The sequence below is a fragment of the Sabethes cyaneus genome, chromosome 3 (genome assembly GCF_943734655.1).
Source record: "Sabethes cyaneus chromosome 3, idSabCyanKW18_F2, whole genome shotgun sequence".
Classification (NCBI taxonomy): domain Eukaryota; kingdom Metazoa; phylum Arthropoda; class Insecta; order Diptera; family Culicidae; genus Sabethes; species Sabethes cyaneus.
In genome coordinates this window covers 79474502-79545867 of record NC_071355.1, presented here as the reverse complement: position 1 = coordinate 79545867, position 71366 = coordinate 79474502, and the positions used below count along the sequence as shown (strand labels likewise).

At 39.8% G+C, this 71366-nt stretch overlaps 7 protein-coding genes across 7 annotated transcripts; 4 read left to right on the top strand and 3 right to left on the bottom strand.

Moving 5' to 3' along the window:
* The first annotated feature begins 12144 nt into the window (after positions 1-12144).
* LOC128743525 (inactive rhomboid protein 1-like) lies at positions 12145-22954 on the top strand. The gene is made up of 7 exons (XM_053840121.1): positions 12145-12746; positions 18741-21045; positions 21106-21333; positions 21404-21745; positions 21814-22068; positions 22134-22391; positions 22454-22954. Exons 1-7 carry the CDS (start codon positions 12145-12147, stop codon positions 22952-22954), a joined length of 4491 nt encoding a protein of 1496 aa, XP_053696096.1.
* Positions 22955-27311: 4357 nt separating this feature from the next.
* LOC128739764 (vitellogenin-3-like) lies at positions 27312-28532 on the top strand. Its single transcript, XM_053835268.1, has 3 exons — positions 27312-27353; positions 27416-28197; positions 28259-28532. The coding sequence occupies exons 1-3, from the start codon at positions 27312-27314 to the stop codon at positions 28530-28532; spliced, it is 1098 nt and encodes a 365-aa protein (XP_053691243.1).
* Positions 28533-36013: 7481 nt separating this feature from the next.
* LOC128744698 (proteasome activator complex subunit 4A-like) lies at positions 36014-43348 on the bottom strand. The gene is made up of 8 exons (XM_053841876.1): positions 42694-43348; positions 42478-42618; positions 42309-42425; positions 41797-41841; positions 37554-41713; positions 36655-37186; positions 36448-36595; positions 36014-36382 (listed from the first exon to the last, which is right to left on the bottom strand). The coding sequence occupies exons 1-8, from the start codon at positions 42930-42932 to the stop codon at positions 36248-36250; spliced, it is 5517 nt and encodes a 1838-aa protein (XP_053697851.1). The 5' UTR covers positions 42933-43348; the 3' UTR covers positions 36014-36247.
* A 2925-nt stretch (positions 43349-46273) lies between these two features.
* On the top strand, positions 46274-48424 carry LOC128744700 (uncharacterized). The gene is made up of 2 exons (XM_053841878.1): positions 46274-48141; positions 48201-48424. The coding sequence occupies exons 1-2, from the start codon at positions 46511-46513 to the stop codon at positions 48397-48399; spliced, it is 1830 nt and encodes a 609-aa protein (XP_053697853.1). The 5' UTR covers positions 46274-46510; the 3' UTR covers positions 48400-48424.
* A 14-nt stretch (positions 48425-48438) lies between these two features.
* LOC128744699 (polyubiquitin-C-like) lies at positions 48439-55653 on the bottom strand. The gene is made up of 2 exons (XM_053841877.1): positions 55500-55653; positions 48439-51838 (listed from the first exon to the last, which is right to left on the bottom strand). The coding sequence occupies exon 2, from the start codon at positions 51835-51837 to the stop codon at positions 48640-48642; it is 3198 nt and encodes a 1065-aa protein (XP_053697852.1). The 5' UTR covers position 51838; positions 55500-55653; the 3' UTR covers positions 48439-48639.
* Positions 55654-58632: 2979 nt separating this feature from the next.
* Positions 58633-59512, bottom strand: LOC128744701 (uncharacterized). The gene has a single exon (XM_053841880.1). It carries the CDS (start codon positions 59466-59468, stop codon positions 58710-58712), a length of 759 nt encoding a protein of 252 aa, XP_053697855.1. The 5' UTR covers positions 59469-59512; the 3' UTR covers positions 58633-58709.
* A 1227-nt stretch (positions 59513-60739) lies between these two features.
* LOC128743013 (CCA tRNA nucleotidyltransferase 1, mitochondrial) lies at positions 60740-62487 on the top strand. Its single transcript, XM_053839515.1, has 6 exons — positions 60740-60828; positions 60883-61097; positions 61154-61437; positions 61499-61819; positions 61876-62101; positions 62159-62487. Exons 1-6 carry the CDS (start codon positions 60760-60762, stop codon positions 62466-62468), a joined length of 1425 nt encoding a protein of 474 aa, XP_053695490.1. The 5' UTR covers positions 60740-60759; the 3' UTR covers positions 62469-62487.
* Positions 62488-71366: the final 8879 nt, after the last annotated feature.

Below are 71366 nucleotides of genomic sequence, written 5' to 3'. Positions count from 1 at the left end.
GTCAAAATGACTACTTGTCAAGCATAGCTACCAATACCCCCCCCCCTTCCTTTCCCCTCTTCCCCTCCTTCACCAAAAATTTTCATTTCTTTCCCCTACCGTCCCTTCATCAATTGTAGAACCATCGTTTCAAAAAATATTCAACTTAGCTATTGGTTTGTAGAATGTTGTGTGAAGTTATGTGACAGTCGGAATTGTATTTTGTTCAGTCCAGTGATGTGATAAATAAAAACAATGTTTGAACTCCTTGTTCAGGTATCAACGTTATATTGCGATTGACGATAAAATGCGCTGGAGAATGGCCCGTCAAATTAAGCTGTGTACAATATATGTACAATATATAATATTGATTAGACTAGTCATTACCAAGAAACAACATTGTATTCAACTGGAAATATTAATGAGTGCAATAACTCTCTAACAGATGGCACCACGATGAAATACTAGAAAATAAAGGTCTTCAGAAAACTTTCTTAAATAACATGATCTTTGTAAGTAATTCGTTGAATGAATTTTTTCCACCAGAAAGAAGTTGATGAATATTTTATATAGGTAGCTACTTGAGGAATAAAGGATTAACTAAATAGTTTCAACTGTTTCATTGAATGATGATGATGATGATGGAGCCCACCTCATTCCCCTACAAAGGTTTGAGATAGTCGATTTATCTAATAGATAATTAGTGAATATACATTTGAACCAGGTAGGCAAACAAAACGATCTGGTTTTTGACACAGATATAAATTCCTGCGATGGTATTCAAATACAAGTTATAACTATTAAAAATATATAATTTTTCAAGTTATTTCCAAACCAAGAATCTCCAGTATCAATTTGCAACCTTCTGCCAGTTACCAAGATGTTCATATCATTTTGGTTAAGCCGATACCCAGTTTAGCCCGCTACTAAGTCGACGCAGTCCCGACGAGGCCATTCCCGCTGTAATCAGCAAGCAAAGCAAAGTCCAACCTTCAACTTAGTATGAGACTTATAAGGGCATCCCCACCCAGGGAAATCAAAAAAATTTCCAACCCGAAAAAATCCTTGACTGGCTAGGAAAATAAACATCTAATAACAAGCAGAAGCATCCAAATCTTCCTGAACACTCACGAATTTGTCAATTACTAGTAGTAAAGTCAGATATTTTTAATAGAAAGAACAGTCAAATTTAAAATCAGTCCTCTATATCTGTTTAACGCGCGCGGTTCTCAAACCTTTGAAGACTACTCTCTTTTTTTTTAACTACATTAACAATTACAAAATCCATCATCACCATGGTGACGAACATAATAGTTTTAATGTGCTTTATTAATCTCTAACAAATACTTGATTAACAGATGTCCAAATTAAATAATCAGTAGCAAGAACTTCGTCAAATATTATTTAAAATAAAAAATAATAAACTCAAAAAAATTAAAATACTGCCTTTACGTGTGAAATGCATTGTCTCTTAAATTCTAATAGCGTCGTTGTACGTCTGATGTGCCTAGGTATCGAATTGTATATCTTAATTCCCTTAAAGAACAAAGAATTTTGAGAAGCACTAGTTATAAAATTAGGTGTTCTAATCTCTGCCGCATTTCTAGTATTATATCTATGGATGTCACTTCCCCTTACAATTCGATCACACAAATATCGAGGCAGCAATCCATTAACTACTTTGAATATGAACACCATTGTCAAGAAAACAATTCGTTGCTTCACCGACAACCATTGCAAAGCATCCAGCATCAACGTTGAGGAAGTGAATCTATTGCATCGCAAAATCAAACGCATGATTTTATTTTGTAAACGCTGCAACCTCGATATTTGTGATTCATTCGCTAAGAATAATATGGAAGTGCAAAAATCTAAGTGGGGAGAGATGATTGATTTATAGAGATGAATCTTACTAAAAGTATTCAGCTCTTTTTTCAAACGACAGAGAATCCCGTACTTCTTGGCAATTTTTTTGATGACATTGTCAATATGGGTATTGAACTTGAGTTTGTCATCAATAATTACTCCAAGATATTTAATCTCGTGTACCCGTTCAATGATTTCCCCGTCAATCTCTACATCAACGTGATCATTCAAACGGTTGCGCGATATTACCATGAATTTGGTTTTACTGGTATTCAACTTCAGTTGTTTGAATTTCAACCATCTACTCAGCGAGCGCAAATCTACATTCAAGTGTGTTATGGCATAATCGAGATTTTTAGCTGCTATGAACAACACAGTATCATCAGCGAAAAGATTGATGTCACAGAAACGTAAGACTCGTCTCATGTCATTAATGTACATAATGAATAATAGAGGCCCTAATACACTCCCTTGGGGTACACCTAGAGTGTTCCTCACGGGATCTGAGATAAAATCATTAAAAATTGTCTTTTGAGTTCTGTCACATAAGTAGCTCTCAAACCATTTATATGCAGTACTCGTTATTCCGAAACGCTTTACTATTTGTAATAATAAGGGCCTAGAAATCGTTTCAAAAGCGCGTTTCAAATCCAAAAACACAGCAACAATAGTATCTTTACGCTCGATATTCTCTTTCCATTTTGCTAACACCAAATTCAATGCAGTTTCACAAGAATGATCTTCCCGATATCCTGATTGCTCTGGTATTAGTAAATCGTTATTATTAAGATAATTCAACAGCTGGCCTTTCACAACAAGCTCTAAAATTTTCTCTAAAGTGTGCAACATATTGATAGGGCGAAACTCTTCGGCTTTAATCGTCCCAGCAATTTTTTGAATCGGAACCACTAACGATTCCTTCCAAACATGTGGCACGTGCCCAGTTTGCAATGATTCATTTATAAGGCTCAGCAGGTCGTGTCCAATGACATGAAAGCAATCTTGTACGACTCTAGCGTTAACATTATCAATTCCAGTCGTTTTTTGTAACGAAAAACAAATATTTTTAAGTTCTACTAATGTTATTGGATGAAAATCGCTAAAACAACAGTTAGTGGCAATCGGTTGTTTTATTTCATCTGGTTCATCAACTAATTCAATAGATTGATTAATTGAAGAAACACTATCAATGAAATAATTATTAAACTTAGTAGCGATTGTTTGTTCAGATTGCTCTTCAGTGCCGTTAAAAGTTATGGACCGCGGTTTACAATCGCCAGGTTTTAACAAAGATTTGAGTATTCTCCATAACTCTTTGCTGTTGTTTTTGTGTTGATCAATTTTCCTCTGTATATATTCACTCCGTGTCTTGTTTAGAGATTGTGAATACATATTCCGCGAAACGGTATAATTGTACCAATGATCACTTCTATTTGTTTTACAAAACTTTTTGTACCATTTGTCTCTTTTGCGTTTAAGGCGCAGCAAATCCAAATTGTACCAACTATTCGAGTTCCGTATAACAACGAAGTTTTGTTTGACTAACTGATTGGTACATGCTTTTAAGGTGCTATTAAGCACCGCCGTTTTCTGATCAAGGCTCCCTGTTAATGGAGAATCCAAGCTTCGTGCAACAAGTTCCGATACCTTTTGTTTCGAGTAATTTTTCCAGGTCTTTAATTTCACCAGACTATTACTACTGTTCAAGCTACGATCGATATTTATTACTATCGTCTCATGATCAGTAATTTTTAACCCAGGACACACCACTGCCGAAACAGAGTCAAAGTTAACGTAAACGTGGTCTATTAAAGTTCTACTGAACCTGGAAATACGCGTATATTCTTTAATTATTTGTTTTAAATTAAAGAATTCCGCTAATCGCTTCAAATGATTCGAATTATAGTTATCGCGCCAATTTATGTTGAAATCTCCCGCAATCATAGTAAATTTACTGCAATCTACAAATATCTCAAACCAGTTTTCTAAAATCTCTATAAATCGTTGGTCACTAGAACTGGGAGAGTGATAAATAACACCATAATTTCCCATCTTCATGCCGCTTTCCACTGTTATACCTAAGAACCAATTACAATCAATTGCTTCGTTGTAGCGAAGAATAAATTGAACAGATTCTTTGACATAAATAGCAACCCCTCCAGTATGCCTTGAATGTGAACAACAGGCAGATATTTTGTATCCCGGTATAGAATATTGATCAAATGCATCAATATCTACAATATGTGTTTCTGACAAACATATCAAAGATGGACGTTTTTCCTCTACAATCTGTCGCAATGCAACGTAATTTGTAGATAACCCAGCAATATTCAAATACATTATGTCAAATTGATTCACATTTCTCTTGGAGTTTGGTTGCTATTTATCGAAATGTAAACTGCCTTTTTTCTGCTCATACAATTTCTTGTAAACTAAGCATTCTGAGCTAGATGCTGCGTGGTTAACGTCCAAATTCATTTTACGTTCTTTATTGAATTTAATACAATTAACACATTTCGAAACAGTGGATGTACAATCAGATGTTCTGTGTTTTTCACTGCACAAAGAGCACGTTTCGTCATTCTTACAATCCGTACTTTTGTGCCCAAATTCTCCACATTTGAAGCATCTCAAAACATTAATTGCCGGAGCAATATGGCATCGATCCCAACCGACATTCACTTTTTTTGAAGTCAATAAACAGTTGTAAGTCTGTTTATCAACTTCAATTATCGCATTGAACTTGTTATACTTAAAACGAGGATTCTCGTACATATTAACAACCTTGACTTGATCAATGGAAATATCCTCATTTTGACTTCTCAAAAAGTCAATGAAGACATCAGAAGAATACTGATCACTCATGCCCATTACTTTTAACCTTGGCACCGGGGGAATGGGAACAACAGCAGTGTAACTCTCACCAAGATTACTTTCAATGCCCTTTTTCACGTGTTCCACAACATCTTTTGTTGCACACTCAACAATAACCGAGCCATCTTTCCCGTTTCTAAAATTACTTATTTTGTGTGTTTTTGGATTTAATTTGGATTTCAAAAAATCCTTTGTAGCCTCACTACTCTGGGAGGACTCTTTTGGTTTGATCACAATAACCGGACCAGCTTTACGCTTCTTTATATTCCCTTTCAACACGCTAGCAAAGGAAAGCTCTTCCTCTTCATTATTCGCGTTACTACCGCTCTCATTCAATTTACGCTTTTTACTTTTCACGCTCAATTTTTCCGAATCTGAAACATGTTCATTCATAGTAACTAATTCCTGTTTACGTTTCATTTCAAAAAATGATCCAGCCATATTATTAATTTTTTCAAGCATAACTCTTTCAAAGCCCAGAAATCTATCATTTATAGCACCATTTACTTTTAATCCCAACTCTTCCATCCTGCTCTTAAACGCGTTGTCTATCTGAGCAGCAATGTTGTTTTGGATATCTATGATGGAGTCTGAAATCTTCTTGATCTCACCTTTCATCAATATGATATCCGAAACTGCAAAAACATTCTGCTCGCCACAACACTGATCTGATAGACAGCCATCACACTTGAACAGTACATTATCGCTTGCATTGATCAATTTTACAGCAGGTCCACTTATTCCACCGCAGCGAGAGTGAAAGCTCCCGCCGCAGCGGTGGCAGCAGACAAGATCATTGATAAATACATTCCCATTACACTTTGCACATTCCATATTGCCTAGCACGGTGGACGCTACGTACAGCGCACACAGGCAATAGAGACAAAGACAAAAGGTATATCACAATACGGCAGCGGCGAAGCCGGCTGCAAATTTATATCGTAAATAATTCAATAACAAGCAGCTCTTGCTACTGAATTTCTACTTATCTTGATAATATTCCCTTTAAGGTACACTTTGGAAACACAAATTCCACTGTATACTTGCAATTTCACACGTAAATTAGTTAATAATTATCACAGCACGTAAAACACAAACTATGATGTTCGCCATAACAAAAAAAAAAAAAAAAAAAAAAAAATTGAATTCGCTTATGGTTTCTTTAGTAGGTAGGGCTCAAGGGTAGGAACTTTTTTAGTATACTATTCCGCTTCGAAAAACTTACCGTCATTATCTACCAAAAGCAACCACCAGCTGCTAAAGGATATTTTATTGAACCAGTTTTCAACCCAACATTAAAAGACAGGCAAAGGAACAAACATAATTAGGCATCCCAGAGAGTTGATTAAATTTCTCCTGCTGTATGCAATAACCATTAATATTTATGCGAGTTTCAATATTCGGAAACTAAAAGCCAACAATGCATTAAGAAAAAATTATCTTACCATGCCACAAACTTCTGATCCGTCTGATCCGATGCTGGATACCAACGACTAACGATAAGGAGTGCTATCAGTATTTGATGACATCTTTTTATATTGGTCCGCTTTTGCAGAAAACCTAGGCATAATAAAATACAAATAAACGCGAAGGACTAAAAGACCCAGTTACATACATCGTTGAACTTAGTTTACGAATTTAATAATATATATGTGCTGTTGTGTTCAGTAGATACAAAGGTACAAATAAAAGTAGTTTGGTATGCCGTTGAGTAGGTAAAACACTATTTTCTTTTTTATATCTTTACTTAAATCTATTTGGATAATTAATATTTCTTTTTTATTTTGCTTTATTGCCTATTTAATAGATTTCAATTCATTTCTCAAACTAAGAACAATAACGCGCAAAGGGTTCCCTTTCCTGGAAATATACTTATATGCATTGTCCATCTGTTGAAATATATGCATCATATTTTATAGTTTGGCAAAGTTTCCATTTTGCCATTTTTTTAGTATATGAATTCAATGTTGTACATTGAATCCAAATCATTATCTAAAGTACTTCAGAGCAACTCGCAAACCTCAGTGCATTATGTAATTGCTTGACGGTTTCCATTCTTCATATGTTCGAGCAGAAGAGATTGGTAATAATCAATAGTTACCCCTCAATAATACAAACGGATTAGAGTGCACGTTGATTTGAAAACTTGAGTCCTGAGAATTTCTTGCACTCTGAAGCAGTTTATACGAAGCGTGAATTGATAGAAACCAGAAATATCACTCAATCTATTTCTCTAGTGATATGGCTTGGTCCGAGACTAGCCTTCCTGCACCATACCTAGAACATTTCCAGAAAACTTTGAGAGCAATTTGGTAAACATACCTCTTATTCCCTGTCCGGTTACTTTCTATCCATGAAATGCGATGAAATGACTGCTAGAAAAAACTTTTTGTTCCGCACTATATGTCGCCAGCGTCTGCCCGATTGCAGAGTTTGGAAAGGAAAAGTGGAAAATACCTTTCACAAAAGTACCCGGCAAACATTGGAATTGAATTGTCATTGAATTTAATATTTGCTCATGGTTGCTGCCGGAACAGTGAAAACCAGTCGAGTCGAGTCCCAGCATTATTGTGCAACTGATCGAAATAACACTGCTTCCATCGCCATCGCCGGAGACATGACAATAATAAAGTTTCGGTTTTTCCATAGCCGGTGAAATTGTTAAAGGTAGGTGGGTACGTACAGCCATAAGAGTGCGCTGTTGGAAGCGACGGTGGTCTGTCAAACAGTTCTTTCATTGTTGCGGAGACTTAGCTTTTCTAGGTGCAGAAGCCAACTGTACGGAATCGTTTATTTGAGCTAGCACGAGCAGGTGAGCTGACTTTCAATCAATGCTAAAAACATGGGCTTTTGATGATCATCAGCTATTCACTCGAAATGCTTAGTTACTGCGAATCTATTATTTGCTAACAGGTTTATGTTGGCATCTCACTTACATCAACCGCACAAAATCATCTATTAAAAATCCTTTGTGTAGAACACATATCTACAGAAAAGTATATATCCATAATCAACGTGTTTTCCCTTAAAATTATCATGATGTAATAGGACACCACACGAACCGTTGCTTTTCAAGAGATGGCGCTTTTCTAGTGGTAGTAAAATCAAAATTTCTCACTTATCTATGTTTACCTACCAAAAAAACAATCACTAATCACATTATACAGAGGTCGGCACTGATACGTATTTCACCTACGACTTGCACAACAGGCATTGATCTTTCTTTCAGCAAAAAAATATAGAACTTTTTCTATTTGTTTCACACTATCTCTTTCCATATTTCTCTCTCTATTCTATTATTCTCTCTTTCTATATTTTTCATCATAAAATGTAGAACAATGCTATTCGTTTGCTTATAAAATCAATGAAACCAATTGAACAAATTTGGTAAAAATACAGGTTGGTGGTAATGTTTATTTTAATTTCTCCGCCCTGTTAACTGGTCTAACAAGCCAGTCGCCCTATGCTCAACTGGGCTGAGCGGCGCTGTTAGAGTCAGTAGGGCCGTTGCACTAGCTCTATAATTGTCATGTACTCTAACAATCGGCTGCAAAGTCTGTCGATAGAAAGGGGTCAAGTCTTAAATTCGTTCAGACCTAAGACTCGCGGTTAATTTCTGCTCTCAATAAAATTTTATTGTTTAACTTATATCTTCTATTAAAATATATGAATTGAGACGAATTAGCATGCTTTTCTGAGCACTCCATTATATATTTCAATGCGCTCCTTCAGAATTTTATATTTTTATCGTATCAGTACCAAATCCATAAACTGGAATTTCCAAAACATAGATACAAGAAATAGGCTTGGCTTAGTTTTCAACCTTACAGCAGTGCACGGTGATTGGAAACTCCATCTAACAGCCATGCAGCAATGTGAGGAAATTCAACTTTGCACAAATATAAAACAAAAAGAACAGCGGCTGGAACGGCCACCGACAACCACCACTCCTACAGTTTTCCGTTCACACGAAGACCCTGCTAGACTGGAATTGCAACGCTATCATTGACTCTGAGAAAATCATCCTTTTAGCTAGATTGGAAATAAAACGAAGAAAATACGACTGTCAGTTCCAAATGTGCAATGCATGATGGTGGGAAACCATATTTGAAGGAAATTAGATTAAAATTTAACTCGTTGAACATAGGAAAATGCACTTTTAACAAACCCTTTGAATGCGGTTGAAACCATTGAGGCACCTGATTACTTATAATGACCATTACATTAATTATAGCATTAATTACGAATAGCAATACAGTTTAAATGATACGCAAACCATGGTGCTGCAATTCGTTATTTTAAAATTTCTTATTCCATAAAGAATAAGATACGTTAGTTATCCTCTACAGGACTAGCATTGGGATATAAACTTCCAATCGATTTCTTCACATTGTTGGATGAAATTTCAGTAATCACGCCTTGATAAAATCATTTTGAATTGCCGAACACCGAAGAACAAAGAACAAAGAACAAAGAACAAAGAACAAAGAACAAAGAACAAAGAACAAAGAACAAAGAACAAAGAACAAAGAACAAAGAACAAAGAACAAAGAACAAAGAACAAAGAACAAAGAACAAAGAACAAAGAACAAAGAACAAAGAACAAAGAACAAAGAACAAAGAACAAAGAACAAAGAACAAAGAACAAAGAACAAAGAACAAAGAACAAAGAACAAAGAACAAAGAACAAAGAACAAAGAACAAAGAACAAAGAACAAAGAACAAAGAACAAAGAACAAAGAACAAAGAACAAAGAACAAAGAACAAAGAACAAAGAACAAAGAACAAAGAACAAAGAACAAAGAACAAAGAACAAAGAACAAAGAACAAAGAACAAAGAACAAAGAACAAAGAACAAAGAACAAAGAACAAAGAACAAAGAACAAAGAACAAAGAACAAAGAACAAAGAACAAAGAACAAAGAACAAAGAACAAAGAACAAAGAACAAAGAACAAAGAACAAAGAACAAAGAACAAAGAACAAAGAACAAAGAACAAAGAACAAAGAACAAAGAACAAAGAACAAAGAACAAAGAACAAAGAACAAAGAACAAAGAACAAAGAACAAAGAACAAAGAACAAAGAACAAAGAACAAAGAACAAAGAACAAAGAACAAAGAACAAAGAACAAAGAACAAAGAACAAAGAACAAAGAACAAAGAACAAAGAACAAAGAACAAAGAACAAAGAACAAAGAACAAAGAACAAAGAACAAAGAACAAAGAACAAAGAACAAAGAACAAAGAACAAAGAACAAAGAACAAAGAACAAAGAACAAAGAACAAAGAACAAAGAACAAAGAACAAAGAACAAAGAACAAAGAACAAAGAACAAAGAACAAAGAACAAAGAACAAAGAACAAAGAACAAAGAACAAAGAACAAAGAACAAAGAACAAAGAACAAAGAACAAAGAACAAAGAACAAAGAACAAAGAACAAAGAACAAAGAACAAGTATAAAAATTTTTGTTTAATTTTGCACTGCCAATTTTTGTTGACATTATTGAAAACTTTTCATTTCGAAAAGTGACGAAACAATGCTGAGTTTTCGACTTACAATAGTTTCTATGGGCATATTTACGTATTGTTACCAGATATTACTTTTTTCTTCTACTAGATATTTTGAAATTACGCGAAATGTCTATGTAGGGTGTTCGCAAAGTTAAGTATAATTACATTATACTGAAATATCAAACATTTTTTTAAAGTCTTTAGAATATATATTTTTCAAACTATGTTTTCACTGAAACTAAATATTAATTACTATAACATCGATCGGATGTACTAATGCAACAACTTACAAATACAATAGATATTTATTGACATATAATAACAAACAAGTATTAGCAACGTATTAATCTTATGAGATAAGACTTATAATATGATTTACTTGGACACCTAGCGTATTCACCGGAAACTATTCAACTCGCCAATGTAAAATAGTGAGCTTTTCACCACAATTTGACATCACCTCGGACGATGACAGTTCTCTGAAAATAGATTTTCATTTGGAACTGTCAAAATCATCCCAGTTTCCATCAAACACCAATATAAAGCACATGCGCACAACTCTCCCTTTTTAGTTCAGTGGATCGACGTCCACCAAAATAAAACGAAAACATTCGCATTTCGGTTACAGGATTTCTGTTCGCAACAAATCCTTGTCTGAATACTGTTCAGGAGGCCTTCCTTACATGTTCATTTTATTTCAACTCCCCTTTTTTAAACTAGTAATGAGCAACGTGTTAATGAATACAACATAATAATTATGTTAACAACCAAAACTATATTATGAGGCTAATAACAATGGATAACAAAGGATGGAACAAACTGAAAACCACGTCTGCAAGCCTACAGCCCTGCAATCACACACATTACGAACGGGAAATACCAAACCCACTGAGCATGGGAAATTGAGAGAACAGCAACGGTCGGAAAAGCTTACCATATTTTCTCAGCAATACGCATACACTCTCACTTCAAAAGGAACACCAAGTATGTGACGTTGAAAGTTTTATTTCTATCGAATGAAAAAACGGAAGGCCGAAGGAAGAACGATTTTATCCAGTAAATAATTCGACTTCCAGTGAAAACGACTTGTTTTTTAGTTATGAAAACGCATCCTACCCATTGATGCAGTAGTGAATGGAGAAAAGTGTTGCAAATGGGCTTTGAGAAGCAATTAAAGACAAGCAGTGATTTACCTCGACGCACTACATGTACTTCAAGGGAATCGTTTTTGCAAGTTTTTTCTTTCTCGTGCTGCTAACTACCCTTCACTCGGCGGATTCCGTCCTCGCATGGAAAATATAGAGCCCCAGCCGTCCGTGGTCATGCTACAGTCTCAGTAGAGAACAGCAAATCATCAACGATAGTGTCCAGTGTGAAAAATCAGATGAATTTTCCCTGATTTTGTCTTTCTAAATCCACTCAAAAGGATAAATTCCACCAGTCATTCGTCATCCAACTTGAAGACGAAACATCAGTAATGGTGAAAAGCTTCTGCTGTCATACTTAGATAAAAGAAAAGATTCATAGCTATGCATATTTTGAAGGCAAGGGTTTGTAGTTAACATCAATAGTGAAGTGTTTCGAAATCTTATTGAAATTGTTTTCTTACTAAAAGACTACGTCGCCGTCACTATAAGGAAGAGAGGAAATGAATGTGAAAATATCAAATGGATAATCTCGTTCTGCGGTGAAGAAGGAAAATTTTATTACAATATTTTCAGCTGCTAATCGATATTTCTAATCGTGGTTGACACACGTCGCTGTTGTTATCGCTAACTTCAACAATTTTTTGTATTTTTACTGTGAAATACGGTACGCGCTAAGGTAAATGTCGTCGTGCAGCGGTCTGAGCATAGCGACATGAGGGAGTTATTAATGGCACGTCGAGCTTCATTTCTATAGAACATAAGAATATATGTCTTCTATGGAGGACTGCTCAGAGTACATAAATTCTAGCCATCCACAACAGCAACATCATCGACATGGCCATCATCCGCAGCAGCAACAACAACAACAACAAATTCATCATCAACAGCAACAGCACAATCAAACCAAGCTATCAGCTGTATTATCATCCAGCACGTTGTCGCATCATCAGGGTCAAGGGCAACTCCTACAATCGGGAGGCCCCAGTGGGAGTAACAATACACTGTCTCGAGGAAGTCGTCGGTCCTCCTATGGACCTAGCCCCTATCAACAGCAGCTGGTCCCGCAAGCTGTAAACTATCATGATGGTTTGAGTATGGCAGACAACATCTCCGTGGGAGGCGGTAGCATAATTAGTAACCATTCTGGCCAACGTTATGTACCCGATCTTCACTATGGAACGCTTAGTAATAGGATTATCCACAGTGAACGATACGTCATTGATGATAGCAGCTGTTTGCAACCTCCATCGCCAGCGCCTAGCAACGATCACTACGTCATGGGAATGCCATCACCATCACCCTCAGCACATCACTATCCGGAGCGTCATTACACACTACAACAGAGAACGATGAGCCCCTCAAATAGCAGGTAACTAAATTCAAACTTGATATACACTGATGGGTCTTATGTCATGGCAAAGAACTGCAGATCACATATGAAGGATCGTTTCTATCTGTGCCGATATGTCTAAAACTATTAACTAACTTTTGTTATGCTACTTTTGTTTATTATTTTTCATTGAAATCTTTACATTTGCTTCAGTTTAGCCTCCTAGTTGGCATCGAAGAACAACGCTGGTTTAACAAGCCAAACCTTCTAATCTGTGCTGGGAGAGGCTGTTAGAGTTAATAGGATCGTAGCACTTGCCCCTCAATTGTGCTATACTCTAACTCTAAATGCTTGTTCGCATGCGATGTCCAACGATTTGTCACTTAAAATTGACTCTAAGGACAATGCTGCTTGGGTTCTGTTGTCAAGTTTCCAGAAGTTAATACCACACGAAAATTGACTGCTGAAGACCAAACTGGCAAACTAAAATAGAACAATTTAGTAGAGCACGCCAGGAACTCTACGAATTTAACAAAAACAAGAACATAAAGCGCATTCACATTAAAATAAACAATCAAAAACATTCAACAAGACAGTCGCATTGCCGCCAGAATGAACTACCCTTGTGAGGTGCAGAAAAAGCCGCTAGTCCGGAAAATAAGGAGTAAAGACGACTTGCTATGATTCTACATACGTCCCTGGAATATTTTGAAATTGACCAGGGGAATTAATCATATAGTTGCCCAAGGAAATTTATATTTAGAAAATCTTAAGCGGACAGAAGACAAAAGTGTCCTAAAATATGCAGTTTAACATAAAAACGCCTTATTGAAATCATTGTCATTTTGGAATTCTTCCAATAATTGCAGCTGAGATATAGATTATAAATAATTGTAGTACATGTTCCATGCCTACGAATGTTATGTAATATAACTGAAAGTAAGGCTGCCCAATGATACACAGTACAGGATACTGTACTGATTCATAAACTTACTTAATACTTAATGAAATAAAGGCCTGCGCTGTATACAGAAACTATTTTCATTCAACTCAGTCCACGGCTGTATGTCGCGAGCCTTATAGTTTGCGTAGGATCTGTAAGTCGGTCCTGCTGTTTCTGTCTGATCATTATCAAGAACCGTTTCCAATACTGTCGACTGTCATTCTTACGACGTGCAGGTCCATCTCAGCCGATCGAGTTTTATGATATGGACGATGAAGCTGATGCAATTAAGGGTAAGTTCTCCTTCTCCGCGCTCCATGTGTATCTTCCATTTACAAGAAACCAAATGCACGCTGGTCATCCACGAGCATAATCCATGCCCAAGTACCCAAAACTGATTAAATTTTTCACTCAAAATCTGAGTTTGTACACTTTATGCATTTTGGGCAGTTTAACCAAGTTTTAGCTCATTTGAATCTATTGGCAAGTAAATTCATTTAAGAGTATACAATAAATTTCAATCCATCAGCAAGTCGTAGCGCTCCAAACACTTTGCTGGATAGCGCATCGGAGAATCGGCACTACGACGAGCATCTTAACAGTAATCTGGCAGAAGGCGGTACAGCGATAGACCCCAATCTACAAGAATTTGTAGTGGAGATTGGTCGATTAAAAAACCACTAATTCTTTTGTATCGGGCGAACGAACTATTAAAATGTGGTGGTGGGTGACGCACTAGCTAGATATTTGCTTCTCAAATTTAAATGGAATGTTTACCGGAGGATAGATGGAACGGTGTGCCTAATCTAAGGCTACAGTTGGTTTATTGAGCATGCAATTCTCCTCGGTTCATAGAAAAGAGTGGCGGCTCTTGAAAAAGAACTACAGTACGTGGGCTGGGGCGTGTTGAGTGGTCCACTAACAAGCTTGGTCCATGGCTGTCCGTCTACAATTTCTCGACTGTCCCACACTTTCCAGAGCATGCTCCACTTGGTCTAACCATCTTCGCACCTCTGCGTCTGATACCAACCGGATTCAAGGCGAAAACTATTTTTGCGGGGTTGTATCCGGCATTTTCACAACATGTCCCGCCAATTGTACGCTGTCAGCTTTAGCAACTTTCTGGATACTGAGTTCGCCGAAGAGCTCCGCCAGCTCATGTTTCAGCACACGACACTTAAAAACGGTCAGTATTTTCAAGTCCCCGTCGAGCATTGTCCACGCTTCATGCCCGTTGAGGACTACCGGTCTTATTAGTATTTTGTACATGGCACATTTGGTGACGAGGGTGAAGCTTACCACACCTTAGGGTCTTGTGGAGTCTGTAGTAAGCACGACTTTCGTACTCGTCCCCGCCGACTATCACACTATTGCCTATGCGAGCTCGATCACGCTTGGTTCCTCCTGCTAACAGGTACTTGGTTTTAGACGCATTCACCACTAATCCAACCTTTACTGCATCACGTTTCAGTTTGGTATACTGCTCAGCAACCGCCTGCAATGTCGTCAACCACCGACAATGTCCACATCGTCAGTGAAACAGTTAAATTTAGTTTTATTGAAGATCGTGCCCCGCATGTTGAAATCCGCACGTTTCATAATACTTTTTAGTGCGATGTTGAACAGGAAACAAGAAATACCATCACCTTGTTGAAGTCCCATGCATGTTTCATATGGGCTTGATAACGCGCCCGATATCCTCACACAGCACTGTACACCATCCATCGTGGCCTTAATCAGTCTTGTCAGCTTCCCAAGAAATTCGTTTTCGTCCACAATTTTTCAGAGCTTTTCACGGTTAGACCAACCTCTTATTTTTAGTCTTGACTTGACCTTGAAATGTGGCCAGGCATATATATTAATATTTTTTGGAAACGGTGGTTTTATAATTGATGAAGGGACGGTAGGGGAAAGTCCAATGCTGGAAGATGCATGGGTCGAACCAAGCTATAAACTGAGATTATAACCTGATTCGAACCCAAATCCATTCCAAAAAAAAATTTCATTACTTTCCCCTACCGTCCCTTCATCAATTGTTGAACCACCGTTTTCACGGTTGATAGTATCGTAGGCGGTCCTGAAATCTATGAATAAGTGGTGCGTATGCCTAGGGACATGGTATTCGCGCGATGATCTGAGAAAACACTTTATAAGCGTTGAGAATGGTGATCGCTCGATAATTCTCACATTCCATCTTGTCGTCCTTTTTGTATATTGAGCATGTTGCTCCCTCCTTCCACTCCTTGGGTAGCTGTGCTGGTTACCAGATCCTGATTATCCGCCGGTGCAGACACGTAGCCAACCTATCCGGGCCCATCTTGATAAGCTCCGTTGCGATGCTATCTTTGCCAGCTGTCTTGTTGTTCTTGAGCTACTTGATGGCTTCGAACACTTCACCTGTTGGGGGTATCAGCATCATCGGCCGTACTGATGAAGTCATTCCCCCCGCTTTGGTATTCCGTTTCCGCGTCATTCAGGTCTTCCACCTTTCGATCACCTCATGTTTTATCCGACAAGATCCCTCCGTTTTTATCTCGACATATTTCGGCTCACGACACAAAGCCTTTGCGGGATACAGTTTTCTGTAGAATTTACGCGTTTTCTGTGAACGATACAGCTGTTCCATGTCCTCGTACTCCATTTCTTCCAGGCGGCGTTTCTTATCCCGGAAAAACTGGGTTTGCTGTCCTTGTTTCTATCTATATCGTTCCTCGCACGTGCTGCATTCTTCTCATCTAACATCCTCTGGCATTCCTCGTCGTAAGACGTTAGTCGTTACTCAGCGGACCCAATAGCACCTTCCGCTGCGCCATTGAAGGGTGCTTTAACGCTAACTCAGCAGTCCGGGATGGACTATTCTTGCATTTCGCACAGTATGGAATGAATGGAATTTGTTTCTTATGATGTTTTGACAACATTTTGAAGCTATTTATTTGAGCTTGGGCGGAACTGGGGACAATTTCGTGTATTCACTATTTAACTATTTAAACTATTTAAAGAATCGATCGCAATATGTCAAGATTGACAAGAGCAAGTCAGCTCCATTCCCGGTCTGGTCTGGTGTCCCTCAGGGGAGTCATCTTGGGCCATTGCTTTTCGTCACAGTTATGAATGAGCTCCCGGAACTTCTCCCTGGAGTTCACATCTTAATTTATGCTGACGATGTGAAGGTTTTTCTCCCGGTGAAATCTGTTAAAAACTGTCGAATTCTTCAGGATAGTGTACAACATTTCATCGGATTTTGCAAAACGTTCGGCCTAAAAGTTAATACGAAGAAGTGTAATCTGGTGTCCTATACCCGAAAAACAAATAAATTGCTATTTGATTATTCCATGGACGGTGAAATAATACCAAGAAGAGACCATGTATGCGATCTGGGGGTAGAAATGGACAGCGAGCTTAACTTCATCCGGCATACTGAAAAGGTTGTTGCAAAAGCAAATTCTTTATTTGGCGTTATCAAACGACTCAGTGGAGAATTAAAGGATCCGCATACTATCATCTCATTGTACAATGCCTTGGTACGAAGTGGTGTTGAGTACGCAAGTGTAATATGGCAACCATTCTACGAAGTGCACAAAAAGCGAATTGAGCGAATCCAAAAGAAATTTATTCGCTATGCCCTGCGGAATTTAGCATGGACCGGAGAGATGCCTAACTATAAATCGTTATGCTTATTGGTTGGAACGGAAAGCTTGGAGAGCAGAAGGCGTACGACAGATGCTCTGTTCTTAAAGGATATACTCGCCGGCAGGTATAATTCGCCATATTTATTAAGCCAAGTGACCGTGAATGATGGACGTTCGTCGTTAAGAAGTATGAGACCTTTTCGTTTGACAAATAGAGTCCAAAATTACGCCAGAAATGAGCCAATGTATAGAATGATGGCCACATTTAACAATCATCGTGACATTATAAATGTTGAATTGACCAAGAAGCAAATTAGAGATAATCTGAGAATATTTTATGTAAATTATTTGTAATTAGTAGGTAATAACTATGTAACATTTTTTTAATATCGATAATGGGCAGAGCCTAACATCAGTCAAATAAATAAATAAATAAATAAATAAAATTCACCTTTTTTGGGATCAACTGGACTCCATGGTCATAGTGCTACGTCCGTGACTGTCATGGCAGCTGACTAAATCTGGTCAAACCGTAACTGGACCATCATGGTAGTTAATAGAGGGTAAAATTCGTTTGTTGAGGCATTTCCTTCTGCATATTTCCGCATTCATGACATCATCCGTCACAAAATCGCTAGATTTTGGCCACAGAAACAGATCCCTTACCAATTCATGAATTCTTTTGGAAACTTATCCAGGTAAACAAACTTGAATCTGTTAGGAACCTCGCTGGGAGTAGGAGCCTTGCAGAATTTGACCACCAGAATTTGGTTGTCAACGACTTTCAGTATAGAGGTTTTTTTCCTGTATGGACTCATCACTGCGACCAGTATCGTTTGATCTATTGTGATATCGCCCGGGTATTTGATGTATAACCCGCACTGCATTTATATTTGCTATAACCGCTATTGAGTGAGCGATATGCTTATTGAATTTTATTCGTGCTTATGTGTAATTGGGTACCCTTCCTTCAATGCTTTTCTCTACTTTACCCACCTCGTTTCACATAACAGCGCATTTAGCCCCAATTATAGAGCCCTGGCGCAAATAAGGGTCTCATTTTTGCACTGTCAATAGGCCATATCGGGATAACATAGACTTCAGCATGAAGAAAGGGTGGTGAGGGGCCTGAGAATAAACCCATGGTAAGGTCACTTTGACATCGAATGGCCTGATTCTACTAAGATTCGAACCCATGACCATCGCTTGTCAAAACAGACTCGGTAACCTTGCGGCTACAGAGCCTTTCCAGTATAGAGGTTTAGTTTTGTTGTTCATTTGGCCTTATTAGACCTTACAACTATGCAACTATAAAACAAAACTTGTGCTAGCTTTACTAATAAATCAACATAAAAGCACAAGGAATAATCAGTACTTAGAAGCTTTTCATTGAGCCATTCCAATAAGAACACTAGCTATCCCACATATTGTAATGCTTTACAAACTACACTTTCTTTTCAGATACCGCCATAGTTTAACCGAGAATTACCGCGATATTTCTCCCCAATGTGATCGATTCATCCCTCCTCCAGCACACTTTCTTGGCGCTACAAATCCTCTCGCTGCCTCAGACACTTACGGATATCTGAATTCAAATGTCCACACCCCAGTCAAACGATATGTTCCCACTCCACCACCCCAAGAACCAACGTATCAACCGCAGACGCAACTAATGACCGCTATCCTTACGCAAACTGCGGTTACCACATCACAACAGAGGGGAAATCATCTAACCAACACATTGCCATATCGTTTTCGAGTCAAATCATGCCCGAACGAGCAGACCATTTCAACGCCGCAAAGTTTTGATACATCCGATCATTATGTCACACCACCACGTGTTCGTCCGCAGAAATGTTCATCATCTCTGACAGCCAGCTGTTCGGTTCCGAATTCTGCGCTATCTTCACAAGCCCTAAGCACAGCACGTCAAACGGGTCAAAGCACCGAATATCTTCTAGCACGCACACCGAGTGCAGATTTCCTCGATCAGCCATCTTGTCGAGTAGCCACACCGGTCAGTGTTATGAGTGAACCAAATGGTAGTGCGTCGTGTCTGCACTGCAATACTCTACGCAGAACAACTGGGGTGCACCAGACTACACAAACCAGCGGTCCCATCAGTCCTCAACCCCTGTCATTATCTTCAGCAACAGAGTCAACCGGTCGGAACTCGCCTTTGAGTCCAACATCGCTATCAACACCGATGCCTACCGCGCCATCTTCAAACAGCTTGCAACAACCATCACACAATATTCATCAGCAACTTCAGCACCATCTGCAACAATCAGCACAATCTCCATCAACCATGCTGACGGCAACGCAATCACAGCCACAAATAGCAATCGAACACTACAATGCACATGAGTCAAGCGACATCTCAACAATTCCAAGAAATCAGGCCAAACAGCAACTGCAACAGCCACAACATTTATCGGCCAACTCATCAGAGCAAAGCATTATGACCAGTAGCAACAGTAGGTCTATATTGGTTCAATATCAGCAGCCAAACATTTTACAACAACCACCCGCACCGCAACAAACAGTGCAACCACCGCCAGCCGCACAATCTGTACCACCGCAACAATTGATCCCACAGCAAATTCCACAAATGCAACTACAATCTGCGCCAGCGTCACAGTCGCAGCTAGTGGCGGCAACACCTGCACCAGTATCGCTCCCGGGACCATCTCTATCAGCACAACACTCACCGCCGGTTAGCGAGTCACCGGCTTCCACGCTACAACGCAATGCACAGCTGATCTTTCGTCCATCTGCTCCTAGCATTTCTCGAAAGCAGCGTGTAAAAGAATATATGAAACATCAAACGGCGAAGTTCTTTGGTGTAGATAACTTAAATGAAGAATACGAGCGTCAGAAATGGGAAGATCGCCAGAAACGTTTCGCGTTCCGACGGTTTGGTCAGTTGAAAGATGAATACGATTTTCCGTTTCGCAACAATAATACAAACAACAACGCAGTGGAGGAAAATGCTGCTCCCATCGACAGACCGGATGTACTGCCCGCACAAAGCCAAGATGAGCGCGATACAGAACAAAGCCGACGACAGCGAGCAAACCCGCGTCATACTTATGACGCTAGCTCGGATACGTTCATATTCAAAGCTGAACGAAAGCCTTCCGTACCGACAGTGATCTGGAATGGCATATCCTTTCTGGTGCATAGTATTACAAGAAAACGCTTGCGGAAACAGAAACAGTGGTCACGTAGCTTTGCTCCCGCTCACGTTGAACTCACTGGCGATGATAATGAGCTTTGCGATGGATTACAACCAATACAGGATGACGAAACATTTTTCGACACACCTGTTCCACCAACTGCCCAACAACCCAACCCGGGCCAGATTGTGGACAATTCCCGTCAGCTATTTGTATCCGAAAACGATCGGGGATTGGGCGCAACTACCGACAGTGGGATAATCAATGGATGGCGTACCAGGTCTTCCGAACTCCATCTACAAGCACGAGAAGGCGCCAACGGTACACTTGGTCAACGAATTTCCTCACACATTCTGGATGGAGTCCTAGATAACTCAATGAGGCCAATAGCAAATAAAATTAAACTTCTACGACCAAATCTGCTCGATGACCGCTATGATTACAGGCCGTTTTTCACCTACTGGATCAATACGGTTCAGGTGCTTGTACTCGTTATTTCTCTAATCTGTTACGGATTCGGCCCGATTGGAATCGGTATGGAGTACAAGACGGCTCAGGTGCTGGTAACAAGCTTGAGTTTACAACAGGTATAAAAGGATCTCTATTTTATCATGATTTAATTTCGGAGTTAATAAGTTCAATTGCAGGTTCATCATCAAGAAACGCGTAATGTATGGATAGGATTAAAAAATATCGACATTGTGCACCTGGGTGCAAAGTACGGAGCTTGTATGCGGCGCGATTCTCGAATATCGGAGGTAATTACGAAAACACGCAAACAGGAACGTGAGACGGCCTGCTGTATTCGTAATGACGATTCTGGATGCGTCCAAAGTTCCCAAGCGGACTGCTCGATGCGTGGCCTCTGGCCAACGGTAAATATAAAAATATTGTATTATGTAACTGATACTTTAACCGAGCTAAACGTAAAAAAAATGTTTCCAGAAAACAATTGCTACTTGGAAGAAATGGTCACCGGGTGAATCTGGCCCTGGTGGACGCATTTCCGGCAGTGTTTGTGGTCTCGATCCAAAATACTGCGACGCTCCTGCTTCCATCGCACCGCACGAATGGCCGGACGATATCACAAAATGGCCGATCTGTCGTAAGAATAATCAATTCTCCCAGCGATTCCGATTCAAGGATCACACCGCCGAGCACATGATTTGCGAGGTGATAGGCCACCCGTGCTGTATCGGGATCTACGGTGAGTGCCGCATCACCACCAGAGAGTATTGTGATTTCGTCAACGGGTACTTCCATGAAGAGGCATCTCTCTGCTCGCAGGTAAGCGCCGCATGGTTTGATATAATAAATCATTGAAGTGCTAAATGCTGGATTGTCAACTTTTGCAGATTTCTTGTTTGAACGACGTTTGTGGAATGTTTCCGTTTATAGCCAACAATTATCCGGATCAGTTTTACCGTCTCTTCACGTCGCTTTGTCTACACGCAGGCATCATACATCTAGTAATCACAGTTGCCTTTCAGCATATGCTGATGTCAGACCTAGAGCGACTCATTGGGCCATTGCGGATGGCGATCCTCTACATTGGATCCGGAATCGCCGGGAATCTGACGAGTGCAATTTTTGTGCCGTACAAAGCGGAAGTATGGAACTGCTGTTCGTTAAAGACAATGTTTGTTTTTAATGTTAATTATTCTTTCTTCTCCAGGTCGGCCCACTGCCATCGTTAGCTGGAGTGCTGTCATCATTGATGGTACAGCTGATACTGTGTCACTGGAAAAGCTTGAAGAAACCGCACGTAGCTATGATTAAATTACTTATCATCGGGTGTACATTATTCGGATTAGGAACACTGCCCTGGCAGCAGAACTTCACCGGTTTAATAGCCGGTTTACTCTTCGGTATCGGATTGACGTTGGCCTTCGTGCCGTTCGTGAGTGTCACGAAACACAGTAGAAAGAACAAAGTACGATTTTGCCCCAAATGAATCAGTAACTAAACTAACTTCAAGTTTTCTCGCTTTTACAGATAAACCTTATTTGGACATGCATGGTTATACAGTTTATCGTATGCGCCGTGATGTTTATCATATTCTACGTCTTTCCAATGCTGTTCTCGTCTTTGAACTTCATCGATGGAAATCAACTGTCGGATCATAATTCCGCACACAGTTATCATGACCATTATAATCTGTACGAAGGCTACCAAAATTACAATCCTGGTATTGGAAATGGCCACGGTCATAACCATGGCAATGGAGGGGGTATAATCAATGGCGGGAATCATATTGTTACGACGTACAACGTGAACAACAACTTCAAATCGCCCACTAGCCACGGTGGCGGAATTCTGTACAATCATCACGACTACGGTGGAGGAGGCGGTGGTGGCATCAGCATGTCCGGTGGTATCAATAGGATTAGTAGTAGCAACAATAATAAAAATAATAATCTGTTGAAAGGTATAAGTATGTGTGAAAAAGGGCAGTGTGTCCAACGTCAGCCGCGTAGCGCTGATACGAATGCATGACGTCGATGTTTCCTATTGTTCACATCGCTGGAGTTAATTTTCGTCTTGTTTGTCCTGCTGGCCTTGTATGACGTCAATGATTTTCAGGTCGTTTATCAGTTTATCATGTGATACAGCAAACAACATAGTGACAAAGTAATTTAAATTTTTATATCTCTCTTTCCATCAAAAATGTGATCACAAACCGTATCTTAGTTGAAACCATTAGTTCAAAAACATTCTATTAACAACGTAAACATATATATTCGTATCTCTTTACAATTAAATGATCAAAATATTTAAAAATAAGAACAAAACGATATGATATATAGCACTGACACGCCCAGTTATGTTTGCGTTTTCTTATTCTTAAGTCACCCGTTTCCCCTAACTTTACTCAAGAGTTACATTAAATATATAGTAAATATTATAATAGAAAACAAGCTAGCAGAAGAATAAAGAATGCAAGCGAATAAAGTGGATTGAAGAAATGAATTCATAGAATTGCCCTCAGTTAGTTCGGATAGCTATTCCACTATGATATTGCAAAATGATAATGTATAAACTTCAGCAACAAATTAAAGCAAAACGAAAACAAAAACATTTGATTTGTAACGTGAGAATACCAGAGAAATGATAACATTGAGTCAAGGAAGAAGCGTAAGCAAATTCTAATAAAACCTCTATTTCAATTTAACGTTTCGGTTTCCGATTTTTTCTTACAAAAAACAGTTCCGTAATTTTTGAGATATCTTTAACGATGCTCGCATACAATCTGCCATACCCCATTTCGTTTGACTGAATCATACGCTGCCTCTCCATATACTCCACGCTAAAGTCTATAAACAGATAATACGTCTACAGATGGACTTGTTTTGAATTTTCAAGAGGATCTGTTGCAAGATAAACATTGGAATTGTAAAGCTTTAGTGAATGAGCCGTATCAAATAAACATAATAATTTAAAAAAAAAGGAGCGTTATAGAGCGTCTCTCTCGCGCTTGTATTCTACAAATAATGTTTCCTGCTACGGCCTCACCCTGCCAAATTGGATGCGGAAGAGAGTTACTACTGTTACTACTGGCCTTTATTGCTAATAAGACATATGAATGCCACCAATTTATCCACAGTACACAGTACCACAGTACAGTACTACTGGCTCCCGAAGATTGATCGATCCATGGTTCATCCGTTATCTTCAATCCTGTACCTTTAATTACAAAATCTTCGTCCTTCAACAGCACACCGAACTATTGTTTCTAACGCCTTCGATTTACCCGTAGTTAGGATCGCCTCCCTTAAGCTATACACTTGCTTGTTCAGCAGCTTAAAACCGGAAGGGATCGTGCTGCCAAGAACTACACTCCACTCGGTCCAGCTTTCCCCTTCGCCAATTCCTGAAGTGTAGCCACATTCGCAAGTTGAATGGGTCGTTGAATCTTATTTCTCGCTTTATTGTCACCAGTGATCAAATATCTCAAATGATTCATGAACCACTTCTAGTTAACAACTGTCCAAGGAAGGCGTACATTGTTTTTCTCGAAACCTCTACTTGTCAAGTATTTGGTATTGAAGAATTCGTTTTTTAGATTTTTATTCTCCTGGCCTCCGGTCTGGTATACCTCCAAAATTTCTAGTAATAAAGTCGAAGTTGTCTACATCCTACCCGGTACTATCCCACGAAATCTTTCGCTATTGACACATTCCAGCGTGTCCCGTTACGACTTTTATTAACATTTTGCTCCCGCTAGCAAAAAATACATTTGTGACTCAGTTATTAAACAAGTTTTAAATTATGTCTGTTAAATGTGCTTTCTAACGTAGTATTTACTTTTTGATATAGATTGTTATTTAGGTAGGTATAACAAGTTACATTTCGTAACGGGACACCATCGCAGAAATGCCGCTTTTTCCACCATGTTTTAATGTGTACACTTCAACGTGCTAATTATTAAACGCTCTGTATGTTGATTGTGTTGAGAACTACGTTTTCTTTGTAGTTCAATAATCACTGGTTCATATCCAGTATAATATGAGTTGAAATATGCAGTTTGAAATATCGATTTCTTGGTGTACAAATGCGTGGAATGGCGAAGTTGCAGAAGAATTCGGAAAAAAGTTAACTCATAGAAGATAGTAATGTCCCAGCAGCTCCAAGAAGTCAAACAAATAATCAGGCTACTGAAAGGTAGCAGCGGTTCTACACTGGGTTATTGCCAAGATTTAGGAGAAAGAAAACCTACCGGAGGAATGGATGTATGGAAAATGGTTTGTCCCATCTAGGATAGGATGATCGACTCGACTGCTGCTACTATTGCGGTATCCGACGACCGGGCATCGAAACGAGAGACACGATTCAATAAAGTTAGCCAACTCCTAGGCTTCGCAGATGATTTTGATATCATATGGTAACCGTTGACGACGACGAATTAGAAGTGGTAGATGATTTCGTGTATTTGAGATCGCTGGTGGCCGCTGACAACAACATTAGTAAAGAAACCCAGCGGTGCATTCAAGCGGGAAATTGGGCCTACTTTGCCATTCGCAAAATACTACAATCCAGAAGCATGCGCTGCCGGACGAAACTAACAATGCACAAAACCCTTATTAGACTGGTAGTTCTTTATGGATTTGAAGTTTACGTACCCGCCCTTGCCGTCTTCCAGTAGACACTGCTGCGGGAGATATTGGTGGAATACAAACTGAAAGCAGAGAGTGACTTACGAGCTATAGGCACTGCTTGGTGAAATTTCCATCGAAAGTCGGTAAGCTGCAGTAGGACGGACAGACGACAGTGCGACGAAAACGGTTCTCTTCAACAACCCCACCAGCACCAGGAACAGAAAGAAACAATGTGCAAGATGGTTCGACTGGGTCGAAAGTGAGTTGCGACTTCTGAGACGTCTGGGAAATTGGCGACAAATGGCCCAAGATTGAGTTGAATAGGGACGACTGCTGCCAACCCGACTCTATGCTTCTGACGACGATGACCTTGTAGGCAGAGCTCTAGGTGCTTCCTAAACGTCTTCTCAAGAAGCTTAAAGAACTTTTCCTTCACATCAATCGGCCACTCCACGTGAGACGCTATTATACTTCGCTCATAAAACATAGATCGAGTTGAGAGCCCGATCTTACTTGAGCCCATTTCTCTTCCACCCATTTTGTTATCCACACGTACATATGCAAGTCAAACAAATCCTTTTTTCCCTGTTCGTATTCTTTAGCCTACCTCCCTTGCCAACACCCCTGTCCCGACTCCCTTATGTCAAAAAACATGTATGTCAAGTTTGATGGAGAACAATCATCTAGGTGTTCCGAAATTATGGTGGTGCACGCAAAACATACATACACTCGCTTTTATATATTTAGGTTTGTACCTCCCGTCTTGTAATAGGCCACTCCTATTTTATCTTCCAGCATCAAGCACAACTTTCTTTGACTCCCCATACGACTTGAACTACTGCCGGGGTTGGTATTCCACCTTGCTAATGTTAGCTTAGGTTGACAGTCGGCAGAGTTTACATAATGATGACCCAAATTACACACGCCCAATCATTTGCCAACGATTTTTAAGAATATCAAATGTTAATTAGATAAATCAGAGCGACGATTGAGTACGCATAGGATGCAAATATTCGAGCAATTTGAAAACAGAAATATCATTGTATATAGGGTAACCAACTTATGTATTTTGAACCCCATTTGGATGAGCTAATACCTAATTTGGACATTACAACAATTTAAAATGGACATGTCCAAATTAGGTACAGCTGCAGCAAAGCAAAGCCGTGGGCTTAAACCGTCATTAGACATTACCCTTCTTTATCGACAGACTTCGCAGCCGGCTGTTAGAGTACAGGCAAATTACGGGGCCAGTGTAACGATCCTACTGACTCTATCTAGCAAGCACCGCCTAGCCGAGATTCGAACATACTATACAACGACTGGCTTGTTAGACCAGCATCGTACCTCGAAGCTAGCTGGGCGGTACAGCTGCAGATGTGGTCCAAAATTGATTGGTTTCCCTAGAAGTACTGTAACTTTCACGCAACATATGGACATGTGAAATAGATTTTGGTAGGTAATGGATTGCATTTAAAAAAATGTAATTATTTCTGTTAATGCAATTTCGCGATATTTCACGTAAGAAACCATCTTCAAAAGATTCATATTAATTTTGGCAGAGCGTAAAAAGTAAATCAATTTAAAAACTGAGTTTAATTTTTCGGCCCATCTTATAAACCTTGTTAAAATTGCCAAAAGCAGAGCATTACATTCGAACACGGTACTCTTAAAACGATTAGCTAACAGCTGATAAGCTTGTGGCTCCAACGAAATAATAGGTACTTATTCAGTTTCACTTTTGAATTATACAGAAGATGCACGTCTTGCGTATCTTGCTATTTCCGGTTGCCATAATAGTAACTGCTGCAAATTTCGGGCCACTATCTGGTGTTTTCGATACCACACTAGGCCACACTAGGTCGTGAAGGCCAAGTCTCGAATCAGTGCGCGATTGATCAGCAATATTCCATTACTTTTACCGAGTTTCGAGGAGATCGGTGAATTTGGCAAACAAACGTTGCTTGGTTATCCGCTGGAAGCTGTATCTATGGGAATACACATCTTTTGTTCTGCTGCGGTTGCAACTAATGGCACTGAACCGTTCTATGAGCCGAATTTAAACTTGATGAATTACGTGTTGTTCACTGATAGCGGAAATTATTCATATTCTCTAAGTCAGTCGGCCGATCTGTGGAAAAGTGCACGATTCAACTACGAGTATCAAACAGTAATTTTAGTGACCGGTTGGTTGACAACTGTTAATGAGGGTAACGAAGCTATAGACGCATTTTTCAAGGCTTATAAAACCAGAGGACGAGTTAACTTCATAGCCATTGATACGGCTTCACACCTCAATACATTGTACACATGGTCATCGTTTAACACGAATAATCTGGGAGCAGCTATCCGCGATAGTCTTGCGGATTTGGTACAGTATGTGAAACCGCAGTCAATTCATCTGATCGGACACAGTCTGGGAGCACACATCAGCGGAGCAGCTGGACGACGTTTCCAGGAATTGAAAGGGTTTAATCTTCCCCGAATAACCGGTCTTGATCCAGCGAATCCGTGCTTCAACGAAGGGGAGTTTCTGTCCGGGTTGGGACGTGGCGACGCCGATTTTGTAGATGTCATTCATTCCAACGTCCGAGTGTTGGGAAAACGCGATCCAATCGGAGACATCGATTTTTATCCAAATGGGTACGGGGCAAGATATTTGTGAATTAGATTAATGTTTTCTAAAGCTTGCATTTTGACTCAGGTTAAACTCAATTCAACCTGGTTGCTACACAGTGACCTGCTCACACAGCCGGGCTTGGGAATATTACGTCGAAAGCGTGTATCCAGGAAACGAACAAAATTTCATAGGCGTAAAATGCAATGGACTGTCTGCCCTGATAAGTGGCCTATGCAACAGACAAAAAGCTACAATGGGATTTGCGGCTAGCATAGGTGCAAAAGGAAACTTTTTTCTGCTCGTGAACTCAGAGTCACCTTATGGAAGAAAACAAATTTTCAAACTGAACAGTAGCTAATCCATCAGAAATAATAATGAAAACTTTGCTTATCATATGATAATGAAGAAACTGCTTATCTCACTCACAAACTGAATAGTTATTAAAACTTGCTGAACAAATGCTGTGTATATAATACCAACCATTGCATAAGAAAGAAGAAGTTGGAGTTCCCAGATTGAATCGCGTCCGTTAGAGTCAGTGATTGGCTCAATTACTTGGACAGTTTCTAATATACAAAATAAACAGGATGAAAAACAATTATGAGTATATGAGTATATTATTTTTAAAAGGTAGTTGCCCGCATTTCGCTCGAGAGTATAATTTTAGGAATATAATATAAATGCCTTTCTTTTGGTAAAAACTGCTGGAAATAAATGCGTGTCGTAAATAAGCATCACACCATTGGAATTCCTACAAAAATATATTTCTTTTGACATCAAAAGATTGATTCTAGCCCAGCGGCATTTTGAGATATAGAGATAAAGAAATTTTTTTCGAAAAAAATCCCACTGTGGAGCAACGGGATGGCACGCTAGGATTTCAGCATAACGAACATCTATTTTCATTCCGCTTTCACCGAAACTGTATATTTATATTACCGTATTTTCATTTATTCAACAGAAAAATATTATACAATCTATAATACATTACAAAACCGCAATAATATTCAATAAATTGCATTAAACTGCTTAAATTTACTTAAACTGCCATCATTAGCTACAGCCAATATTAAGGTTCGTTACCCGAATTAACATTGCTTTAGGGTAAACAGGCTATTTTTCGGGTGCCAGTGCCAGTGATGTCAGTTACGCACCAAATATATGGGAGATGACAACCTTGCCATCCCGTTGCTGTGGAGTGGTTGGATGGCCTCATTTGCCTAATTTTTTAAAAGAGGCATCGACTTACACTCGAGTGTAAAAACTCGAGGAATTACATTGCTTAATTCTGCCTATAACGTGCTGAGACCGCTAGCGGAGTCTTTCCTCGGCGAGTACAAAGCTGGGGCCCTATTCTCACAGTCACCGCACCTCACCTCACTTCTTTCACTCACCCTATTCTCACAGTCACCCTCACATCACCTTACCGGCCCCATTTGATTTGTACAGTCACCCAGATGAGCGGAGTCACCTAAGTGACTCTGAGTATCGCAAATTGTGCTCGCATCCAACAAAATTAAGTGAGGTGACTGTGAGAATAGGGCCCCTGGTTTTCGTGAAGGTCGCTCCACGACGGATCAGATGTTTACCCTGCATCAGTTTATAGACAAGTTTCGAGGGTATAACTTGCCGACACATCATCTGATTGTGGACTTTATGGCGAATTTTTTTGGATTTCAGGGCAGCCAACGACAGGCATGGCAAAATTCCTGCATCTTACCGTTTTGTAGAAACTCTGTGTTTCGTTGCTGGCGTATCTTACCTCGGCGCTGGTGAGCACGTGCTCCTCGTACCGTGTACCCCCGCTAGAATGACCTTCCTTAATCTGAACATTTTTAATCTGAACCCCGTTGGTATGAATGCGTTCAAATTAAAAACTGATCAAGCGTCATACACAATTGACGGTTAAAAGCAAAAATAAGCAAAAAAAACTTAATACGTTTCCTCTTGCTCAGCAGCTTTGGCAATATAGCTCATATGCAACTTATTTCTCTCCAGCATTCAAAATAGACCATTTTAGTTGATACTGTCGAGCCAATTTCCTCTTCTACAATCTGGATGTTCAGAATTCGCGCATATTAGCGGGGGTTGAGTGTACTCGTATTTTTAAGACGATGGATTCTTTTTTCTGCAGCTCAAGTCTCTATTCCTCTCTCTGTTTTAACGCGTTGCCGCAGTGAGCATACGACTTCTGGCCTGGTTCTTTTCGTCTGTCACTCTCTGGCATTCGGCATCAAACCAGCTGTTACGCTGTCTTCCACGCGTGGTGCCTACCACCTCTCTCGCAGCTGTTTCGATGGCACCATGGATGTTCCTCCAAAGCCCATTTATATCTTCTCCTTCTACCTGCTGTTCTGCGCTTCGTTGATCAAGCTTCTTGGCGTAATCTACTGCCACGCCATCTGCCGAATCCGGCGAAAACCCGGTCAGCTGAAGAATAATACAGCCGCCAGAAAGGGCCGACTCCCGGAAGAACTCTACAAAAATGGCTAAGAACCGCTAGCAATGGTATTTCACAGGATAAATTCAAGGATTTGGGAGAAGGAGATACTACCGGGTAAGTGGAAGGAAGGTGTGGTCTGTCCCATCTACAAAAAGGGCGATCGGCTAGATTGCTGCAATTGCCTCGGCATTACGCTGATCAATGCCACCTACAAGGTGCTCTCCTAAATTTTCATGCGTCGTCTTTCCCCAATTGCAAGATAATTCGTAGGGCAGTATCAAGCGAGCTTTATGGGGGCCCGTAGCACGGATCAAATTTTTACTCTCCGACAAATCTTCCAGAAATATCGGGAGTACAACGTGCCCACGCATCACATTTTCATGCACTTTGCACAATTTGCAGGGCAGTATTATATGCGGTTAACCGTTATGTGTGCGACAAAAAAAAACACCTTTAGCAGGGCGACAAGGGTACCCGGGTACCCAAAATTGATATTGTTATAACATCAACAATTTTAAACCAATTTATACGAAATAGGTGTCATTTGATTCGTTTATTTATCTAGTTTTGAATCATTTGGCTATTTGGCCACTAAAAGATATACGGGGCCCGAAAATCCGGAATTCCGACAGAGTGTCCGCTGTGAGGTAGAGAAATGATTGTATTGCAGGAAATTCAGTCATGCGGATATAAAAACTCTAAAAATTCATACAATGTACTATTTCATATAATGAGATGAATCAGGTTGGCCATTCCGGAGTAGGTTCCTGTGGGGTCATGGGTGGCCAGTCCAGGATTGGAGCTAAAACCTAGCAATATGGGTATCAAAGTTCTTGGAATTAGTTCGGTAGGTGATATTTTTTACATTTCGATGTATTTTGATTGGTTATTTCGAAAATGGTTTCTACGGGGTCACAGATGATACCGCAGGATTCAAGATAATGCTTAGCATTATCAGAACAGTTCAAAACGTAGATCCATCCGTTATACATTCGGAACCAGTTCTGAAATTATCAATCAGTACTAAACTGACCATATCAGTTCAAAACATCTAAAAGATCCGCTAAACCAATTCTAGTATTGGATTAGGCACTCAACTGGCCATCTGTAAACCTACAGGAACCCAATTCTGGAATGGCCAATGCGATCTAAAGTCACCAATTTATATAATAAGATGAAAAAAGGGTCCACAACGTCAAGTTCAAAGCTAAAAGCTTTGCAGGAAGCTGATATTCTTTCAAAACAAGCGGCTTCCCACGTTTTACCGGACATTGCTCCGGAATTACCGATTCCCGGGAACCACATGTCATTTTATGGCCAAATGCTTTATCTAATCAAAACTAGATAAATCTGGCTTTAGTTTTCAGAAGGTCGCATAATGCATGCAAAAGGGTCGATGAAACGATCAAAAGGGACCTTTTGAAAACTAAAGCCACAAATGTACGAATCAAATGCCACCGGTTTCATCCAAATCGGTTCAACATAACTAAAGTTATGAAGATAGCAAATCATGGGTACCCGGGTACCCTTGTCGCCCTCCTACGTAATAAAAAAATTCCAGTGACTCTCATTGCTAAACCCCTTTATGGATATGCACAAAAAAAAACCTCAATTACTTAAGATCAACGAGTTTTACGATATCGCAAAATTTCAATGACGTATGTTTTAAATTGAATGAGTTATAACTATTTTAAAACTGAAAAGGTACCCGGGTACCCTGTCGCACACATAACGGTTAAACGCGAAGCTACGACAGACAATGCGCAAAAAATTAAACTATCTGTACTAAAATGATTTCTCCGCACACCTTACAACACGAAAAAAAATAAGCACAAGCATGACAGACTTCAGGGTCTTCACACTAGGGTGAGATATTTTGCAGAATTGTGCTTCAATATACGCCCAAATTTCGCACGGATTGAAGCCTGGACCAGAGTGTAGTGAATAGCATTGGCGTGATAGAATGAAATCAAATTAATAGCACTCAGCATATATGAATTGACAAACTTGCTTAGCTATGAACTTGGATAGCAGATGAAAACAACACTTATATGGTAGCATATGAATATGAATATATGGTACTACCACCTGCCTTAGCAGAACATCCGTTCATAGCAATGAGCCTATCATGTCAAAAAGAGTTGAACATATTCAACGATTGGTCATGCTTCCCAACTCTTGTATGAAGGGCCAAAAGGGAATTGGTCGATAAGCAACATCATTTACACGTACCAGGGATTTAGAGAATCTCCTTCCAAGGGCTAAGTCACCTGAGTCAATCGTTGAATAAACCGTCTTAATGCAGAATGACTCCAGCAGGTGGGGAGAAGAGCCCGCTCATTATCCACGATGTGTTGTTAATCGGGCCAAGATTAACCCTAGAAAGTTGACTGTTTCACTCTCCCTAGGCCCACCGCTTCAAACAAGTGCTCTGATGGTCCCTCCCTCTTCCCTATTCTAGTTTATTTATGAAATGGGGTATATATGGGTAAAAATAGAACAATCTCACCAGCAGTCCTTCGAATGGAATAGAGTTGCGTCCTTTTAGTTTCCATAAATGCTTCTAATAATTAATTTAATTTTTCTTCTGGTATCCAATATCCATGTGCAGTATTAACACTCGTATTGGCCAAAGTTTTCACTATAAAGCAGTAAATGCTTCATAAGCTAAAACGACAAAAATAATTAAAATAACTTATATTATGCTTACCAGATCGTGCGGCTCCACCGTCTGCCCAAAACCTCGATTATGAGATCAGGCAGCCGGGAACCACACAGTATCGCACCTCCTAGCTTGGCTACTCAATAGAGCATTACCGGGTATGGCCACGTGGAGGCGCTAGGTAGGGGCTTGGGATAGCTAGAGCTATATTGGACGCTCCTCATTTGCCTTCCCCATTTCATACCCAAACAACACTTATATGGTAGCACTGCCCAAATACTAACTCCAAGTAAGACGTGACGTTTGGCAACCTCGTACAGAATTCCTTTGCGTGTATGCAACGTTTCCCGTAAGGTCGGGTAACATGAGAAAAATGAGATATGTCATCAAAGATGCCAGAAGTGAAGACAGAACAGAAGTGACGTGAAATATGGCGCTCCATCCTTTTATAGGACAACGTAATGATCCTCAGAGAAGTTTTGCAAACCTAGGGAAGCACTTGGTCCTTCAAAATACCGATATTGATTTTGACACCAGTATCAATGAAACCAGGCGGCATTTTCAAACCGTTGGACGCCATCAAGCCATGTAATGTGAGAACCCGATTCAAGAACTGGAGCTATTGAGAGCAATATCACTCTACTCGTCTTTGGTTAAGTACAGAAATTAAATTACCTTACTGATTTTATTGCTTCTATTGCTTTTATGACTAAAAAACTAATGAATTAGATCCATATCAGTTTAACGATGTCCTTCTTCGGAAGGTGAAACCTTTCTAACACTTGACAATGGTCATTAAAAAATTCCACAGTTGTTTCGTAATCCGGTGCTTTGTTGGTCACGAGATGCCAGTACCGGAGGGTATTACGAAAACCGGTTTTTAGTATTGATAAATGCATTACCGGTAAAACCGATAACAAACCGGTAAAAGTTAATACTGAAAAACAACCATCCGAAAAACCATCCCAAAAAATATAGTTTCACAGTCGATAAGCAAACATTAAATACTTAAAAACAACATTTACAGATTATATGATTTGAAGAAGATCTCTCCATAATCTATGGTATTCAATTTCTTTTGGCATAACAAATTGATTAGTTCATTAATAAAATATTATTTAAGAACGCGAAGAGAATTTGTCGTGTCATCTCCAATTTTACTGAAAAAACTTCCGGAGGTAGAGAATCTTCATCCGGTGTCCACAGAAAAAGGAAGTGCAATTCCCAGCGGTAAATTGGATATGTGGCATAGGAAAACCCTTGTTGAAGAACTTGCAATAAGCGGATTTGATACTGACACTTATGATAAATTAATGCAGAAAGTCTAGTCATCGCTTAAGTAAAGCGTATGCTTATTTCTTAGATCGGATAATTCGCTCAGCTTTGCCAACAGGCTATTCTAACTAAGCAAATTTTTATTCCAGTTTGTACTAGCAACCGACCAAATTCCTCTTACGTGGTATGTTCTGACATTTCTCTAGAGTAATCCGTTAATTTTCACTGAAGATTTTCTGAACAGCTTCACTGTATATCGCACATTTCTTGTATTGCGCAATATTCTTAATCAATTGGTGCATTTAAGCATGAAATCGGAGCTACTTTGCCTTTGGAAAACGCTACAATCAACAAGAATACGCTGCCCTATGAAGCTGACAATGTACAAAACCCTTCCTCAACCGATAGTTTTTTACGGACTTGAAGCTGTGATGTCGCTCACGGTGGAAATATGCGCCCTTGTCGTGTTTGACCAGAAGATGCTGCGGATGATATTTGGCGGAGTACAAACTGAAAGCGGAGAGTGGCGGAAACGTTTTATGAATCATGAGCTGCATACACTTCTTGGAGAGATTGCTATCGTACAGCTGGCCAAAGTCAGAAGGCTCCGGTGGGTCGGGCATATCGCAAAGATGCCGAATGACATTGTGACAAAAGCGGTTCTCAACAAACCCTCCGGCACCCGGTGGGATCGACGTGCAAGATGGCTCGACCAGATCAAAAGCGACTTGTGACTTCTGAGACGCCTGGGAAATTGACGACGAGTGGCCCATGGAGTGGACCGAGTTGAATGGAGACGACTGCTTAAAAAGTGCAAGGCACTCCGGCTCTATGCTGACAGTGGTGGGATATTTCGGGGTTTTCCTCTTGGAAGAATTACATAATTGAGTTATTATTTGTAGAACCTTCAAGTAGAAGGCTTCAAGCCCTTCAATCATAAAATTTAGTTCGCCCAATAATTTAAAAGTTTTATTCGCGATTCAAGTTTCTTGTGTTGTTATTTGATCATGTAAAAAATACCGAAAATACCGGTTTTCGATCGTGGAAAAACCGGTAATTCGATATTGGAAAATAACTCGGTAATACCGATAAAACCGGTTTCGGTAAAACCGGTAAAGCATCCCTACGGGGACATGGCTTAATTACCATTCTTTGCGAATTTAGTCATCTAACTTCTTAACGATTCAATTTACTAGTATATTCTCTCCTAATACCTGTATTAGGAACTCACAGTATCAGCTACGTTCTCGCTCATCATCTTTGGAAGATTGAAAACCTTTTGTCTTCGAGCTATTCAGTGTCGTCCAAGCCACAGCATAATCATTTTGTCCGCAAAACCGCTGTCATGCCATCTAATTTGGAATCTGCAACTTAGCATCCCGCACGAAATTTTGAAGTTTCTCAATGATTTGCGGGGAAAAACCAACGGAAAAAATTAAAAAAAAACTAATTTCACATTCCAACTCAACCTCAAAAAGTTTATTCGCCCTTTCAAGCAAAATTAATATACATTAAAAACCACATCACATTTGGCATCGTGTGGTGGACTACCAATGAAACCGCGTAACGAAGAAAAATCATCAAATACTTTGAACAATAATTATAATAAACTTCCTCTGTAAACTAACATAATCCGCTGATTTGAAATTAAAATCAGTTCCATTAGTCTCTAAACATAAACATAGTTGCCTTTTCACGCATAATATGAAGGTGGAATCGTTAAATCACTCAATACGGCAAGTTGGTCTTCGGTGAATTTGAGCTGATGTACCTCCCAGTTATCGTGATGAGTTCGTTTGAAATCACCCATTGTTTTACGTATCGTCGCCTGAAATGAAAAGGAAAATTTCAATTTACGCTATCCTAGACGCACAAACCAGAGCTAAAGTTTACTGGAATCGGCTGCGGATCATTTAGATGTGCTCCCAAATGTTCAAAAACATTCGGAACAAATTCAGGCACTTCGTACGGATACGCAGAAATAAAGGCACATAGCCCGAGAACACCGGAGTGGCGTGCACGAACCGCGTTTGCTTCCAGCCTAAAACGAAAAAATATGTAATTCCCGAAGTCAGCGGAACAACAATTCGCGGTCCATACCCATCGCTTTTATTTGCTTCACTGGAACAGCTTGGGGCTACTCTCAACCTTTTAGCTTTGATCATTTTTGTACGACATTTTTCTTTGAATAATTCCAAGAGCTCGTCGGTAGCCGTGAGGAAGCAACAATGCAGTAAACCACAAAGAACCTCGGCAGCTTTTTCCCTTACTTCCACGACATTGTCTTCCAACAAACGAAGAACAATTTCTTGTGTTTTCGTTTTCCACTGTTCATTGCTTAGAATTATTGTCATATTGTAGAATACCAAAACCTGTAGTACGTCAATCACTGCTCGCCGTGCTGACCACGATGCCATTTTCGAAATGTCGGCTATCTTGTTTAGAGCAGCATCCATACATGGCACCAGCGTAAGGGCTTGTGAAATCATCGCCAGTAGAGTGGTGCAAATCTCGGCCAGCTCCTGATCTTGTTCGCAACGCTCCAGCCGGCAAGCGATCGGCAACAGCTCGAAGTACTCGATTTCGTTTCCGTTCGAGCAACGGTTAATCGCGCAGGTCAGCCATTGAGCAACTGTCAAGAATTGAAACGTGGGTTTTACTTTTAATAGGTAAGAGACAAAACTGTAAAATTGAAATTGTAAATTATTTTTTGGGCATTTTAGTCCCACTCTCCTCATTGCCACGTTGATTAGTTAAAGCAGTTTTAGACATAAAATATAAGATGTTTGTGTGCAATTACCACTTATATGTTAAAAGCTCTCTATAACTAATGTTAAATTTTATAAAAAGAAAGCAATATAAAATAATAGCTAGGTCTACGAATGTAAACTGTAATATGAAACTAGATTTAACGCATTCAAACTATTTTTGTTAATTTTTCGCACGTTTTCAAAACGAAAAGATAATTATAACACAAAGCAACGAACACAACCTCTTACCGGTTTTAAACAATCTCACAGCTACTTCATACTCGTTGCCTTCTTTTTTCGCTTCATCCTGAACGACGGTGCCGCCAGCATCTGTACTATCGGACGCAGCAGTTGGATGTTCCTTGTGCAGCAAGACCCCGAGTTTCGGCATTACGTACTCGATCATATCGGCTGTCTTCGGCGATAGTTCTAATCCTAGTTGACCATTGAAGCGCAAATCGGCTTCAAAAATATTGATCAACGTGCTGCCTAGCCGTTCCCGTACATTTTGAAATGAATGGTTAAGATACGGCCTTAGGTATTCTAGCAAACGCTTGGCAACGCTAGTCATTCTCCAGACATGTTGATTAAAAGCTCCCTGCAGGCAATACAGCCGATTGCAATCGATGAAACTGGTAGTTTCCTGCAATGGATCTTCTAGCAAAACTTCGTGCAACCAGTACTGCTTGGAAGGATCCATATTTTCCGCTGCCGTAGCGAAACATGTGCCCCAGTACACATCGGTATCCACCGTTACATTGTTCAACGCAAGCCGGATCAGTGGAACTAGCTCGTCGTACATCTTGGCAGTTTTGTCGTAAGGCCAATGTTTAGCCCCTCGCATTATTCCAGCCATTACCTCAGCAGCACACCGATGACTACTCTCCGATGTTTTATCATCAATAAGTCGTCGCAAGTGTACTAGGAATTTATCCAAAAATAAATCCCCAAAGGTATTCATCAATCCCTTTATTAAACAGAAACGGTTTCTGTTGAATTTGTCGCGGCCTTTCTTTTCCTCTAATGACCAAAATTTAATTAATTTATCTACGTTTTCCTGTTGCTCAAAAAATCGAAACAAGATGCATTCCCATTCGTTCATGTCATCAGGCGTTCTATCCAACTTCGGTTGAACAGCACTTGGTGCGTAAACAGCAAAGTTACTACTCCAGCCAAAGAATCCATCCGTTTTATATAGATAACGCGGTTGATCCCATTCTTCTTGATCCTTCGGTACTTTCATTACATCGTACTGAAGCCATTGATTATCTTCCCGATAGCCTGGACAAACGTTTGAACCATTGATAGGGACCTTCTCAGCCGCAATACCTGCTATGGCATACGGACTGATGGCAAGTTTCTTATGCTCACGCTTTTGTTGACGCAACACGTGATTAAGCACACAAATAGCCATTTTTCGTTCATCCAGTGAATCATGAATCAAATTATTCACTGCAAAACGAGCTACGGACGCGGGATACTTTGTCAAGGGGTGTACTAGGTTATATAGCATAGAGGACGCCATGTAATGGTATCGCCAGTGAAGCTTATCGTTTTCCACAATTGTAAGAATCTGTTCTATAAGATCGTAATAAATATGAATATTTTTTTGATTTTTTGCTATCCGCGCTTGTCGTCCTGATTCTATGTCCAACAGTTCATCACGCGTCCTGAGTGCTAAGCCGCACTGAACACAACTTTCCGAAACTTCCAGCTCCGTAGTAGTCGTTGGAAATTCATTGTTGATCACCTCCGTGATGGCATCCAACAACTTCACAACTGATGGCTTCTCCGAAAGCTTCGATTGCAACAAACTAATCCAAACCCTACTAAGGAACTCCCAATCATGTTTGATAACCAAACGGGATCTACGATTGGACACCAAAACGTACAGCATACCTTTGAATCGTTCGTGCTGTTCGTTTGAATCCAACTGCAAATGTTCCACAATTTTATCGGACAGAAATTTGTAGCTGAATGAGAAAGTCGTAAGCATATTGAACAGTTTGGTTTGAGCCGCTCCGCGAACACTGCTGTAGTGAGAAGTGGACAGTTCCAAAAGATTCATCATCACTTCCAGATGCGTCGCCGAAAACAGCGGTTGGTCCATTTCATCGCGACAGTCTTGCTGCATTATAACCCTGGTCGCGACAACTGCCCGAACATCTCGCTTGAACCGCGTAAGCCGGTAGGTTTGGAATTTTTTTGTGTTATTAAAGTTTTTGACCTGATTATCAAAAGGACTGTTTGCGTGTTTACGAATGAAGATTTTCTCGTATATTACTAAGATCGATTTCAAAGATTTTATATCGTCTTCTGATTTTTCGAGGATTTTCCTCTGCAACGCACTTATCGATCTTATGACAGCCTTCCGAACGTTTCCGCCATCCGGCATTTTAATGGTAAGATCTTCGAAACCTCTCGAAACTACCCATCTCATCTCCAGCCGGTCCAAACAGGTATCGAACAGTTTCAACGGTTCCTCATCGTCCCAGTTGGGCAGGAAATTCGAGCACCGTATCAATGACTGGATAACCGTAACGTCACGGTTAATATCATCACGAGAAATTTCCATTTCATCATTGCAATACTTTTGGAAGTTGTCCATAATCGGAATCAAGTAACGGTGCATTAGTTTCTCGCACACTTTCAACGATGTCTGATCTGGGACACACCAATTAATTTTGCCATCCGGTGGCATTTTCTCACCCCAACTTCGAATTGGCAGGAACTGGGATAGAGGCTTCTCGAAACTATCTGGACTATTCTTAACATCCAAAGTTTGCAACGTGGACAGATTACTCATTAAGTTAGCCAGCAATGTCGAACCGTACTTGTTTGCTTGTTTGCACTTAAATTTCAGAAGCTTATCCAAAATAGGTACAACGTCATCCACATACTTCACTACTTCTTTAGGGTCCCCGCGCATCATGTTAGTCAACAGTAGCATATAGTAAACCATTTCGTCGCTTTGTTTCTCCACTTCAGCAATATCGTCGTGATCTTCCATGTACCTTTCTATTGTTTGTATCACATAAGGCATTAACGATCGTAGCACTTCCATTCCATTGATGCGCGCAAAAACGCGAACCAAACAGCCAACCAACTGTCCTGCCACTTTCGGTTCCAAAAGACGCGTTTTGATGTAATCAATCAATTTTTTCGAGGAAGCATTAAGTATATCCTGTGAACATTGACCCAAAATCCCGTGAGTACATGCCTGCACCAAAGCTTCGGATATCGATTCCATCTTTGATCGCATCGAATCTGAATCCGATTGTTCCATGCGCACATTGTCAACCGAACTGCTTTCTATAAGCATAAATATTCTATCCATATATTGCAACACAAAGCTCTCGAAATCCGCTGTTTGCTCACAAAGCATCCGTTCATCATCCGTCAGCTCATGGTGCTGTCCGGCTTGCGAACAATCTATGATCGGAATGAGGAAAGATATGGATGTCAGAAAGTGGAATGTGATAGATGTCTTCTTGAAGTCATTTGGATCGATACCGGGTAGAGTAGCAAAGAAAATAGGAATGACGTGATTGCGGCCCTCCGTATACCCTTTGTGGCCGGAAACTAGCGCCCTCGAAACACCTATCAAACTTTGCAAAGCGGCAGTCATTTTGTGCGGTTCGGTTAATGAATCCAAGCTTGCATATACTCGATCAATGATAGTAGGAATAATCAGTTCCGGTCGCAAATCGGCAAGGTGCTGGAAAATTTTTCCGACGTCTTGAGGATTCATCCTAGAATACATTGCTTGGAACGCGACCGGTTTTAGGCATTCCACAAACGCATTTATACAATCCTCGGTCAATTTATGGCTTTCCGGGATTGGTCGTCGATAAGGGTGCTTCCGATAGCGCTCCAAAATCAATCGATCGAAAAAATACTTAGGCAGTTGAACTAAAATTTCTCCCAGCATTGACACCCATTTACCCATGTTTGCAGGGTGAAGATAGGACTCGATTGTAGCCATGAATTTACTCAAATATTGCTGCGCCGAGGTACGCGGGCCCAGTACTGATACAATCCAAATCGCGATGGACTGCGGTGCTAAGCTTTGAAGCTTGGAGCTTTTCGTATTTTTGTAACTGACAGGAAAATCAATGGCTCGTAGTATTCGAGCGAACATGGTCGGGATGTACGGTTCCCAATCGATGTAGCCGATATTTTTGAAGCCAACGTTTGCAAAAATGGTCATCATATCAATGCTCCACGGTGGATTATGATACGCATCCCAGATGGTCATAAACTTGTCGAACCATAAATCGTAATCATGCTCGCAGCTGAGAAAGATGTGCAACATGCCAAACGTATCAATAACTCTTCCGGTGTCCAACGGTTGCAGCTTAGGCAGAAGTTCATCAAGTATTTCCTGCGTTGTTGAACGTGGGAAATATCTGAATTAAACAAAGAAAATCATTAGCAAAATATACATTTTAGTTGGTATGAACCGTTATAACCAAAATATCAAATCACTTACGGTGCACAATACTGGATAGCAAATTGAAGATTGGTTTCAAGCGAACTGTAAAAAGAAATGAAACATTTTCAGAAAACAACACCCAAGACAAGAATGATCTAGAAAATATTAGCCCCATGATAGCCGGCAAGTGTGAAGAACCCTCAAACCTGAAGAACGAAACTCAGCCTGCACCGGGGACTGTAGCAGCATGTGAAATGACTAACGAATATGATACTATTGCACTAGTGGAACCAAAGTTTTGAGAAAAAGCGTCAGAGTAATGCTAATGAGAACGTTACGGGATTTGTTCATCTGCAAGAATATGTCCGACATCAGTCAGCAACGAAGACACGTCGTACCCCATGTCCTTCGCCAATGCTAGCAGTTGATGCAGAGGAGACTGTTTGGTGCCATTGTCTGTGGTATTTCTGTTCTTCCTGTTTCGAGTTAGGATTATTAATGGGAATTCTGTATTTTGCAGTTATCGATCATTCCCAAACGACAAGAAATTTCTAACTTGAAATACTTACGCAAAACAACGATAGAGGTCTCCTTTGCTACAGTTCTTATTTAGGATCAAGTTACTCAATTTGTATAGCGGACGCCAATCAATCTGTATATCATCTGGGCTTAACCATTCTGGTTTCCTGTAAAATGATCATTAAATTTCATTATCTCCGCCAGCATACCATCACTTACCTTAGCAAAACAGTGAGGGCATAGCAAAATTTGTTAACTTTATCTGGTTCAAGATTTGGAATGCTAATGAGTTCCAATAACAATTTCACAAACTTTATATGATCTTCCTTAGAAAATTTCATTCCATACAATTTGATGTACCTTTAATAGAGAAATATTTTTTTCGGATTAACAAATCGCTGCTGTTTACTAGATAATTATTCAAGTTTTACATACTTGGTCAACCGAGAAACATAAATCGCCACTCCCGGGGTTATTTCTCGCATGGCCGTGGCTTTCCCTAAATTATTTTTTATGTTGTCCAACATGGCTTGCGATTCATCGTCCAAACGGTCCGCGTACGGAAGAAACTTGTTGCAGAACAATTCCTTCTGCGGGCGGAATCCCAGTTTTTCGAACCTCTCATTCCGCTTAACTCTACTCGAGTCCAAGCTGTCGCTGCTTTCGTCATCCATTATTCGTACGGTTAACGATTGATCTCACACGGCTCCAAACACTTAAGCTAGAGTTTAAACAAAACTAAACCGAAAACTACCAGCTGCAAACGGATTTTCTTTAAACCACTGCTACGTGTCCAACCTCAATAACTTAATCACGGAACCCTGGGAAGTTCATCAGCTCACCACAATGGAAAATGGAGTGCAATTTTTCACTAGTCACTGCTGCAGCCTCAATTTTTGTCCCAAAATACTAGCACTAATTTCAAATCTACACATCTAATACGATTTTTAGTAATTTCTAGTTGACAAAGACGAGCAAATTGTAATATTATTTAAGTAAAAAGTCTTTAACCTTTAAAACGCTAGATTGCTAAACTATGCCGTTCCGTTGTTCACAATAAAAATTTATAATGGAAAGTCATTATGTTCGACATCCCCGATGACGGTGCTGCTGTTATTTCTCCGAGTTTTACGTGAGAAAAAAGAGAAGGATGTATTTTTGCTTTTTTGCTTTTGGTCATCGCGCACACGTTGACAGTTCGGAACAAGATTTTCTGTAAGGAGCCGTTTAAATATTACGTAACGCTAAAAACGCCATTTTCACGAGCCCCCCCACCCTCTTGTAACAATTGTCGACGTACATTTGAAAAGGGCGGATAAGCCAACTGTCAAACAGAACGAATGAGAGTTATTTTTTGCTGGAGTAGCATAGGAAAATGAACTCTCACTCGTTCTGTTTGACAGTTGGCTTATCCGCCCTTTTCAAATGTTGGTCGACAATTAATTTGTAACATATTCTAGATAGAATTAACAAAAGGGCGAATGTCGCAAATGTAAAAAAAACGCGTGAGAGTATATTCTGCACATAACTAATATTAAATTTCCATATGAAATTCCCAGGGGCTTGCGATGGGTGCCATGTTTTTGTTGCCAACATCCTCAGCACATCTCGACAAGGTTGGCAGCAAATTTACCTGTCAGACGGGCGCTATTTCCTGCATTTCCTGCAAATAGCGCCCTTCGTTAAGTCGACTGTCAAACACCGTTCGTTAAGATAAGGATAGCACCCCGCTGGAAATTCCAGATGATTATCATGTACCACATAAGCACAATCCGCCTAGTAATACCGTGGACCCCCGTTCGTTTGACCATTTTTAATCTGAACACTTTTTAATTTGAACCCCGTTGGTTTGCACGACGTGCAAATTAAATGTTCAAATGTCATTCTCAACATGACATCATTTGTTCGATTCGTTTGTACTGACCTAGCGTGTTTAATCGGTTTCACATTTCGTTTTCCTAACGATTAAGAGAGAAATCCGATCGGAAAATGCAATATTCGCACTTGCAACTGCCAACTAAAACAAACCACCAAAACAATAACAAAGATCAGGGCGGCCAGTTCACACAGGTTTCAGCATATTTCGGGTTACCAGTTGTTCAAATTAAAAAGTAACCCCGTTAGTTTGCATGAGGAATCGTTCAAACGAACGGGGGTCCACTGTACACATAAAAATATACGGATACGAATAGTATCACGTACTCATAAATTATAACTGTTTGGCATATAAAGTTCATTAACTGGGCATATTGCAAAATTCTATGTGTGGGACACATAGAAGCTATACGAAAAGTTTTCTCAGTGTAGGAAAATCAACCCTCACTCGGTTTGTTTACCCTTGCGACATTCGCCCTTTTGTTAATATTGCGGCGGTTATGAAAAATCCGCATGCTGCGGCGGTGATAACGCGCTCAGGAGATAACCGCGAGATAAACGCAATATTAAAATTTAGGTTTTATGGTTTGCAGTTCTACAAAATAACAGTTTTGTAGCATGGTTTTGACGAAAAACAATTGATTTAGTAAATTTTCATGTATTAAATTGCAGAAATCTGCTCTGCGGTGATCTTTTGATGGTTTGGTTCAACAGTCAAGATAACCGCGATGTGAGGATTTTTCTTGCAATCTGCAATAAGGTTTTGCAAGGTAACGTCACGAATGAACCGGAATGAACGTAATTCACTCATCTGACATCCACTCGTGGTTTGTTTACTATTTGTTAGACGAACGCGATATGCATAAATTGGAGTTAAACGTTTTATAAGCGTATTATTCAGCAGTGTCGCCCTCCAAACTACTCGGAATGGCAGTTTTTGTGCTTTTCTGACTGCCGTTAAAGCCTTTAGGCAATATTCAGTTTCAACATGTTAACCCTAGAGTGACTATATACAGAGTGGCGACAATGTCAAAATTGGAATGATAATTATCTGTCAGTGTCATTCCAATCGAGCAGACAACCTATCCAACGCGTATGCAGGAAAGAGAAAGAAAAACCTAGGATAAACCGCATTGTATACATTTGGGATGACTTGGCGCCACTCTGTATATAGTCACTCTAGTTAACCCATGTTTTAAGTCCATGTAAACAAACCACTGATAGACGTCAAAAAAGTGAGGTTATGCCACCCCATCGGCAGACAACCATGTTTTCGCCGCCAACATCTCGTGTGTGCGAAAATGAGATAGCATGTCAGCACTGCGTTTCACTCAACTGCCAGCAGTCTGATTTGGGCCCGCTGTCAAATTTTGAGCCCCGGACATGCTGTCGCTGACGTTTACTGCAGTTCGATATAGAGATGTCGATGGGTTGGGTTATGCTCACCCGTACAAAACCTTATAATAATTAAATTATTATAAGGTTTTGTACGGGTGAGCATAACCCAACCCATCGACATCTCTATATCGAACTGCAGTAAACGTCAGCGACAGCATGTCCGGGGCTCAAAATTTGACAGCGGGCCCAAATCAGACTGCTGGCAGTTGAGTGAAACGCAGTGCTGACATGCTATCTCATTTTCGCACACACGAGATGTTGGCGGCGAAAACATGGTTGTCTGCCGATGGGGTGTATTGTATCTTCAATTGTCGACCAACATTCGAAAAGGGCGGATAAGCCAACTGTCAAACTGAACGAGTGAGTTCATTTTCCTCTGCTCCAGCAAAAAATGAAGATAGAATTAGCAAAAAGGGCGAATGTCGCAAGCGTAAACAAACCGAGTGAGGGTTGATTTTCCTATGCTGGTCCAGCAAAAAATAACTCTCACCCGTTTTGTTTACATTTGCGACATTCGCCCTTTTGTTAATTCTATCTAGAAATAACTCTCATGTCGAACTGTCAACGTATGCATGATAACAAAAGCAAAAATACTTCCCTTTCTTTTTTTCTCACGCAAAACCCTGAACAATATCAGCAACGCCGTCATAGCGAATCCACCCAATCCACAGAATGACCCCACGGGAAAGCAATATCAATATCAGCAATGTTGTTAGTTCGTAAAAATTTTAATGGTCTATTTCCAAGATTTCCAACATTAATTTCCAATCGACAATGAGATATCAGAATCACGCTTGACAGAGTATATTTTAGTTTGTTTATATGCGAAAGTGGTTTATGCCTGACTGCTTATCAGATTAGTGAGATTAATTCTCGACAATTGCAATATTCCTTCTTTTATCACGAGGTTGCGGCTTCGCTAAATCCAAATCAAATAGTGTTTTATTATATAGGTCTCAATTCAATAACAGTGATAAAAATGTTCAGAACTGTGCTAACAACGATGAAATTTTGTGCTTCGCCAAGAATGTTTACAATCATGCAAAAAGTTCAAATAACTTCTGGAGTAGGCTGCAACCGCAATAAAGAAGTGCAGGCATCGTTACCAACAAATACATCAGTTGATTCGTATCTCACTCTTTTGAAAAGCGCCTCGGATGCTAAAGAAGTTTTAGAGTTTATGCCAGCATTAAACAAACGAGATAACACACGACAAATTGTTACTTTACCTGCCCTGAAGGCGCTGTTTGAACTACACAAAATGGGAAAAACCAGTATGCAAAAACAAGAAGTACTAAGTCACTCTCGCTTTGCCGAATTATGCAAGGCTCTGAAGTACGAATCCAGGTCATTTGTGATGAATGACATTACCGAAAGCCTGAAAGTATTAACCTACTTTGGAGTACGATCAAATAGTGAAATCATGACCATCCTACTCAACTTGCTAAGATACCAAATTAACGATGTTACATTGGACCACATTGTATTTTTGAATTTTATACTAAAAAAGCTGGATCAAAGTCCTTTAATAGAAGCACTGCAACTAGCGCTTCCTATGCTAATGCAAATTCAGTTGCCATACAAAATGGACCACGATAACGTACAACAGCTGGTCGACCTCCTCGGATTTGTTGCTCAACATAAGGTTTCGAATCGAAGTGTTGTAAATATAGTTAGTGCATTGACTCTGCATGGAACGAACTTGAACAGCCAGCATGCAGCTGAAATTCTTATTGCGTTAAGTGATTTCGGGTACTTCGAACCGATACATAACAAATTGTTAGACAATGTATTTAAAGCGCTACAGAAAGATCTTTATCAGCTGAGTTTTAAAACAATAGACTTTATGCTAATGAAAATTGGTGAAAAGAATGTAGAAAAGTTTCCAGCATTTTACAATGAAGCGTTTATCAAAAAATGCTCACAATTTATGGTCGATAAAGATGTTGGAATTCTAAATGCACTATACTTTCAAAAAAAGCTTAACAAAATAGCCTTTCTCCATGTTCCGTTGTTGGACTATATTGCCTCTAAGGTTGACAGTCTTTCGATCATACCGTACGCTGGCATTATTACCATCGTGGCAGCATTTTCGAATGCGAACTATCGACCTTCGAACTGGAGTCAGATTCATAGGGAAATTATGCGACACTCTATTATACCGAATTCATCAATTCCGTGGATCCGTTACAGTTTGGAATTGCTATCCTTGGATATTTTCAATGATGCACTACTCAGACAATACCTGGAGCCACGCGCATTGGAAAGAGGAATGGCGCGTAACACAGTTGTAGATCATTTTCAGTTGCTGGAACTATCACAAGCATTACAACTGCTTTATCCAGAATACGATGGACCGCTCCCGGATCAAAAATATCTAGAAAAAGCAACAGTGCTTCTACTGGAAGACAATGAGCTACCGTTACAAAAATCCCTGGAAATTCTATTTGGAGGTAACTCAAGTGTACTTTCACTAGTTACCTCCAATTATGGGCACGTTCTGCATCATGTTATCATTTTCGACCAAGAAGGCCGGGTTATTGAGCAACCTAATCGTGCTGAAAAAGAAACATCTCGGTTAGAAGATCTGCTAACAGAAAACAATCAACTGTAAGTCCTCGTCCATATGTTGTATAAAATTTATTTATTTTATTTTCCTTCACATTCAGGGTAGCGGTGATGTGTTTGCCGAAAAGTTTCTATGCATATAACGTCAACCGCCTAAGAGGCCGCTTTGCTATGCATATTCGAAGTATAGAAGCCCTGGGAGTACCAGTTGTGCCTGTTTCCTACCATATGTGGTACAACTTACCAGAAGCTGAGCGATTGCTATATCTCGAGCGAGAAATCCGGACAAAGTTAAAGTAATAAAACGCCAAACATTCGGATAATAAAAGATAGAAAAAATACATTTTAAACTTTTTCTTTATTCGAAACTTCAATGTTTTTACGTCGAAAGACTACTAAATAGCGAAAAAATTGCAAAAGTTATTTTGAAGCTGAACAAAGATGAATTTAGCGCATTTGAAATTGAACTATTCATTTCGACCACTGAATTTTCGAATGCGTTCGAGCTCGAACGCCATCGCTGCAACGCGGTATTATGATTCAGTTTCCACCACGAAGACGAAGAACCAAGTGAAGAGTTGACTCCTTCTGGATGTTATAATCCGACAAGGTGCGGCCATCTTCCAGCTGCTTACCAGCGAAGATCAAACGCTGCTGGTCTGGAGGAATTCCTTCCTTATCCTGGATCTTAGCCTTCACGTTTTCGATGGTGTCCGAGGGCTCCACCTCCAAAGTGATGGTCTTACCGGTCAGGGTCTTCACGAAGATCTGCATACCTCCACGGAGACGGAGAACCAAATGAAGAGTTGACTCCTTCTGGATGTTATAATCCGACAAGGTGCGGCCATCTTCCAGCTGCTTACCAGCGAAGATCAAACGCTGCTGGTCTGGAGGAATTCCTTCCTTATCCTGGATCTTGGCCTTCACGTTTTCGATGGTGTCCGAGGGCTCCACCTCCAAAGTGATGGTCTTACCGGTCAAGGTCTTCACGAAGATCTGCATACCTCCACGGAGACGGAGAACCAAATGAAGAGTTGACTCCTTCTGGATGTTATAATCCGACAAGGTGCGGCCATCTTCCAGCTGCTTACCAGCGAAGATCAAACGCTGCTGATCTGGAGGAATTCCTTCCTTATCCTGGATCTTAGCCTTCACGTTTTCGATGGTGTCCGAGGGCTCCACCTCCAAAGTGATGGTCTTACCGGTCAGGGTCTTCACGAAGATCTGCATACCTCCACGGAGACGGAGAACCAAATGAAGAGTTGACTCCTTCTGGATGTTATAATCCGACAAGGTGCGGCCATCTTCCAGCTGCTTACCAGCGAAGATCAAACGCTGCTGGTCTGGAGGAATTCCTTCCTTATCCTGGATCTTAGCCTTCACGTTTTCGATGGTGTCCGAGGGCTCCACCTCCAAAGTGATGGTCTTACCGGTCAGGGTCTTCACGAAGATCTGCATACCTCCACGGAGACGGAGAACCAAATGAAGAGTTGACTCCTTCTGGATGTTATAATCCGACAAGGTGCGGCCATCTTCCAGCTGCTTACCAGCGAAGATCAAACGCTGCTGGTCTGGAGGAATTCCTTCCTTATCCTGGATCTTGGCCTTCACGTTTTCGATGGTGTCCGAGGGCTCCACCTCCAAAGTGATGGTCTTACCGGTCAGGGTCTTCACGAAGATCTGCATACCTCCACGGAGACGGAGAACCAAATGAAGAGTTGACTCCTTCTGGATGTTATAATCCGACAAAGTGCGGCCATCTTCCAGCTGCTTACCAGCGAAGATCAAACGCTGCTGGTCTGGAGGAATTCCTTCCTTATCCTGGATCTTAGCCTTCACGTTTTCGATGGTGTCCGAGGGCTCCACCTCCAAAGTGATGGTCTTACCGGTCAGGGTCTTCACGAAGATCTGCATACCTCCACGGAGACGGAGAACCAAATGAAGAGTTGACTCCTTCTGGATGTTATAATCCGACAAGGTGCGGCCATCTTCCAGCTGCTTACCAGCGAAGATCAAACGCTGCTGGTCTGGAGGAATTCCTTCCTTATCCTGGATCTTGGCCTTCACGTTTTCGATGGTGTCCGAGGGCTCCACCTCCAAAGTGATGGTCTTACCGGTCAAGGTCTTCACGAAGATCTGCATACCTCCACGGAGACGGAGAACCAAATGAAGAGTTGACTCCTTCTGGATGTTATAATCCGACAAGGTGCGGCCATCTTCCAGCTGCTTACCAGCGAAGATCAAACGCTGCTGATCTGGAGGAATTCCTTCCTTATCCTGGATCTTAGCCTTCACGTTTTCGATGGTGTCCGAGGGCTCCACCTCCAAAGTGATGGTCTTACCGGTCAGGGTCTTCACGAAGATCTGCATACCTCCACGGAGACGGAGAACCAAATGAAGAGTTGACTCCTTCTGGATGTTATAATCCGACAAAGTGCGGCCATCTTCCAGCTGCTTACCAGCGAAGATCAAACGCTGCTGGTCTGGAGGAATTCCTTCCTTATCCTGGATCTTAGCCTTCACGTTTTCGATGGTGTCCGAAGGCTCCACCTCCAAAGTGATGGTCTTTCCGGTCAGGGTCTTCACAAAGATCTGCATACCTCCACGGAGACGGAGAACCAAATGAAGAGTTGATTCCTTCTGGATGTTATAATCCGACAAGGTGCGGCCATCTTCCAGCTGCTTACCAGCGAAGATCAAACGCTGCTGGTCTGGGGGAATTCCTTCCTTATCCTGGATCTTGGCCTTCACGTTTTCGATGGTGTCCGAGGGCTCCACCTCCAAAGTGATGGTCTTACCGGTCAAGGTCTTCACGAAGATCTGCATACCTCCACGGAGACGGAGAACCAAATGAAGAGTTGACTCCTTCTGGATGTTATAATCCGACAAGGTGCGGCCATCTTCCAGCTGCTTACCAGCGAAGATCAAACGCTGCTGGTCTGGAGGAATTCCTTCCTTATCCTGGATCTTAGCCTTCACGTTTTCGATGGTGTCCGAAGGCTCCACCTCCAAAGTGATGGTCTTTCCGGTCAGGGTCTTCACAAAGATCTGCATACCTCCACGGAGACGGAGAACCAAATGAAGAGTTGACTCCTTCTGGATGTTATAATCCGACAAGGTGCGGCCATCTTCCAGCTGCTTACCAGCGAAGATCAAACGCTGCTGATCTGGAGGAATTCCTTCCTTATCCTGGATCTTAGCCTTCACGTTTTCGATGGTGTCCGAGGGCTCCACCTCCAAAGTGATGGTCTTACCGGTCAGGGTCTTCACGAAGATCTGCATACCTCCACGCAGACGGAGAACCAAATGAAGAGTTGACTCCTTCTGGATGTTATAATCCGACAAGGTGCGGCCATCTTCCAGCTGCTTACCAGCGAAGATCAAACGCTGCTGGTCTGGAGGAATTCCTTCCTTATCCTGGATCTTAGCCTTCACGTTTTCGATGGTGTCCGAAGGCTCCACCTCCAAAGTGATGGTCTTACCGGTCAAGGTCTTCACGAAGATCTGCATACCTCCACGGAGACGGAGAACCAAATGAAGAGTTGATTCCTTCTGGATGTTATAATCCGACAAGGTGCGGCCATCTTCCAGCTGCTTACCAGCGAAGATCAAACGCTGCTGGTCTGGAGGAATTCCTTCCTTATCCTGGATCTTAGCCTTAACATTTTCGATGGTATCCGAAGGCTCAACCTCCAAAGTGATGGTCTTACCGGTCAGGGTTTTCACGAAGATCTGCATCCTGTAAATAGAATAATGTTTGTTAGTATTTGTTTAATAGTAAATAAGTCAATTTTATTATTGGTTAATGAAATGCGAAATAACTATCTTCGTTTGTTTATCTTCCTGCTTCTATCATCGTTCCAAAGCACCAAATATTGCTTTGATGTCATGAGACAGAACCAACTTTCGTTATTTGTTTATTTCTATTTATCATCTGACCTTTATACTGCCACTGGAAGCATATCTGTCCCATGTTACAAAACACGAAAATGAGAAAATCGCACTTAAAGTTGAAAAACTGTTTTCTTTTTCTAAAATCACTTAGTTTTGATGCTATTATTTGCCCCGCTTTGAGAAAATGTTAAAAAATTTCATCAACTTTGTATAGAACTTGAAAACATTTCATATGCAATGATACATGCAGTGAGACAAATATGCGTCCATTTTTTCAGTGGGACAAATTATCTTCAAATTTGTTCGTGTTTTTCTAGTACCTACAGCATGTTTTCAATTCATATTTTAAAAATACATAACGAATTATAACGTTAAACCAGATATCAAAAATGACCAAATGTGACATGGGACAGTTATGCTTTCCCTGGTAGTATAGGTCTCAATGACTTCGGGAATAAATATTTTATTCCTTTCTGTTTCTGATTTGTAACTGCAATCGTTGCACCTTTTAAGGCCGGCATGTAGAAATGACCAATGAATTAATTATAAATTATCTCTTCAGCACTATAATCAATAAGCACAAAAAATGTATGAAAACCGCATTTGTTTAACCAACTCGCTAATTTTGCCTTGAAATGTATAAATGAGGGGATTGAATTCAATTGATGAGATGTTGAAATTTGTCCAAGATTTTATTCTCACTAATGTTAGTTCTATATCACAGCGGGTTGGGGGTTGGTATGCAATGTTTACGTAGCTTTATCGTTCCGGGAAGGTTAGAACATTAGATTCGAATCCAGAGATACTATCGTTGACGCTCTCTCTTGCACCAGTTTCGTCTCCGCCTTCTAGGGCAAAGTTACTGGTTTAAAGTGAAATTAGTCGTCATCGATTCTGCAAATTTCAAAAGCAGCTTTTCTGTTCGTGAACGTATATTCGCTGTGTTCACATTGGCAAGAAGAATGCAGTGAAAATATTTCTATAACCAGAATTCACCGTTTTGGGCCCAAAAACGGCTTCCTAAATTGAGCTTCTCGACGAAAAGTTAATGACTGCTAATTTCCCGTTAAGCTGGCTGAAAGTTCGTCAGATCTGATTTTTCGAAATGTTTCTTTTTTTCTTAGGGTTCAATTTGATACCTCATATCTATCCTTCTCTAGAATCGAGAAAAGAGTGCGTTGCGTTTTTGCAAGGCTAGGAGGAAATGGGTTGAATGAGCACAATTTAGATTGACTGTCACCCATCAACGGCAACGTAGCGGGACGGAAGCCAGCGAGGGCCGTATGCATTTTTAATGTGCACATTCACGCGCACTCATCCAGATGATTGTTTCAAAAGTCGTATAAGTGTAATAGAATACGTTCCTCCGACACTTTCTAATGTCGTTTTGACGAAAACAAACAATTGCTGTGAAAATATCTATATATATATATTACGAAAGTAAACTAAACTTCTAAACCTTCATTTGAAAATCCATGAAAAAATAGGCCTATCTTGCGAATCAAACAGCTTTTTTTTAAATAGGCTAATTTTCCATAGAAAATGCACGAAATCTCGTAACTATTGAAGATGTGTTAATTGAATTATTAAAGTTGTTATGTATTATTTTACTTTGACAAATGACATGGACTGTCAAGGTAATCGTATCAATGCGTATATTAACAGGCATTATTCGCATAGATTACATTTTCAACTTATTTTACCATATACCTACATACTAAACAGAAAAATATTTCAATTATGTGTTCACTTACCGAATTTAAAAACATTAAATTTTAAAGGAAATATTTAATTTTTATACAAATCGAAGGAAACAGTTGCAACAAGTAGAAGCATTGGGTCATATTTATATTTTAAATTATAATAGTAATTTACTACAGAAATGTTTAACGACACATTCCAGCGTTACGGGACTCTATCCCTGCTATGCAAATCAGTTGCTATTCCATCAAATCCCTGGCATTCAAGTGAAAGATAATGTCCTTGTTAACCACCTGTTTTACAAGGTATTTGCCGAAAAATTGGTGAAACAGGAAGCAGTTCATCCAGTAAAAAATGAATGCTAATTAAGTGTCCCGTAAAGCTGGAATGTGTCTAACTCTGACTAGTGCATGCATGATGCATGAAAGTTCAAAATACTAGCAGCAGTTGATTTCGCAGTTCAGTGTTTGTTATTGCTACCTGTTCCAAGATGAGAAAAAGAAACCGTGATCTGCTTTTATCACGCTTGTGAAAATCGTCAATTACACTTGGTTTGCAATTTTAGCATGAGCATAGGATACCGCCCGTGTGCTGCTACTCCGCTATTGACCAGGACGACCAGGACCGATGAAAATTGCAAAATGATGGCTGGAAAAAGCATACTTGGGACAGCACGCTATTCCTCATTGTGCAACTTTATCAGATCCCTGCATACTGATCAATACCGACACCGACCCGAATGCGGGTCCTGTTAGGATGGGAAGGAATGTTTGTCCAATACTTGTTGCTACTAAAGACCAGAAATCCTCTGCATCTTCACAAGTATTTCGGGAAACGAATTGTTAGTAGATGGGGGCGAGGGAGCTAGATGAATAATGTAAGTATGTAAGCACCAGTTATATGAGACTAACCGGGATATTCGAAAATTTTCTTGTACAGCCAGTAATTAACAAAATTAATATATAAAAAATTCTTTTTAAAAAAATTTAGTATAATGCCATTGGTGCTCACATACAACCATAATTAAATTTATATAGAAAAATACTATGCACATGAGAGATTTACGGCTCGAAAACTACGTGTCAACTAACTTATTAACTACCTGAAAACAAAAATCAGGGATAATGAAACGAGCCAATATAGTCCCTAAGTTCATAAGCATTTCCTCTTACCAAACGCTAATACGTAGAGATATAGCGCCCTACATGCTTTACACTTGGTTTGCAACTTTATAGGTATACTGTATAATACTCAATTTATTTTTAGCAAATTTAAGCAGGTTTTCCTTTTAGAATTGGGCCTAACAATGTCACTTGGTCACTTGATTTAAAACATTTACGTACATACATATATCTACTGTTAATGGAAATTACTAGAACGTTTGTCTGGCCTTCCAAAACCAGCTACTCAGTGAATCATTCAAAATAATAGTTGTATGTATATTTTTCAATTGTTTCTAGGGTTTTAAGGCCAGTCACAAACAACAAATGTTTACTGCAAAAATTAATCACTTTTTCTCAAGCAACAAAGAGGGCAGCCATCTTACTGATTCGCTGACTATTGGATCGAACGAAACAAAGAAAATTTGCAGATAGCCGCCATCTTGGAGTAGTTCGAATATCATTAATTACTCATTAAAAATACTTAAAACAAGAAAAATAATGCGTTATTAAGTGTAATGTGGTTATAATTGAACTATTTTCAGGTAGGTTTTCCTTCCTGCGAATGAGGATACGCGATATGTTATACGTGATAGTTTCGTACCTAGTATAAAAGATGTCTCGACACTAACGACAAATAATTACCTCAATCAAACAATGTTTTCCTCACTTGGAAATTACTATTCTGTTACTTGCAGCACACAAAAATTACGCCTCTTTGTTGCAGCAGCCGAGTTAATATAAGTACTTTTCAACAAGAGCTCAATCGACAATCAACCGTTCTTCACGATAGTAGAAAACTGAATGATGAATGAAATGAAACAATGAAGGAATAACGAAAACGAAGACAAGAAGATCCAAATTCGCGACTACGAAACTGAAAAAGATTTTTAAGCCTGTTCGCACTTCTACGAATTCCCATGCCAAACTGTCATTGTATGAATGATGACAAAAGCAAAAGTACTTCCCTCTTCTTTTTTCTCACATAAAAACCAAACAAATGTCAGCAACTTCGTAAAGTCGCGAATCAGCGATGCCAGATTATTCTGAAAAAATCGAAAAAATATCTGCTTGAAAATCAGGAGTGACATTCAAGCTGTCAAAACCACCCCATCGGTAGACAACAAGGGGTTTCCAACAGTAATGATTACTACGCAGCTTTGAAAAAAGTTAGTTTTGATTACTTTACTGATTACCACAGAGAACAGACTACCAGGTAATTGACAAAAAGTGTGTAAAAGGTTTTTATGTAATCTACGAGTAATCCTTCAATAGAGCACCCCTCGAGCAGTAAGTGGCAAACTAAATCTTGATGTCGCTGCCATCGCTGCTATGTAACTCCAGCACAAAGATATGTTGATAAAGGTACATGGATATTTTTTGATGCGTTTGGCAAACTATTTCTGGAGGGCGCTACCGACAGAATTTACACACAAAAAATCGATTACTTCCTTCGAGCCTGTTAATCTGTTCTCTGTGTGATTACCTCTGATTACCAATAATCAATCTCTTGTGATTACTATAAACTAATCATGATTACCAATGATTACTTAAGATTATCATTGATTACTCTACTGATTACCATTGATTACCTAATTAATTTGTAAATGATTACAAAAGTAATCTCTGATTACTACGCACTTATATAGCTTACTGGAAACCCCTTCGCATGTTTTCGCTGCCAACATCTCGTCGTGTGTGCGAAAATGAGATAGCATGTCAGCACTGCGTTTCACTCAACTGCCAGCAGTCTGATTTGGGCCCGCTGTCGCTGACGTTTACTGCAGTTCGACATAGAGATGTCGATGGGATGGTCAAAACCAAGGTCAAAACACATAGAAAACTAAAATCACAGAGAACCACGGGAATGACGCTTCCAATACCAACCTGTACAAAAAAACGTAGCCAACATAGAGCGGGCCCAAGCTGACAGCTTCATAGATGGGCTCAAGCTGACAGCCGAGTCGGATGTGTAAATTGTTAAATTTTGTTAGTTTTAGTTTGATTTTAGCCAAGGTTTTAGCATCACATAGCCAATGCCAGGCAGGCAATTGATGCGAAATACATGAAACTGTGAAAATGGTTAGTTAAATTCGTTTTGCGAAATCGCTTTGCGTTTGCCGCCTTTTTCATGTGAGCAACGAAAATGTGACGTCATATCAGCCCCCTGCAGAGAACAGACTACCAGGTAATTGACAAAAAGTGTGTAAAAGGTTTTTGTTATCTACGAGTAATCCTTCAATAGTGCACCCCTCGAGCAGTAAGTGGCAAACTAAATCTTGATATCGCTGCCATCGCTGCTATGTAACTCCAGCACAAAGAAATATTGATAAAGGTACATGGATATTTTTTGATGCGTTTGGCAAACTATTTCTGGAGGGCGCTACCGACAGATTTTACACACAAAAATCGATTACTTCCTTCGAGCCTGTTAATCTGTTCTCTGTGTCATAACCATGTGCACTATTGCTATCATTTTTGTTACTGTCGCCTCTATTGTATTTATTTGTATTTATGCATTGTATTCTCGATACTTGATGAAAACTTAGAATTTCTTTGGTCTACACACCATGAAAACATAAAAGTGAATGTTTTTAATGTTTTTGCGATAAAAAAAAAAGTTTGGGCTTTAGTCCAATATTTTTTCTGAAAAGCTCATTAAAACACTTTCCATTTGGTACAGTGGACCCCCGTTCGTTTGAACGATTCCTCATGCAAACTAACGGGGTAACTTTTTAATTTGAACAACTGGTAACCCGAAATATGCTGAAACCTGTGTGAACTGGCCGCCCTGCTCTTTGTTATTGTTTTGGTGGTTTGTTTTAGTCAGGGGTTTGAAACGAACGTCAAATGCATATGATTGCAATGTAACCGTTTTTTCTGACATTTCGGTTCGAGTGACGGCTAACGCTTTATTCAATGGAAATTCTAATTGCCGGCGAACTAGTTGAAGGATGCTCTCTTCACTCCTACATGAGAAAGAGATAGCATGATTACATACCCTTGGTTTTAGTTGGCAGTTGCAAGTGCGAATATCGCATTTTCCGATCAGATTTCTATCTTAATCGTCAGGAAAACGAAATGTAAAACCGATTAAACACACTAGGTCATTACAAACAAGTCGTGTTTATGTGCATTGTCTGCATAAACAAATGATGTCATGTTGAGAATGACATTTGAACCATTTTTAATTTGCACGTCGTGCAAACCCACGGGGTTCATAAGCATAAGCATAAGCATAGGATACCACCCGTGTGCTGCTACTCCGTTATTGACCAGATGAACCATTTTTAATTTGCACGTCGTGCAAACCAACGGGGTTCAAATTAAAAAGTGTTCAGATTAAAAATGGTCAAACGAACGGGGGTTATGGCTAATGGTTGATATGAATAAAATGAGCTCTATGCGTAAAATTACGCTAAAATAATACAAAATTGAAGAAAATGATCAATATTAACATTATTTTTTGTTCATTTAAATTATTTTGGAGCAGTTTATTTTTCCCCAAATTTGTCTACTTTCCAAATATATCTTCAAAAAATTTTCGGATGGATAGATAAAATCGGTAAACCACTGTATTTCAAATCAAAATTGTATAGGAAAGTTAGATGGATAATAGAACAACTGTTTAGCAACGGTTAGCTGAAGAAAAATCGTGCTTTTTATAACCAAACCTGAAGCTGAGCTCAGGGTGCTCATCTTGCCCCGGGACCCCTTAACTGGTAGAAATCTTCAAACGTGAGGGTGGTAATTACAACTCGTTCAAATAAATTTGGCTTTTATTGTACTTACTTATTGCCAGGTAAAATAGTTGGCAACATCCGATTACCTTGGATAATAATAGCTATGTAATTATTAATCATAAACCCGCGGTTGGAACTTCTTCAATGATGTTTTAATATCGTGCATAATTGTAAAATGATCTATACCATATACATCATTTCGCATGACAGGAAGAGTGTCTAGTGTCTCCCAGGATTCATCCTCCAACTGAACTATTTCCTTCCGCACTTCTGGTGATAATTCTGTGTAGAATTCTGTTTCATTTTTTAGGACTAAGACAGGATCATGTCTTATGAATTCTCCATAATCTGCTTGCTTAAGTACACTATCTAAACCGTTTAAATAACTATATGCTTTGTCTTTTGTAAAAGTGAGTCTTGGAACTAGTCCAATTAATTTCAACTGAGCGAGCTCATGTCTAAGTGATCCAGAAATACGCTTTAGTAATATTCCGATTTCATCATCATTTGCATCACAGCTCGAGAACCAAAACACATTAATGCAATGAAAATCAACGGATATTTTAACTCGCGAAATATGAATGCCATAACAAAGTAGATCTTCCGAATGCTTTCCTGTTGATAGAAGATTTGTAATCTGTTCCATGAAAAGTGTGTTTAAGACTGCTGAACGTCTGTGCGACTCTCTTCCACCGGCTTTCGCATGGCCTATCGAAACGGCAGGATTTTTTTCTGCATACCACTTCTCCTTTTGCAAATTAGATCCACGCAACAGTTTTCGCAGCACTCTGCTCTGCTTCTGGACGCTAGTTGACTTTCCAACACTGCTAAATAATCGATTAAGGCAAAACGCGTAAAGTTTTACAAACATTTTATTACTTTTTAGACACGAAGTATTTTATCTTCCAATGTTATGCATGTTATTTATTTACTCTTATGCAATGAATGACAATGAGAGGAATGGACACAAATTCAGCCTTACAAAGATACATTTGTAGGGCTTTAGCGAAAATGCACAAAGGGGGTTTTAACGCCGCTTATTACAACACAGCGTAAGTAGTAAAAAATCTGACTTCCGTCACCATGTGCTACACACGTTTGTGGTTATCAAAGATTAACATTTATCAGTGATTAACGATTACTTGAAGATAATATTAATTATTGTATTGATTACTCATAATTACATCACCGAAAAGTTCAAGGTAATATCTGATTACAAAATATTTGCATACGCCTGATTGGAAACCCCTCGATTGTAACAAAACTACTTTATCGTCTTTGCACTTTTGTTGACATCTTGGTTCTGACGTTCTGACGAAGACGATATCAAAATAGGGTAAATTTTCCGGTAATAGACACTACTTACCATTAAATCATGAACTGCTAAATCAAAGTACCCAACCATTGGCATTTACAATAAATACCAGCAACATTCCATTAAACAAAAAAATATAGAATTAACTAATGTTTATTTGAGCGTCTTAGTAGAATACCTGAAACGATAAAAAAGAAAAAAACCAATTAAATAATTAAAGGATATAAATAACTTTTTGGTTTTTTTCTTTTAAAAAATTATAATTTAAGTGGCAAATGCCTATGTTTTATGTATTTTCCGTAAGCAGATTGGAATGTCCATTATCCTAAATATTAGAAAATCTTTGCGGTTTACAATAGGATTGTAAAAGAGTTCATTATTTTTAAGAATAGACCATTTTTCTAACCGACAACATTGTTGATATTATTGCTTTCCCGTAGGGTCATCTGCAGAAAGTCAGTGTTTCAGCACGGGAAAGTGCAATATCAATTTCAGCACGTTGCCATGCCATTTGTCGCATAAAATGGTCATTGTAATGTGCGTTAACCGTACCTAGAACGTTGTTGAAATCTTTGAAAACAAGACTGCAAAATGGAACGCAGCAGAGATTTTATAAAATAAAATATTTGTTATGTTAGGCTCTTCCTGTTTCATGTTATATATTCTCAGAAATAAGGTGTAATCGAATTCGATTATTATGAATCGATTATTTTTCAATAAACGCTTTAATTGTACCCGAGGGTCCATTATAGGTAGAGGGTCTACTACTGGTATATATACCCTAGATCAAAATCGCGACAAAGCACAGAAAAGAACACAGTTATAAAAACAATAAATTGAGCAAGGCATGCTGCAACAGAGACTGTCCAATCTAACTGGTTTGCTGCCGACGTTGGTTAAACAATTTCGCCCGCAAGTTTGTAATATCAATATGCTTAGAAAAATACGACTTTATCTTATAAATTTTTAGGTTTGTTTTTGCTGGAAGGCGAATTTCGAAAAGAAGTGGGAACATTTGATTACTAAACGTACAATGGAAGCCGCTGCTATAGCAAGACCGAACCCGGTTGTAATGAAGATAGATTCACCGGAATTCCGGTCAATTTTTACGAAAGAGTTGCAAGATCTAATTGACTTGTTCGCAAAGTACAATCACGAAATTCGGGTGGCTGGTGGTGCAGTCAGGTATGATGAAACAGACGTATATATGTACTCATTTGAACACGCAACGTGCCTTTCAGAGATATTCTAATGGGGAAATGCCCGAAAGATGTAGATATAGCTACGACGGCAACGCCAGCCGAAATGAAAGATATTTTTACAAAAGAAAATATTCGTATGATCAATATGAATGGAGAAAAGCATGGCACTATAACACCCAGAATTAATGACAAGGAAAATTTCGAGATCACTACATTGAGGATAGACGTTGTTACAGACGGCAGACACGCCGAAATTGTTCACACAAAGGATTGGCTGTTAGATGCTAATAGACGTGATTTAACTATTAACTCAATGTTTCTTGGTAAGCTTTTATTCCGTTATAGTTGGCATTAGATAATGTATTTCATTAAATTTATATCTAGGTTTCGATGGAAAATTATATGATTACTTCTATGGGTATGAAGATCTTCAGAAACGAAGAGTTGTATTCGTTGGAGATCCAGACCTTCGTATAAAGGAAGATTATCTTCGCATACTACGGTATTTTCGATTTTACGGAAGAATAGCCGAAAAAGAGGATAATCACGATGCAGAAACGCTTCGAGTGATAGCAAAAAATAGCTCGGGGTTGAGCAAAATTAGCGGAGAACGAATTTGGCAAGAATGGAAAAAAATCATTTGTGGAAATTTCGGTTGTGAGTTAACTGCACAAATGATAAGTTGTGGCCTTGCTTCACACATAGGTTTTGTTTTGCCTTGTTATTTTTTGTTTTGGATTATTATTATTGTTATTTTACAGGTTTGCCGAAGGAACCTAGAGTAGATGACTTTAAAAAGGTATTTTCAAATGTAACATCAGTGAGGGTAGATGATATTCAGCCAATTACAATTCTTTCCGCTTTGCTGAATAATTCCGAGGATGCGATTACTTTCAATTTACGACTAAAGCTCACCGCTTTTGAAAGAGAATTGGCATACTTTTTAGTGCAAAACCGAGCAGAGTTCGAAGCTGTCGATCAACTTTTGTAAGCTTGTTCGTTTCATACGTTTACAACACTGGTCTAGTCTAACATCTATTGCAGGCCGTTCCAGCAGTTATCTTTGCACACAATCGGAAACGCTAAGCTTAAAAAAGAATATGTTTTGGAATTACTGCGCTACTATGGTAAAGCTCATTTATACAATCAACTAAAAGAATGGGAAGTGCCACGATTTCCAGTCAAAGGAAACACTCTAATCGAACAGGGTGCTCCCAAAGGACAAAAATTGGGCCTCGTGATGAACGAGCTAAGAATGATTTGGTCTGCAAATCAATTTAGTATGTCCGAGAAAGAGCTTTTGGAACATTTGCCTGACGTGTTGAGTAAATTGGGACTCAAAGGCAATAATTAGTGTCTCGATAAATGTATTTAGCAAATGGAAAAAAGTCTTGTTTTATTCAATTATTCGAATAGATGGACGTTTATTATTTAGATTTGCTTGACATTTGTAGAAAAATCAATGAATTCTGCAATTCAGTAAAGGCTCCAAGCAAGCCAGGTGGATTGTGCTTTTGTCCAATATATTTGGGTGTCATGTAAGTAACTCAATTGAATTGAAGGTTTTTGGCAGCACCATTGTTTTAGAAAAGCTTCTGTCTTCACCATCTGCAAATATTTTGTAGTAAATTAGTTAAACGTTGCATTTAATTTTATACACTACACTCTTTTTTACACGGTTTGTTTTATTCGATTACTTAAGAACGGTGCAACTTAGGTACCATTTACAAATCACGTGACGAATGTCGGGCCGCTCCCAAATGCATTAAATAATAAGGGAATGGTCCATAACTTGTTCAGTTCTTAATAATCGAAAAAACAAACCGTGTGAAAAAAAGTATTCAGTGTAATAAACATTGATATTATGTTAGTTTCAATTGTAAAGCGGTCTGATTCGCCGGGATGCTATCAATAAAAAAAAAGTTATTTGCATCTACATATTCTGTACCGTAGATTGGAGCCTGTTCCGATCAGAATCAAAACACGTCGAATCCAAAATACGGTTTCTGACCGGAACCGGCCCGATAAAAAGGTTGATCAATGCGTTTCGATTTGTGAACAGAGTTTCACTAGTTTTTTATTAGACGGTGTTAGCTTTAGATATATCCCAAAATACTAAGCACGTCGACAATACGATTTTTTTGGTTCTTGCCTTATGTTTTTATTTCAAAGTTTGAAATGTCATTTTACCACCAAGTGAAGAGCCCACGAATTAGCAAAGGTTAGCATGTGAGGCAAGAGTTGAAAAACTTGATCATAGCTGAGGTGGTTGGCAGGCAAGTGAGAAATCGGATTAATGAAGACCAACAGAATCGCCGGTAAGGACCAACTACTCTCTTCACTGGGTAATTTTCAAGATCTGAAACGAGGAGAAGTGAATGTAAGGAGTTGTTCTCATCCCATTAACAAAAAGAGAGACCGACTTGGCTGCTGCAACTCTCGCAGCATAATGCTGAAGAACGCCAACTCTCCGAGATCTTGTCATTCGACCGTCACCGAGAAGCCAAGGATTTGTAGGGAATTACCAAGCAATTTTAGTGAAGTCGTGGGATGAATACGACATCACAGTCGGAAAGTTTGCTAGAATGGAAACAATCTACGTTAGTCTGAAAGCCGAAGCTAAAAGAATTGAGCCAAAAACAAACGTATTCAAATAATAGGCATCATAAATCATAGACAAGTCCTGGGGCTGGCACCACCGGATTATGTTTATATTTTGTTGAGAAAATCAAATCAAACTTATTTTCGGTCGTTTCCGAACTTTGATATCAACCAACATCCTTGTCGTCGTCAGCAGGGTGGATCGTACTGTTTAAGGCAGCCGTCTCCTTTAATTCGATCTTGAGGCGCCTCAGAAGCCGCAAATCGCTTTCGACCTGATTGAGCCAACTTACATACACCTTGGGGCCCTCTTCCTGACGCCAGTAGGGTTGTTAAAGAAAATCGTTTTCGTCACACAGCCATCCGGCATCCTTAAAACCGGCACACCGTAGCCTAGCGACTTTCGCCAGATATACAATGGGAATCTCCCCGAGCAGTGCCTGTAGCTCGTGATTCGTATACCTACGCCACTTCCCGCTTTCAATTTGTGTTCCGCCGAATATTCGCAGCACCTTCGGATCAAACACGACAATGGCGAGTATACCCTCCATAACCAACGTCACGGCTTCATGTTCATAAAGATGTACCGATCTAGTAAGGGTTTTGTACATTGTCAGCTTTGTACGGCGGCGTATGTCTCTTGATCGTAGTGTTTTGCGAAATGCAAATTAAGCCTGATTTCCCGCTAGAGCTCGTTACTAGTGTTGTCCGCGGTCACCAGCGTGTCATCTACCGTCTGCCGTAGGAAGCGCGTATTTGTCTCGCTTCGACGGTATTTTTAGCTGAATCCTAGATGCCACTTTCAATCTTATGTAGATTGCCTCCTCCGTCGTAAAGTACCAAGCTATGATGTCAAAGTTATCAGCGAGGATGGCTACTTTTGGCAAAAATCGTACCTTACACTTCGATGCCGGCTTGTTGGATCACCTCCTCAAGAGCAATGTTGTATAGCGTGCAGGATAAAGGGCCAAGCAGAATGCTGCGTCAACGCGTCCGTCAGCGTTCTGACAGTTTTCCCATGAGTTTTATTGGAAAATTGACGCTGACGGATGTGTTGACGCCAGGGATGGAAAAAAATCGCTTCTAGCGATCAAGATCATAGAAGCGATCAGATTCAGATTCATTGAGATCACTACTTGTAAGCGACAAACACTTTGTCGCGATCCGTGCAGATTATGACAAACCTCATCTCAGATCATGTTCATTGCATGATTGCGTTGAGAAATATAACAGATACAGACGATTGGTTGTGTGCATCGTATGAATCACAATACAAACAACATGTGTGACCTTTTTTCTCGCAGTTAGGTAAGATGTAACACTGTGATCGACTACTGATTTTGTTTAGAGAACAAAATCTTGTGATCAATGCTAATGATTCACTGTTTGTCATGATCTGTACGGATCGTGATCTGTGCGTGTGGCGATAACTCACAGATTTTATCAAAATCACTGATCTTCCATCCCTGGTTGACGCAGCATTCTGTTTGGGCCTTAAGCCGTCACCTTTTTTCAACCCTCGCCGCATCTCGAAAGGATTCAAGAGTGTCTCTGAGATGCGCACGAATCACATTACTCGAACCATTGTATCTCTCATCTCTGACCGGTGAGTTTGTCCGGAAAACCGTGTACGTGCATTATCTGCCATAGCTAGTCTCGATCGACTGTTTCGTATGCTGCTTTGATGTCAGTAAAGATGTGATACGTGGGCAAGTTGTACTCCTTACAAGTCTGCAAAATCTGTCGAAGAGTAAAAATTAAGTTCTTAGTCTGGCGAGAGTTACTGTGCAGCCCGCCTGATAATTGCTTATACGAAATCTTGTGCTTTCAGTGACAGCCTTACCGGCTGCTTGCGTGGTCTTCAGTAACTTGATATCACGTTTGACTTCTTGGAGATCGGGTGCTGGGACATTACTATCTTCCATGGGAATTTATAGGTTAACTTCCGTTCCGCCTTCTGCACTTCGCCATTGAGGTGTTCACCGAAGAAGTGCTTCCACCTGTCGACCACCTCACGCTCGTTTGAAATCAGATTTCCTTTTCGTCCATAAACATATCAGGTTCCGAAGTGTAGCCCTACCGAGTTTGGTTCACCTTCTGTAAATCTATCCAGCTTTCCACGAGCGATGAGGGTGGCTGATGGATACAACTTTCTGAAGGGCGTAGTTAGGTTATGACATTCAATGCAGGAGCGGTTACTGCGGTTACTATGGAAGCCACTACCCATCAGCCGCCATTATCGCTCGTGGAAAGCTGAATTATTCCAACATATTTCGTTGAAATTGCTTATCTCAATCCCGCAAGGCAGCCGCAAAATCCCTTATGCTATCACGAGAAACATTTTTGTTTAAAAGTAGCTTATTCAACTAATGTATAGCTGTACCAATGAAACTAGTGCTAAGCTACTATACAACAAAAATGTTTCTTGGGATGTATTGTTCTTCTGTTCCTAAAGATCTTGAATGCCGCATGTGACCAGAGTGGGATCAGTATTTTGCTTCAAAGAAAACCGCGGGTGATCATTACAGATCTGTACATTAGACGCAACGAAGTGCCAATTCCAACATAAGACCATGTCGCGTGTCATCTAGAAGAGGCAAAGAAGTTCTTTGTACGCTACTTGACGAGGACACGCGTTTAGACGATTTAGAGTGGATCAATGCGAATTAAGTGAACGCTAGTGAGTTTTTGAGCATACAACAACATTTATTGACAACCTCAATGCTGAAATACGTTCTGTTCGTGAGTGGGCCATAAAGGGATTTACAACAGATAATAGATATTGTTTTTTTTATTAATTTTTTTGAACTTTGGTTTTTATAAACTTGTTTAAACTTTGTTAACTGTTTCAATATTCTTTTAATGTCTAACTTTTTAAATAAAACTTGAGTTTTGATGTTTCAAAAAATCTTACTAAGATTTTTTTATGGGAGGAGGGGGGATTGGCCAAAATCTTACAAAATCTTATATAGAGGGGAGGGGGGGTTCAAAAATGAGGAAAAAGCCCTTACGTAATTATTGCACGGCCCCAAAGAAGGGAGTGGCGGAGGCGTATGAATCATAAGCTAAGGTAATGCTTAGAGAGGTCCTCCTATATCTCACGAAAGTTGGTCGGGTGCGGTGGATTGGGCAATGCTATTGGTAGGTAGTCCTGTTTTTGCCGCCAACATACTAGCGTGTGCAGAAATAAAATACAGGGTGCGTGACGAATTTTTGCAGTAAATGACATCTTTTAGAAAATTAACACCAGTTAGCCAAATATGCGAGGAAAGTTTTATGGTTTATTTTCTTTCCATGTAGAAATTGTAAATTATTTAATCCAAAAAAAAATCGTCTTCCTATTCAATGACTGTTGATAGACGCTTCCGGAAATGCCGCATGCACGTTTTAGCATAGACATCACTGTCTATAATCGCATATCAGTCCCCTCTGCAATATCATCGAATTGAGAAAACACCGTTTGAAGGTATTTTTCTTGTTTTGGTTATTTCACCCGTTGAGCGTAGTTTATTCTTATTTTTCCGACATAATATAATGAAATAGACCTTTAACATAACTTCTTTATTAAAACATTGCATTTTTTGTGAAAATCGAGGTATTAAAAATTCTCATATTTTAACTATTTGCAACCAATGAAGTACAAAAGTTCCAATATTTGAAGACCTCACGTATCATTAGTGGCCCCGTTTCAACGGAAAATACTCATTTAACTTTCGTATGGAATTTCTTTGAAACAACCCTGTATTTACTAATTAACTGATGGTTTTTAATAAGTAAAAAGCGTAAAAATAACTACAAATATTGTTTATATGAATTAAAGAAAATATATGGGTATACCCAGGAAAAACATGTCGTGGGACTGATAAGCGATTATTTTTAAGATGGGACAATTTGGCCCAATATTTTTGTTCAGACTTTTTGGAATGAAAACATCTTTTTTGTATTCTTAATGGATAATAAAGCAAGAAAAAGAGAGAATCTGATGTTTAACTCAAAAACGATGAAAATGCATATGGGACTGATATGTGATTATAGGCAGATCATCACTTCGATGATCTTGAGCGACCTAAGCGTCGTGTGAGGCGTCCTATTGGTATCCCGCTAGACGACGCCCCACACAAAATAATCCAAAGGAATGATATCGGGACTGCAAGGGGGTCAAATTTCCTTCTTCCAAAACTCCGGTACATTTTCAGCCAGCCATTTTTGTGTTATGTTACCATTATGAGCAGGTGCTCCATCTTGATGGAAGATGAAATGACGGTCAACATAAACCTCCTTTATCCATGGGCCAACAATATCCTTCAGAACCTTCTGGTATACATCGACTGTTACCTTTAGTCCTTGTTCAAAGAAATACGGAGGCATTACATCTCCCTCGCTGGAGACTACGCCTAGAATCATCACATGGGTCGGTAACTTTGTTGACATGACGATAGGAACCTGATTACGATCTGGTGCAAGCCACCTGCCATTCTTTCGATTCACCTTTTGATCCTGATTAAAGTTTTTTTCATCAGAGCAAAAGATGACAGAATCCTTGTGATGAGGATGCTTCAACCGATTCAGAAGTTTTTTAGCTTTCTACAGTCGCCGTGATTTGGTCGTAGCATTCAAAAATTGACCTCTGCGTAGCGCATATGACTTATAACCAAGGTTTTTGGCCATTACTCGCCGGTTTGAGAAGTTCGAACACCCGATTTCCCGCGCCAGGGACCTCATTGACTTCGCTGGAATCTTTTTAATCATTCTTTCCACTTTTTAACCCTGTTTCGTTCAGCGGTAATGAAACGACACTTGTATGCCTTCCGGGTAGGTGTGTAGGATAGCTTTCCAAAGCCTTCTTTATATAGTACATCGTTCCTTCCGACACCGTTTTACCGACTGAACTATTTTCTTTACGCTTGCTCCGGCGCGCAATAAAACGACGATAGCTGACCGATTATTTATTTTCTTGTCTCGATATTCTTTCAGTTTACTCAACACTGTTTGTTTACATCTGACACCCATCAGTATACGTTTCACTCCATAGCAAGCAGCGAGATTTGGACCCGCTGTCAAATATTGAGGCCAAGACATGCGCTCGCTGTCATTCACTGTTGCTCGATATGAAGATGTCAATAGGATGGGTTGGACACGTTGTGAGGATGTCAAGCTACAGTCAGTGCGGTGAAAATCAATGTCTTCATAACCGGCCCCAGGACCAGAGGGATCCCGCGTGGAATGTCTCGACGATAATACGGTTCTCATTGAACTACATCCGTAGTTAAAAACTGTGGTGCAAGGGCTACGTAATATCGGCGAATCACGGGCCCCCCGAGAGAAATTGGAAACGAATTCGCTTATAATTGGCTCATTATAGTCCATTGGTTCAACCAGCGGAGTTTCAAGTTTGCTAAAAAGGAACAAATTACGATCGATAGTAGGTAAGTCTTGCTTCAATTGTCTTCCCCTTATCTTATTTTCCACTATTTCCCCCTTTAATTTTCATTAATTTGACCGTACCGTCTCAGCCGAACAAAATTTGACAAAGTTATGGGATATTTGTAGGACTAGTTACTATCTATAGTTTTGCTGTATCTTTTGTATTTACGGTGCTACAATTCCAGTACACTCAAATCCCGTTTTACGTCCACTATTAGGGGGGCGTAGAAAAAAAATCGGTCGTAAAAAATAAAGACGTTAATTCAAATGATGGACGTAAAAAAAGGACGTTAATTCAAATTTTGGACGTAAAAAAAGAGGACGTTAATTCGAATTTGGTACGTAAAAAGAAAGGAATTTTCTAAAACCGCCCAATGTTTTTTGACGACGACGTTAATTCAAATTTTGGACGTAAAACGGAAGCACGTTAATTCAAATTTCAAACGTAAAAAAGTGGGCGTAAAACGAAATCACGTAAAATGAATAAACGTAAAACGAGATTCTAGTGTACATCATTAGTTGCTCAGTGAACATTCACTCCATAGAACAATGATTCTACTAACAATAAGTTGTAACTGAATAACATACCTAACTCTTTCAATTTCAAACTACCCAAACGATAATGCACACGTTTCTACCACCTTTTGTATCATGGAAGGGATTGTCGTTTATTAACAAATGCAATTGAAACAAAATGCCTTCATTGTTAGCCAAAACATATTAAATGTGCACATGTGTGGCACCAATAGTTTACCACGCAGCTTTGCCCTTTCCGTTAAATGCATCCCCTATTAAGTGCAAAAATTATCATAAATCTTGTTGATTAGCTTTGGCTTGATCATGCTTGTAGCCCGGTGCTCCGTTGTTAAAACTAGCGCGTGTGCATTGGAAGTTGAAAGGTTGATGCATTTAGCACCTTTTTTCAGGTAACAGTCTCGAGTAGAATACTCATCTGTCGATGACCCATATGTGAGCAAATGTGATATCGACGAAAACAGTTTTATTGAACCATTTATTCTACTTTCTTCCATCTTCAGTATCCCAATAACTAAATAGCAGTATCATGATCTCATTCTCCTTGAAGTTCCCCATCTTTACCGTCACTGTCACAATTAATTTTTGACGTACATCGTCGTCTTTGTAACGACGATCTCAGCACCTTTGAACAACAACTTTGTAACAGTGCGTCAAATATTTGTGAACCAGACTCAACGCTTAACAATCTCTTAAAAACCGTTAAAATAAAACCTTAGCTTACGCATCCATCAGTTTCGGCACGAACCCACGAACTTTATAATACAGTGGTAACCCGATTTTGTCACGTTTTTGACCCGATTTTGTCACCCCCGATTTTGTCACGTTTTTTACCCGATTTTGTCACAATTTTGATTTATCAAAAGCTTAGTTTGAAAATCAATTTGAAACATGTCAAGTGTGTTAAATAAAACACTGTGAAAAGAACTGTGTTGATTTTTGTGGAGTTTCCACAAAAGTTGTTTCTTTTCTCCACAACTATAATAGCTAGAAGGTCACTTTCTTTGGCAAAGTTTTTTATAATAATCTTCTCAAAAATTTTGTAGAACATTGTTTTACTCTATCTCTTACTGCTTGAAAAATAAATTTTCTATCTTACCTTTAGGGGGGTTAATCAAAGAATCGTTCATACCACAAGAAAGAGCTTTTTACGCTGTGAAATTTCTCTGAACATAGTCAACCAGTATAATCGACCATTTCGGCGCAATTACAAAACGCGTGTTTTCATACTTGTGGGACCTCACAGCACAAGTGACAAATGTCCACAGAGAGGTAGAAGGAAGTGCGAAAGGTCCTAAAAGTGATCAGAATGAAATATATGTAGTTCGTTCTAAGTTATCTGCAAAAACATTAAAATTGAAAAAATACCCGATTTTGTCACTGTCCCGTTTTTGTCACCTCTAAATTCATCATGGGGGTGACAAAATCGGATCATTACTGTATTGTTTCAAAGCGCTGACCCTAGGATAGAATGGAATCTGTGACGAAATTCTAACCATGTCTTTGCTCTATTAAGCACTTTTAAGGAATAATCAATATGGCAGCGCAGTAGCAAATCTGGAACAAGTGTAATGTACCTAGGGGTCATCCATAAAATACGTCACCGGATTAACCGGCCACCGGCTTTGCAAGTGAAAAACCGGTCGGCCCGGCCAAAAACCGGCCAGTTGGCAACCCTAAGTGCAAAATAATT

What these genes read in the sequence shown, in the direction of transcription:
- LOC128743525 (XM_053840121.1), top strand. Translation starts at nt 12,145, where the DNA reads ATGTCTTCTATGGAGGACTGCTCAGAGTACATAAATTCTAGCCATCCA. An exon ending in CAAGCTTGAGTTTACAACAG is followed by an intron (nt 21,046 to 21,105) that starts GTATAAAAGGAT and finishes GTTCAATTGCAG; the next exon opens with GTTCATCATCAAGAAACGCG. An exon ending in TGCGTGGCCTCTGGCCAACG is followed by an intron (nt 21,334 to 21,403) that starts GTAAATATAAAA and finishes AAATGTTTCCAG; the next exon opens with AAAACAATTGCTACTTGGAA.
- LOC128739764 (XM_053835268.1), top strand. Translation starts at nt 27,312, where the DNA reads ATGCACGTCTTGCGTATCTTGCTATTTCCGGTTGCCATAATA. An exon ending in TATTTCCGGTTGCCATAATA is followed by an intron (nt 27,354 to 27,415) that starts GTAACTGCTGCA and finishes AGGCCACACTAG; the next exon opens with GTCGTGAAGGCCAAGTCTCG. An exon ending in ATCGATTTTTATCCAAATGG is followed by an intron (nt 28,198 to 28,258) that starts GTACGGGGCAAG and finishes ATTTTGACTCAG; the next exon opens with GTTAAACTCAATTCAACCTG.
- LOC128744698 (XM_053841876.1), bottom strand. Translation starts at nt 42,932, where the DNA reads ATGGATGACGAAAGCAGCGACAGCTTGGACTCGAGTAGAGTTAAGCGG. An exon ending in TGTGAGATTGTTTAAAACCG is followed by an intron (nt 37,187 to 37,553) that starts GTAAGAGGTTGT and finishes AATTCTTGACAG; the next exon opens with TTGCTCAATGGCTGACCTGC. An exon ending in GAAGCAAATAAAAGCGATGG is followed by an intron (nt 36,596 to 36,654) that starts GTATGGACCGCG and finishes TTTTCGTTTTAG; the next exon opens with GCTGGAAGCAAACGCGGTTC.
- LOC128744700 (XM_053841878.1), top strand. Translation starts at nt 46,511, where the DNA reads ATGTTCAGAACTGTGCTAACAACGATGAAATTTTGTGCTTCGCCAAGA. An exon ending in CTAACAGAAAACAATCAACT is followed by an intron (nt 48,142 to 48,200) that starts GTAAGTCCTCGT and finishes CTTCACATTCAG; the next exon opens with GGTAGCGGTGATGTGTTTGC.
- LOC128744699 (XM_053841877.1), bottom strand. Translation starts at nt 51,837, where the DNA reads ATGCAGATCTTCGTGAAAACCCTGACCGGTAAGACCATCACTTTGGAG.
- LOC128744701 (XM_053841880.1), bottom strand. Translation starts at nt 59,468, where the DNA reads ATGTTTGTAAAACTTTACGCGTTTTGCCTTAATCGATTATTTAGCAGT.
- LOC128743013 (XM_053839515.1), top strand. Translation starts at nt 60,760, where the DNA reads ATGCTGCAACAGAGACTGTCCAATCTAACTGGTTTGCTGCCGACGTTG. An exon ending in TTAAACAATTTCGCCCGCAA is followed by an intron (nt 60,829 to 60,882) that starts GTTTGTAATATC and finishes ATAAATTTTTAG; the next exon opens with GTTTGTTTTTGCTGGAAGGC. An exon ending in GTGGCTGGTGGTGCAGTCAG is followed by an intron (nt 61,098 to 61,153) that starts GTATGATGAAAC and finishes CGTGCCTTTCAG; the next exon opens with AGATATTCTAATGGGGAAAT.